This window comes from Oxyura jamaicensis, chromosome 7, assembly GCF_011077185.1.
Source record: "Oxyura jamaicensis isolate SHBP4307 breed ruddy duck chromosome 7, BPBGC_Ojam_1.0, whole genome shotgun sequence".
Lineage (NCBI taxonomy): Eukaryota > Metazoa > Chordata > Aves > Anseriformes > Anatidae > Oxyura > Oxyura jamaicensis.
This window is the reverse complement of record NC_048899.1, coordinates 18,061,487-18,113,163: the sequence shown is the minus strand read 5'-3', so window position 1 is coordinate 18,113,163 and position 51,677 is coordinate 18,061,487. Positions and strand designations below refer to the sequence as shown.

The 51,677-nt window shown below is 49.7% G+C and overlaps 1 protein-coding gene and 3 long non-coding RNA genes across 5 annotated transcripts; 3 read left to right on the top strand and 1 right to left on the bottom strand.

Moving 5' to 3' along the window:
* Positions 1-4,186: 4,186 nt before the first annotated feature.
* Positions 4,187-4,600, top strand: LOC118169921. Its single transcript, XR_004752350.1, has 2 exons — positions 4,187-4,355; positions 4,390-4,600. It is a non-coding gene; the product is annotated as an uncharacterized LOC118169921 (long non-coding RNA).
* Positions 4,601-4,873: 273 nt separating this feature from the next.
* Positions 4,874-6,512, bottom strand: ARL4C (ADP ribosylation factor like GTPase 4C). Its single transcript, XM_035331758.1, has one exon. It carries the CDS (start codon positions 6,434-6,436, stop codon positions 5,858-5,860), a length of 579 nt encoding a protein of 192 aa, XP_035187649.1. The 5' UTR covers positions 6,437-6,512; the 3' UTR covers positions 4,874-5,857.
* A 16,711-nt stretch (positions 6,513-23,223) lies between these two features.
* On the top strand, positions 23,224-36,277 carry LOC118169929. 2 transcript variants are annotated; one of them, XR_004752369.1, is made up of 4 exons: positions 23,224-23,280; positions 25,308-25,409; positions 25,756-25,946; positions 35,927-36,277. It is a non-coding gene; the product is annotated as an uncharacterized LOC118169929 (long non-coding RNA). The 2 variants fall into 2 exon arrangements; XR_004752368.1 differs by lacking the exon at positions 35,927-36,277 and adding an exon at positions 27,585-28,055.
* Positions 36,278-44,417: 8,140 nt separating this feature from the next.
* Positions 44,418-50,187, top strand: LOC118169924. The gene is made up of 3 exons (XR_004752359.1): positions 44,418-45,517; positions 46,895-47,010; positions 48,875-50,187. It is a non-coding gene; the product is annotated as an uncharacterized LOC118169924 (long non-coding RNA).
* Positions 50,188-51,677: the final 1,490 nt, after the last annotated feature.

The following is a 51,677-nucleotide window of genomic DNA, read 5'->3' as shown; positions in this document are numbered from 1 at the left end:
AGACACCGGGCCAAAGTAATGCTAACAACAACGCAGTAATAATTCTGCTGGGTGAGATGAGCTCTGCCTCCCATTCCCCGGTGTTTGCAAGCACCCCGTCGTAGCCATGGGCACAGAAACACTTCTGGCAACCTCCTCACCCTGAAGCATTTTTGCAAGCAGCTTTCCAGGAGATGCCGTTAGTCAAGACTGTCAGGGAGGGAGGACAAAGAGGTCATTCGTGCTGATTCAATGCCCCAGGGTGCAGGGGATTATTGCTGGTCACCTGGCGGCTGGGGATGGCTCCAGCGCAAACACCTGCGGGATCGAAGGGCTCATAACTCACCTCCCACCAATATTTTAATGTAGTTGCTGGAGAGGTGCTTTTTCTTATAAGCTTTCCTCACTTAAATATCTGATGGAAGCAAACACAAGCTAAGCTGAAATAAACAGAGTGGTTCATTAGAGCAGATATTCCCAGGGAATATCTCCATATTCCCTAGTCATCACAAAATACCTTCATTAAGAATACACTTGTGCTGAAATGTCTCCATTTTGTCCTAATGGGTGAGTGCTGTCTCTTTTTTTCACAGAATCACAGAGTCATCTAGGTTGGAAGAGACCTCCAAGATCACCAAGTCCAACCTCTGACCTAACACTAACAAGTCCTCCACTACACCATATCCCTAAGCTCTACATCTAAACGTCTTTTAAAGACCTCCAGGGATGGGGACTCAACCACTTCCCTGGGCAGCCTATTCCAGTGACTAACAACCCGTTCAGTAAAGAAGTTCTTCCTAATATCCAACCTAAACCTCCCCGGCACAACTTTAGCCCTTTCCCCCTCGTCCTGTCACCAGGCACGTGGGAGAACAGACCAACCCCCACCTCGCTACAGCCTCCCTTCAGGTACCTGTAGAGTGCAATAAGGTCACCCCTGAGCCTCCTCTTCTCCAGGCTAAACAGTCTCAGCTCCCTCAGCCGCTCCTCATAAGACTTGTTCTCCAGACCCCTCACCAGCTTTGTTGTCCTTCTCTGGACTTGCTCGAGCACCTCCATGTCCTTCTTGTAGCGAGCGGCCACGAAGAATAAAGGCCTTTTTGCATGATATACCTGCAAAGTGCCTGGTGTCCTGCAGACCTGACTCACTGCAGTGGCCTTTTGCTGCTCAAACAAAAATCAGGGGTAATTCACACTGAAGAAGCTCCGGGATGAATGAACGCAAAGCAAACAGGGCCTAAGTTTGAATCAGCAAGTTATTTTTCTTAGCCCATTTTCAAGAGTTGGTCACCCTCACACCACACAAACCTTGAGCAAAAGTACCTCGTGCCATGCAAAGAAATATCTCTTTGCATTGCACCGTGCTCCAAAGCTTCAGTGCTCTAGGAATTACATTAACCAAGATGATCCCTTTAAAGATACTTGCTTGGGAGCAAATCCTGTTTGAAATAAAGCAGAGGGATTTAGCTTAACAAGGCAAATTGGGGAGGGAGGGAGAAGGATGTGCTCAGCTGATAGAGCAGGAGGCAAGGCACAGGCAGAAAGTGCAGAAGAGGAGCTGCAGGGCTCTTGGGATGAAGGAGGTATCATGAACCTCCTGCACAAGAATGTGGGACATGCCAGGCTGTTGGAGGGGTATCTGGAGCTGCTAGCTCATCTCTGAGCTTATTTCTGTCCCAAACACCTTCAGCTGGAGCAAAGCCCACCGAGACGGGACACTCTTTGCAGTTTCTTGCCCTTTGAATGGTAGAAGTTGCAGGTCCCTATTACCTGCTGGCAGAGACCTGGTGCAGCGGACATCCCAACTGCTTCCTCACTGCTTTTTCCCCCAGGGACACCATCCTGGGGCACTGCCTGGTGTCCTGGGCCCCACACACCATCAGGGTCCCAAAAGGTGGTGCTGGGGACCCCAGCCCCAGCGTGGCTGGCTGTTTTGCTGGCCTCCCTGCTCAGGGAGATGGTGCAGCAGTATAAATCAGGGCTAGAGTGCTGCTTCGGGGCACGGTGAGGTCAGGGAGCTCCTTGTGCAAGGTTTTCATGACAACTGGCCTAAACACACAGACCCCCTGCTGACAAAGGCACTCTCCAGCCAGGAGAGGCTGTGTGGCCTGAAGGAGGATGTCCATCCTTGCAGCTCAAGGCACGAGGAGCTTTGCTTGCACAGAGGCACAGCCCCCTTTCCACAAGCCAGTGGCTTTAGGGTTAGATAAATTGCAAGACACCCCTACTAAGTCCCCCTGCTCGCAGCCCCGGGGCGGCAGACCTTGTTGAAACCACACACCAAGCCACAGCCTCTCAAAACCTACAGCCCCAACCCTTCTGGCTGTTTCCATCACAAAGCCCGGCTCAGGGATAGCTCCTTCCCTCTACACCAGGAGGAGGAAAGCCTCCCCCACGGGCCTGATCCTGCAACGCACACAGCACATCCTCGCACCCGGGCATGCGGGACACCACGTGGGATGAGCCTTGGGCAAACCTCTCGCAGGGTACGTGCTTGATACGTGCCCCGTCAAATCGCACCGTCACCACTTCGACTCATTTCCTCGCCAGCTGCAAAGTCACCATTAAAAATAAATAAAAAAATAAAATAAAAAGTCATTTACCACCCACTCTGGCTCTCATCTCCGAGATGTCACCCAAGCTTCCTGTGTCAGCAGCCACCCGGGAGCAGGGGCCGCCTGCAGCTCAGCTCAGCTCAGCCCAGCCCAGCAGCATCCTGTGTCCAAATGCCTGCCCAGCGCCTTAACCCCTGCAGCCCCAGCTGTGCCCCTGCCTGCACCACAAAAGCCCCAACCTCCTACATCAAACAAAAGCAAGACCTCACTCCTCTAAGGGCCGTGCACAGGGTACTTCATGTAGGTTTAAAATAAAAAGGGAGAGGGGAAGCAAATACCCACCACGGCAGGGAAGTATTCTCCCCTTTTACACACAGGAGTGCAGATGCTGAAAAATTAAGTGACTTGCGAAAGGTCTCGGATTTCATCCACTGCTGAGCTTTCCATGCTCCTGATGCCCCAGAGGGACGAGTGGCAGAGGATGTCCTGTCCCAGGGTTTGTCCTTTGGGCTGCTGGCCCAAAGCAGGTCACTTCTCTGTCCCTGTGCCCAAGGGAGGCAGGAGCAAGCTCCTTCGCGTCGAGCTCTGGGAACCGGCCCTAAAATGCGGTGTTGACAAGGAGAAATAAGCGGAGGGACACGTGTTGTTTTTTTTTATCAGGCCCTTTCATTGTATAAATAATTTATTTCAGTTCACAGCATTATGTCTGCATCTTTTAAAAAAAGAGGAAAGACAGGAGGGACAGAGACTGACGGTCAGTGGCAGGGCTAAGACACAGGCAGCAGGATTCCAACACTGATGGGCACACGGCGAGGTACCTCGTGGAATGAGACCTGTACCTCATGACGTCTGCTAAAAAAAAGGGTCATTGAAACAGATTTAGAGGACACACAACCTTGCAAAACGCTCGGCTCGTTTTCAGAGCAACAACACGGGCGGTTTCCTTTAACTGCTGTTCTGCTGAAGCACCTCTTCTTCTAGCCCACCGTAGGCGATGCTCATCTTCATACAGGAAAATCAGCACAGTCGTGAAACGTTACAGAAATACCACGGAAGCCATTAGCTACTAATTGGAGAAGTACTTTTAATTATTGCAGAAAGCCGAGCTGGTGGGAATGGCACCACGACGGCATCCCGCCTGCCTCGGCTGAGCCTTCGAGCACGCGAGCCAAGCGCATGCCTGAAAGCTTGGCCGAAAAGCAGCCACATCTCAAAGGGGATGCTCAGTGCCAGCAGACCCAAGGTCTACACCTTGACGGCGAGGAGGCAAAACACACAACCAACACCTGCATTTGTTCCTTTTAAACCATGATCACTTTTGAGATGGTGGGCAAAGGGAGTTCTGTGCTTTGCCTCTGGAACGGGTCACTCACCAAAAAAAAGGTTTAAGCCTTTGGCTTCTGTGGCATCAAAAATAAATATTTTTTTCTCTCTCCCAACAGCAAGTACCAAAGTGTTCCGGGTGAAGACAAAGCAAAGGAAACCCAACAAAGCAGGAACAGAGCCTCCTAAGCTGATGGGACCAGCCCACTCGCTCCGCGCACAAGTCGGGACTCGTGTAGGAACAAAAATCCCGCAAAAAAATAAAAAAAAAAAAAAAAAAAAAAAAAAAAAGAGACGTACTGCTTGGCGGCAGCGTTTGTTTTCTGACAAAATGCCATTGGAAAGGTACCGCGCTCTGTCGCTGCAAGGGGAGAATCAACTCCCTGAAACCTGAGGGCATTTTTTTTCTTTGTCTGCTTGGTGGTTTCCTTGGCTGTTTCGGGGAGGGTTTTCGAACAGAAAGGCTGGTGAAAAAGCACCACAAATTCCTGCCTGCTTGTGCAGCTCCAAACTCAGGGCATTCGCCCCCAAGGGCTTCCCATGTCTCCCTCCCGTCTGTGGGCAACGTGGGGAGTGGGGACCCTGCTTTTGTCCCACAGAGAGCTGGTTCCTGGGCCAAAACACTGACAGCAAATGGCTTATGGGCCCCCAGCCTGGCCTGATCCCACCTCAGTGCCCAAACATTCACCTGCTGGCAACCAGGGGCTCTCTGCTTTCCATCGGGTTTAAATCTTCATAAAAAAATAACCTCCCCCCTGCCCCATGCTTCCCCCCCGCCTCACCCCCTCTCTCCACACCCCGTCGTTTTCCCGGCACTGCCGAGTCCCTTTTTCCTGCCGCATTTTGCAATCTTTTTGCAGGGTTTTGCAAGCTCTGCCCATTTCACCCAGCAGCTGTCCGTCCTGCCACAACCTCCCCAAACTCCCGTTTAACAGGCGCTGCCCCAGCCTCCCACACCAGCTGCAGAGCAGCACGGTGACCAGTCCACCCCGTGGTGTACAAAGCTTTTTTTTTTTTTAAGTAATCTGTATTTTGGGTCACCCCAATTGGAGCAAATTAGCACCTTGGAGCATGCCTGGGCACAATAAAGATCTGCTCGTGGCTTTGCTTCAGGAGAAGCCACAACCAAGCCTTTGAGAACAGAGACTCCTGGATGCCCCTCACTTCACCCTTTTCTTTTTTTTCTTTTTTTTTTCTTTTTTTTTAAGCAAACAGCTTAAAGCTCAGCACCAGTCACCAACTGCTACACACCCCCAGCCGCTGCGGCATTACTGAAGGCTGCCTGCCCTTGTGCTCTGCACTCATCTGCTCCCTAAAACACCAGCCTGCAGGGTTTGGATTTGTCCCCTTGACCGGGTTTTGTCCCCTCAGCTGGGTTTTGTCCCCTCGGCCACCTCCCCCATTTTACGCTGCTCCAGCCCCCCTGCAAGGGATGCGGGCAGCCAAGAGCCGCCCTCCCCACCGGCTGACCTTGCATTAAAAGCTCCAGGCGCGCGTTTGCCCTCACTCAAATGCACTTTAACAGGGTCCTGCCCTGTTCACCCCTTGGCCTCCGCACCCCTCAAGGACGGAGGGGCGCTGGGGGGGCCACCCCGGCTCCACGGGCTCTCGGCCGCCTGCGGCATCTTGTCCCGCTCAGAGCATCTCCAGCCTGGCCAGGGGGCTCAGGGCACCTCCGGCCCGGCCAGGGGACTCACAGCATCTCCAGCTCTGAGCCCAGCAGCCACCCCATGCTCCACGCCGCCCTCCGGCCGGGGAAAAGGTGGTGGGCAAGGGGGGAGAGCGGGAGAAGGAGATCCTGGCTCTCGCCCGCAGTCAGGATCTGGGCTTGGCTAGCAGGAGCGGTATTGTTATCACCGCTATTGTCGTCGTTTCTTTTGGAAAGGGACAAAAAAAAAGGGAAAAAAAAAGGAAAACACAAAAAAACAGGATCGCTTTGGTTCTCTCTCCCCCTCGGTTCCTTTGTCTGCATTCCCACCCGTCCACGCGTCTGCGGGCTTCTACCGCTTCTTCTTCTGCTTGAGGGACTTCCTCCGCTTCAGGATCATCTCGTAGAGCTTGTCCATGCCCTCCGTGAGCCCCTCGCCGATGATGGCGCAGGCGGGCTGGATGTGGTAGGTGGTGGAGGGGGTCAGCTCGTGCAGGGCCAGCTGCTTCTCGATCTCGGCCACCGGCAGCGACTTGGGCAGGTCCTGCTTGTTGGCGATGACCAGCAGCGGCGTGCCCTGGTTCTCGGCGAACTTGGTCACCTTGTGCAGCTCCGTCTTGGCCTCCTCCAGCCGGTCCACGTCCACTGAGTCCACCACGTAGATGATGCCATCGGTGCAGCGGCTGTAGGACTTCCAGAGCGGGCGCAGCTTCTCCTGGCCGCCCACGTCCCAGAAGTGGCAGCTGATGCCCTTGGCCGTGCCGTTGCTCAGCCGGATCTTCTCGGTGTTGAAGCCGATGGTGGGCACGGTGTTGACGAACTCGTTGAACTTCAGCCGGTACAGCACCGTCGTCTTCCCCGCCGAGTCCAGGCCCAGCATGACGATGTGCAGGGACTGGAAGGCGGAGATGTTGGACGAGATGTTCCCCATGGCCGCCTCCGGGGCGCCCCTCGCCGCCCCCCCCTCACAACCCAGCGCCCATCCCCGCGCCGCCGCAGCCCGGCCCGGCTCGGCTCGGCCCGGCCCGGCCCGGCTCGGCTCGGCCCGGCCCAGCCCTGCTGGGCTCGGCTGGGCTCGGCTGGGCTCGGCTCGGCCGCTGGCGGAGCGGCGGGCAGCGCGGCTCCACGCCGCGGCGGGGCTCGGGGACTGCCGGCCGCCGCCTGCCGCCCCGCCCGGGAGGAGGGGCTGCGCCGCCGCCGCTTCCCTCCCGGCCTCCTTCCCTCCTTCCCTGCCTCCTTCCTCCTTCCCTCCTTCCCTGCCGCCTTCCCTGCCTCCTTCACTCCTTCCCTGCCTCTCCGCCTCCTTCCCTGCTCCCTCCCGGCCGAGGCCAGGCCCCGGCACGTTTCTTTTCGTGCTTTCTAAGCACCGCCGGAGCCATCTCGGCGCCTCACAGCCCTCGCGTGTCGGTGTGGGGACGGGGACACACCAACCCACCACATGCCTCGGGGACAGCCTGCCGGGCTCTCTGCTTTTGCTCCTGGCCTTGTGTCTGAGCCAAAGAGCAGCAGCGGGGTTGTTCCTGCCATGTTCCCCATCCCCTCTTAGAGCATTTGCTAAATGGGCATCCGCTCGGGCTGACAGGTTAACTAAAACGCCCCGGAGAAAGCAGCGTACTGCAGAAGACTGATCCTGCTTTTAATTTAGGCCGCAGTGGGGATTGTCAGGCTGGAGCGGGATCGTGTCTCCTATTCATATTTCATCCCGAGGACGTGTTCCCGCTGCTCTGTGTGGAGACGTGGCTACCTGCTAACACACGCCAGCATTAAAAATAGAGGCAGCTCGGGAGGTGACACTGGGCGCCGTTCTTGTGGAAATCACCACGTGGTGACAACGTGAGAAGTGCAGGGAGCCCCACGAGCCCGGTGTGCAGCTGGGAGGAAGGCTCCTTGGCACGGTATCACCTCCACACGCTGCACAGACGTTCAGAAAGCAAGGCACCGGCATCACGCAGGTGCAGGGCTGGCTGGAAAATGTTTTGTGCACCGGGGTTGTTCTGCTCAGCTGGCCTGTGAGTTGCTGTGAATTTTGGCTTTTCTCCGCGACCACACAAAGGTAGTGAGCTTCCCAGAGCAAGTGGAGGATGCTGTGAGAGGTCACCTGGCTGCAGGAGCTGGAGCAGTAAAGAAAAACAGCAGGGATAGGAGAGCAGGGCTAAATCTGTGAGCAGTGTCACCGCTCAGATCTCTTCTGCCTAAATTGCTCCAGCAAAAGTTCTTAAATGCTGCCTTTAAGGATAATCCCAAAGCCAGTGCAACCCGTGAGAATTAGTGGCTGATCTGTGTGCAGTGGGGTTGTGAGTTAACTGCAGGAATTTGCCTTTGGGCTGTGAGCTCCTGGGTCCAGCACACCCTTCAGCCCCACAGCACCACCGGGGCTGGGCTGCCCTTGCCTCCATCCAGGGGTCCCGGCATCCCCCCTGCCAGCCAGTGAGGTACTCAGCACCACTCTCTGCCTGGGGAGAGCACAAGGCTTGCTTCCTAGCACACAATTTACCCTCCATTTGGTATCACAGCCCTGTTTTGACCCGGGTGCTGTGCCAGCTCCAGGGGGAGGAGGTGACGAGGGGCCCCTCCAACCTCTGTTTCACTGCACAAAGCCAAACCCACACGCTGGTGATGTCCAAACCAACACATCCTGACTGAGGGCTCAGTACGAGAGCAGAGCAGGATCAGGAGTGTGCCATGAGCTCTGGAAATAGCTGGATCTTACAGCAGGCTTAACCCCCTGAGTGGACGAAGGACAGCACTGCCAGCCCTGGGACGAGCTTTGGGAAGCCCTCTCCCATCCATCACCTCTACTGCAGGAGCCGGAGCTCTGCTCCCTTGCTCCTCTTTCATTCCCACTGCTGGAGACAGATTTGAGGCTCAGGCTGAAAGGCTTCCCTGTCGAAACAGGCCACCAAAATTTCTTTCTCCCAACAACTGAAGTCAAAGGGAGAGATGCCCCTCCTTTTTTCACCCCGGCATTGATTGTGAGTTATAAATAAAGGCAAGATTAGATAGACAGGCTGATCAAACCTAGGGGATGTTCTAAAAAAAATGGCCTTATATCAGATGATCCCAAGGGGACGGAGATAAACAGGAGTGTTGCAGTGGTGAATTATGCCTCAGCTAATGCCAGCTATCCATAAATAAGCTGTTAAGACCTCCGCTGAATATTAAGTGCAGAAATACCAGCCTTAATCGCAGCTGAGAGGAGTATGCCAAGTCCATTCAGTGGCAAATTTAGGGAGACGAAACCCATCTTTTCCATAAATCCCCCCCTCCTCTACTTTCCGTCCCTCACCCCCAGGTTATGCAGCCAAGGTTAAAGCCAGCATTAGCATCTAAATGTGTGTCTGGGAGCATCTGACAAAGGCAACGCTCGCTGGTCCCCAACATTTCACTCCAGCAGCAAGAAGGCTGTTGCTGCCATAGTAACTGCTTTCAGACATGGCAATTATTTCTTCCCAGCCCCACCAACCCATCTCCCATCCCCCAGCTAATCTTGCGCTACGATGTATTTTTTTTTCCCTTTTTCTTCTTTTTTTTTTTTTAATTTCAGTGGCACACAAAGGGATGGAGAAGGCACACATCCACCAGCAGCATGCCCATGGACAACGCAGGGATGCTTCCTGCGCTTCCACTGCACAGGCACAGAACATCCCTGACGGTGATTTTTGATCTAAAACCAATTAGCCCTGTATCACCTGGGCAAAATGAAGCCCTGGAGCAGCAGATTTTGTCAGCAGTCTCTGGCAAATCCAGTGACCTGGGGGGAAAACTGGTTTGCAGAGAGTGTTGCAACTCCTAGAGCATGCAGGCGCCTCTCACCCATTTATTCTCTCTAGCATCAGTTGTCTTAGTCTGCTCCCTTTTGTTTCTGCCTTAAAAGAGACACCAGCCCAAACAAAGTTAACAGGCAAGGCCTGTAATTAGGACTGCCCCCGTTCCTGGGGATTCTCTGAGGCTAATTAATAGCATCCCTGTGACTAACGCCTGGGCTGTGGGAACAGCTCGAAGGCTGTGCTAAGAGACAGACCTCAGATAGCTTGTGGAGGGACGAGGAATGGGGCTGGCACCTCCAGCTGGCTTGGGGGACCCCCAGCCTTCTGCCAGTGATTCTGGGGTGAGCTCTGCCAGGGCTGTGGCTCTCCTGGATGCTGTATTTCCTACAAGATGTAGGAAATCTTGCTGTTAGCGAGCTCTGACAGTCCTTTGGGAGGCTTTTGGGGGATGGCACACTTGGACCTGTTGTGCTCAGCAACCTTTTCTTGCCCCTTGCTTCCTGCTTTCCCTTCCTTCCACTTCCCCTTCCTTCCTGAGGACCTGTCCAGGCTTGGCCACAGCCCTCCCTGGCTAATGAAGCTGCGTAATGAAGGTTCATTAAGGACTGAACATGTGTTCAACACTCTGACTCCTAGGACCAAGGAGGTCTCATGGCTCAGAGGAGAAAGATCCTGAGAGGTCCCCGGGAGCTCCTTGGGGGTGGGTGGAGGGCTGGAGGGAAGGATGGATAAAAGCAGTGGGGAAATGACTGAATCCACAAGTGCTCGTAATGCAGGAATGAGAAATAATCCGTTCATCTGCAGCTCAGCAGCTGAGCTCCATTTCATGACCTCGGATGCCTCTCCTCAGGCCAAGCAGAGTCCTTCAAGGACCAGCTTAAAGCCAGTTTTGCAGCCTGATCTCCAGGAAATGCTAAAGCAGCCACAAATGAGGGAAAATATATATATATTCCTTCAAAGGACTTCATGTGAAAACAGCCCAGCACCGTGGCCCTGTAAGCAATGAGGAGTGGAGGCCCTTGAAGGAACACAAGGACAGGGCAGGTGTGTGTTATAATGTTTTGTTTTTGTTTTGTTTTGTTTTTCTCCATGAATTCCTACCACCCATCTCTGAAGCTTTACAAACAGCTTTCTCCATGTCCTGTGGCAGAATACCAGCACTTACCTATGCGCTGGACAAAGAGGGACCTCCTCAGCATGAACCTGCCCAGAAATTGCCTCTGCAAACTCACACCACGCACAGGCTTGCAGGTTAAAGCACATGCAGTTGAGCACGAGGGCTTTTTGACAAGTTATGCTGGGATTTGCACCAAAGACGATTCTCTTTTTGCACTGTGCTTGCATCACAGCCTTGACTGTGCCTGTCACTTGCCCCCCCCCCCCCCCCCCCCCTGCAATTCTGCAGGAGGAACAAAACCTTTGCCTGACTTGAGCAGGCACAGACAAAAGAGGAGCGCTCTGTGCCTTTGTTCCTGCTATTTGCTGAGATGACAGACGTCATTTTTGCACGGCGAGTGCTGGGTCCTACTGCCACGAGTGAGTGCACCGGGAGGAGAAGCAAGGCTGGCGTGCTCGCAGGGCTCTGATCTGATGCTGGATGGAGCAAAGCAGCGCTGGTATTTCGTGGTCACCAAAAAAAAAGGTCTCATTTGGCTGTCGTGACTGATTGCTTGAGCTGGAGGGAATAAAATCTGGTGTGCAGAGGGTGAGCAAAGGAGGATGTCTTCCTTTAAGCACAGATGTGTTATATGGGTGGAGGATTCGGCAGCCTTGGGTTTTATCTGCTGCATCAGGGGCTCCATGCAGATAAATTGCCTGCTGCCCTCAGAAGGGTGACGGGGACATTTCTAGCTGGGGTAATCATTTCCCCATCTCACAGAAGAGGAGGAAAGGCCTGGGGAAGCCCGAGCCCAGCAGCAATTCCTGTGCAGCCAGGTATGGTGGCAGCCTGGAAACTCAAAGCCTAAACACACCCACACAGAAGAAAGGATGCTGAATCTGGGATGGTTAGGCACACACAGGCAGGATGAATCAGGGTGGTTCAGGTTTGTCTGCAGACACAACCTATGTGGCCAACACATCCTCACCCTCCCTCATTCCTGTCCCTATAACACCGGGTCTCAGCCATTCCCTGCTCTGGCATCACTCCGGCCCAAAGCTGCAGATTTTGCCCCACAGTCTTTCTGCAACCCTGTCACAGAAAGAAAAGGGGATTAGCCTTGCTGCCAGCGATAAGCACGAGGCTTAGAAAAACTATCAATTTCCAAGCACCCTTCCCAGGGCAATAAATCTGGGAGCCTACCTAGCTGCAAGCGTGGCAAAGAGAGTGAAAGTGCAGCGCTGGGAGGGATTTAGGGCTCATGAATCACCCCGTGCTCTCTGGTGGCATGCTAGCATCTCAGATTGCCTCCTTGTGTGATTTGCACCATGAATTTCTGGTTCCCCCCCCCCGCAAGAAGGGGGGGGGGGGGGGGGGGGGTGGGGGCTGGTGCGCCCCCCCCCTTTTTTTTCCTTAAAGGTGATTAGAGGGAAAATCCTGTTCTGAGCTGATTTACCTGTGTTTAGCTGTTGTACAGTTGCTTGCAGCTACTTTAGCCAGCTGTAGCCTGATTTAGAGATAAAATACACCAGGATCATGTTGGAGGTCAGATCTGGGCTGCTAATTCTCACCTGATTAATGCACAGCAGCCTTTCCCTGATATAAGAGGCTCAGTGCAACCAAGTTGTAATTAAGGCGAGTGAGGCCTGGGACATGTAATAAAGCATACAACTGGGGCTGGGGCTGCGTGTGCACTGCACAAGGCTGGAGTTACAGCACGAGTGATGCTTTTGGGCCATCAGGCCATTCCTCACCACGGCACGCCATCCCTGGGGAAGGGAGGCAGCCCGTGTTAGAAGATGAGCATGAAGGAGCATGAAGGGTCAGCCTTGGGAAGGCCACCATGGGGGGACGTGACCTGGGAAGGTGTCTGATTTAGGATTAGTGGTATAGCCATGCCCTGGGGTAGGCCCATGCTGATGTTTGTGAGATCCACACAGGCTGGCAGTGGGGAGAAAGCCGAAGGCACATAGCCATGGGGTGTTGTGGGCTCGCGCTGCGGGTGTCCTGGTCCTAGCTGCACATTTCTGCCCCAGCCAGCACATCTGTTAGCTGTGTTGGGGAAGGAATCTGAGCTAAAAGCTGCCCTCTTTTGGTCTTTTATATTCACTGAACTAAATTCCTCTAGCTGGTTGGAGAGGCGGACAAAGAGCCTGGTCAGGCATTTCTTGCAACAGCCCGGACAGCCAGCACTTCATCACCCCAGGGCAGATGCTGTGGGGTCCCTCCCACAGCCTCTTGCTCCCATGGAAATCCTTCAGTTTTCCCAGCAGAGAGCAAAGCTCACAGCAGGTGTGTGGACTTTGCAGCAGCAAAGGATTTTTACGATTGCTTTACCCGTAAGTGCTGTGTTATTTCCTAAGGAGGATGACAGCCCCTGGGGCACGTGGTTGGGTCACAGCCCCCTGTGATAACTGGCAAATGAAGGACTTGAAAATCTTCACATGAATTCTCCTTTTGGATTTGAATTTTCCTTTGGTTGAGAGGGATGACTGCAGATGGCACGAGCCTGTCATGCTTCTCAGAAAGCCAAAACCTTTCTGGAAAATAAAAACAATCTGAGTTAAGGCTCAGCAAGACTTGGGACTGACATAGGCTGTTTTCCAGGGCCACCTGGTGATGGCCCAGCGACAGGCCTCACATATGCATTTTGGGGGTACAAAGGAGCCCCTCACATCTGGCATTACCAGGGGCTGTCACCTGGCAAAATGCTGTCCCTGCCCTTCGTGTCCCTGTCCCTGTGAGCCACCACTACAGAGCAAGGTGCTCTGTAGCTAATCAGCAAGGGGCTGAGCAGTGAGGGCAAGGAAGGACCCACACTTGCCATGGAGGGGAAGGGAGATAAGTTGTGAGCAAGCAGCCTCGCTGGCAGCACCCAGAGCACAAAAACTCATTTTAAGCCTTGTCAGCTTCTCCTTCACCCAGCTGACAGCATTTCCCTGCCAGGAACCACTTCCCACCCGTCCCAAGCTGTGCTTTCCCTGTGGCATTTGCAGGTTTTTGCTGGTGCAGCTGTCACGTCCCCGTCCATCTCCATCCCACCCGAGGCATGGTGTTGCTCTCTGCTGTGCTCCGACCTGTCAGCTCCCTGGCTCCTCGTGCTGCTCCTGCACCTGCTCCTCTCCCTGCTGCCTTTCCTTGCCATCTCCTCCTAGCCCTCCCTACATCAGTTGGGATCTCTCGAGGTGCCAAGGCCAGAGCAGGCACGCATTAATGTGAATAATAAAGGAATAATAAATGAACCACCCAACCGTATCCTCTTCTGAAGCTGCACCTTTGTAGTTCAAGCACCCGGTGGTCCTCGGGGCACAGCATCGGGAAGCCGGGTGGCAGAAGGGCTGTTTGCATTTCAATGGCCCTTGTGTCTGACTTGTGAAGAAACAAACAGAATAACCAAAAGAAAATAAAACAAACACACTAACAAAACCCACAAAACCATGCCCTAAGCAGGGATATTAGCTCAGCCCACGGTTGCTGCAGTCGCAGCTCGGTGGGGCTCCTGCTCTTGTGCTCTTGCGGCGCTAGGGGGAAGCGTTTGACTGCTGCTTGGGCACGGTGCCGGCACGGTCCTATGCTGTCCCCGCAGGGGAAGCCTGGCCCCAAAAGTCTGGGTCACTGTTTCTTTTCCTGGCTTGGACTGGAGTTTCATTTTAGGGGTCAGCACCAGGTCCAGTCCTGATGTGGCCGATGTGGCAGAGGGCCCCCAGCCGGGAGGAGCGAGCAGAGGGCCGTGCGGCCACCCAGAGGGACAGGGACAGGCCGCAGAGATGGGCTGGCAGGAGCCTGGGGGAGCCCAGCCAGGAGAGCAAGGAGCAGCCCCAGGCCCTGGGACACGCTGGGGCACCCAGCTGGGAAGCAGCTCTGCAGGAAGGGCCCTGGGGTCCTGGTGGGCACCGCGCTGAGCACGGGCCAGCAGCGTGCCCTGGTCACCAAAGGGGCTGGTGGCACCGGGGCTGCGTTAGGCACAGTGCAGCCGGCAGGCCGAGGGCCTGGCCGAGAGGCTCTGGGCACAGCCTGGAGCCCGGGAGGCTCCCTCTGAGCACCAGGCAGCACTTCTGTGCTGGGCGGGTGCCGCAGCCCTGGCACAGGCTGCCCACAGCCTCTGGGGTCTCCTCCTTGGGGAGCTTCAGGAGGCGCCAGGACGTGGGGCTGGGCACCCTGCTCGGGGTTGGGGCAGGTGGGCCGGGGGGCCGCTTCCCCTGAGCACACTCAGTGGTATAGTCCGGAGCTCATCAGATGTTATTAGCTTTAATATCTCTTTAATATCTATTCTGTGCAACAAGCTGTAAAAAGTCTCTATTGATCCAAATTAACTACAGCTTTGCCATTAGGCCACAATGGGCAGGAAGTGCTGAGCCCAGCTATGCTGAAAGGCATTGTTCCACAGATTCCCATTTTATTTAGAAATTGCACACACAAACACACACACACACACACACAAGCAAATTCCTCTTCCAGGAAGGCAGAGATGACCCAAGATTTTAAAATAATCCAAGCAAATTTTACAACTCACAGACTACAGCCACAAAGCACAGACTTCCATGTATCCAAAATGAAGACGAGCAAATTGATGCTACTAAATGATACTTTAAATAAATTCAGCTCCCCCTCTTATGTATTCAGGTCTTGTTTAAGTTCCGCTGTAGATTGGGGATGCAGAAGAAGCAATTTAGATTGAGAAGATTAATTAATTAGTGTCAGGCACACTGAGCCCGTTCACCAAAGGGAAGCGCTCCAGAGAATTTAGAGTTGTTTTGGGCTTCTTTCCCTCTCCCTTTCAAAGATGAATATTTCTAGGAGGATTGTTATCAATCAGCAATCTGTAACAATAAAGCAAAAAAACAGATCTCCTGAGACACAGAGAGTGTCATCACTATTTCTTACTTTATTTCTTACAGTATTTTATATTGTTCTGTACAGTCTAAACCTTGGGAGAGGTGATTATTTGTGAATCTTTGCTTCCCTTGAAAAAAAAAAAAAAAAAAAAAAAAAAAAAAAAAAAAAAAAAAAAAAAAAAAGGAAAAGAAAAAAAATATATGATTTTGGAGCTAGTTACAGAATAGAAAGGTAAGAATTGTGAAACCTGAATAATCCTTCAGGATTTTTAAGAAACCACCCCAGGGCTCTGGGGTGTTGTATGGTATCAGTATTGCTGGTTCTGCAGAAGGGAGTAGGATGGGATTTTTCAGGGTGGTTCAGCTAGAAATTTGCACTGGATTGACTGTAAATCGGTCCATACTTAAAAAAAAAAAAAAAAACTTTTGTTAATTGTAGAGGAGAGGTTTTGGTGCCAAGGCTGTGGTGCCTTGATGGGGCTGGCTCTCATTTTCCATGCTGGCCCTCTCACCTCGCCTGACAAATATAATAGCGCTCAGCCAGGATAAATAAGAAGTGACTGCTGTTTTATAATCAAACTTTACACGGGTAACAAAAGCTATTTTGCACAGCCTGTCCTGAATCTCATTGCTGGCCAGGGGCAGAAGTCCCTGCCTGTATGGCCACAGCAGATGCACCCAGAGGCAGCCACCTGAAGGGCCTGATACATCCATCGCCCTGATATGCCTCTCCCAGAAATGTTACTTGACATGTTTTCCCAGCTGTGCTGCCATGGCATGCTGCTTATTTTTAGTCTGTCCTCTGTAAACACCCACCTGGTGAGATCTGGTGCATCACGCACCGAAGCAGCTCCACGCGTCTGTCTGCCTTGAGCTGAGTGCCTGCAGCTCAGGCCACCCCTGCTCTCAGAAGCTAGGTTTTTATTAGAGCAATGTGGAAACAGTTTTGCCTTTTTGGTGAATATTCCAGGGGCTTAGACAAATGACGATGGCAAGAAGGTGGTGGCAGGAATGAGTGATATGTCTTCCATGCACTCTTGCTTCCCCAGCCATTTTTAGCTTCCTGGAATTGTTCAGCTTCATTTGATTCCTGCCTGGAAACATCCAGTACCTGTGGAGGAGGCAGCATCTTTCCCCTCAAGAAAGGGCAGGGGAACAGCCCCAAAAGCCCAGTAAATTGCCTGTGGAGGAGGAACTGGGAGCCCAGGTTTGCTGCCATGAAGATGGGAGCTCCTGAACCACTTCCAGCTGCTGCAACAGCAAGGAAAGGCAGCTCCCCAGGGACTGCGTGCCAAGGTTGAGGGATTTGGCTGCATGGGGAGATGTAGGCTGAGTTTTATCAAAACACCCAGCATTGTCTGGCATGTGGCATGGTCTGGCATCTTGTCTCCTGGAAATAGGACTGCTTCCTGCGTAGGCCACTGGAGTATGAGATGGCTGGAATATGAGATCAGGGCTCCAAATCTGTTGGCTCTGAGACATCCTTTCTGATGTGCCCCTTAGCAAGACACTAGTCCCCACACAAAGATCCTGCTGGTATCCTCTCTTTGCCCTGCCACGTCCCTGTCCCTGTGGTGCAGGAAGCCCCAGCACACTGCAAGGTGACCTTGAAGGCTGCATCTTGGACATTGGTGCTGAGCAGCAGGCACCAGGCTCCCAGCCCCTTGCAGGGCCCTGGCAGTGTCATCTCTTGCAATTTTACTGTGAATCTCAACATGTTACTACCTAGCGTCCAGCTCATGCAGTCCAGGGCAGGGGTAGCAGACTTTTTTCCAGTCTACTTTTGTCCTAGGGTCCTTTTGCCCTAGGATCCTGTTGCCCTAGCCTACTTCTTGCCATCTTCTAGGGCACAGGAATGTGCGGCCATGCCTGCCGCAGCCTCTGGAAGCATTTTGATCCTCAGAAAGGGACACGCTTGCTGAGCAACTTTAAAAATGAAAGTGCTCTGGGAGGTTTTTTTTTTTTCTCAAAAGAGAGAAATGTCCCAGCTTGTGCAGCAGGGACAAATGGAAGCGGATTGACCTCCCTCATTAGCACCACTTAAACCGGAGGAAAGAGGCTCTGAGAAGCAGCAGCCTGGTGATTTGTTCTCCTTTAAAAATGTCCCTGTCATCACGCTCCACCGCTCAAACCAGCGGCACCGCTGGCACCGAGCCTGGTCCGGGAGGACAAATGATGAGAAGTGCCCAAATTTTTCTGCTGACAGACAGTTGAGTCAATGGCCTTAGGGAACGGGGGCACAGGGCACGCAGTGGGTTGCAGGAGTAGTTTGGGATTGCACAGGGATTAAGGATGTCTAGTGGAGTAACCAACAGCAGGGAAAGGGAAGGACCTTGGGGATTTAGGGAGGAACAAGTGTGGGAGCAAGGGGCTCTGCACCATCACCTATAAACCTTCACCTCTGATTTTTGGTAGAGGTCACATGAGACACCAAAACCGGTGACCTTTCTCCTCCTGAATTTTCTCAGCCCTCTGGAGCCAGCTGTGACTCAGCTGCTGCAGCCAGGAAATGACAGGGAATGGCAGGAATGCCTGTAGGGAAATACCCCCCAAAATATATTTCTCTTCAAAAAATGTTTTTGCTGTGACCTGCTTGCCTGCGTAAATATCTGTCAGCCAAGGTCTGTCATCCAGCCAAGTCCCAGACTGTGCTCTGCTGTTTTAAAAGCATGAAAAAGTATCACCTTGTCATCAGTTCTGGCAGGGCTTTGGGGAGATGCAGAGGTTTCCGAAAGCTCCATTTTCACTTGTGTCTCTGCAAGGGCTTGGGGCTGTTCAAAGAGGTGCCTGAAGCTCTTCCTGTAGAAAGAATTAATGTGCTTTCATCCTGGACCTTCCCCCCCCCGGCCTCTCTTGGCCCATGTCTGAGCTGTAGTTGGGCCATCTACCAGGACGATCTCTCATTGTAGCTGGTGCCTTTGAAATATGTAGGTATGAGAACATATTTTGAGGAGGGCACATGCCCAGCCAGCTGTTTTGGAGGCTGCATTCCTGGCTGTGCCCTTGCACACTGCCGGCACCAATTACAGCACCTGCCATCAGCAAGGAAAGCAGAACATAAAATGAGTCTGCCTCTGGGGAAGGAGAGGTGATGCTATAGGATTCTGGGCGCGTAGCAGACACTATTCAAATAGACCATATAAAAAAATGTAGTCTGCTGTAATTGTTTTGTATATGCATAGAAGTCGAAATTGCAAAGCAGGTCCTGGGGTAGAGAAATTGCACTTGTTTTTTTGATTTTAGACATATATTACTCCATGATGGTAACAGAAGTCGGCTAGGAAGATATATGGTATCTTTCTTGCCTTATTGTCAGAAAAGATTATTTAAATCGCGGGTTCACTGTTTCACCTCATAATTTGAGTCGGCAGTTTAAATCTATCAATTTTACTCTCATTTAACATTCACCTCTTGTGTGTGCATATTTTCCCCCAAATATATAAGGGAATCATTAGTTCCCGTGGTACAATTTTGCAATTCTTATTGCTAGTGAGGAGGAGAGGCTTCAGCTATACCAGTGCAATTACAGCAGCGTGAGGTTGATCGTATATTCACACTAGCCTTTACTTATTGATATATTCAGCACGTGGATATTGGGCTGCAGCCACACCTCAGAGCCAGGAGTTTGGGGTCTGTGAGTCTACAGCTCCCATATGGCTTAAGGGGGCTCAACTTAAGGGGGCATCTGTGCCCAGCCCTCATTGCCAAATTCAGGTCATCTACTGATGCTCATATATGTATGAGCATCATATAGCTCATCACTAGCTCATATATGTATGAGCTACTTCTGACTTGTTTCTCACTGTATTTGTAAGGAAGCTGAAATCTAGCTCAAATTTGTGGTACTAGACCATTCGAAGCTGGGTTTTCCAGGTGAGTGCTGTTTTCCATCTTTCTGTGATCACTACTTTAACCCTCTGGGCAGCTCCTGGCATGTTTGGCTGATGGAGAGCTGGGGGTCTCTGAAGTCCATAATTCATCCAAGCTTTGGGAAAGCTGGTGAGGAGTGTCTCTGGGACAGTCTTCCAGCGGAGCAGATGTAGGAAAAGCATGGTGCAATTAAATGAACCATGTTCCTCTTGGGTACCACGCTCAGAGCAAGAGGATTGTGTGTATCCAAACTTTTCCCAGATAGGCGAGTGCAGCCTACTTACAGCCATCAGATTTCTCCCATGAGGGTGAGTCGTGACACCTCCATTTGCTGCTGTCTATGTTAATTTGGAATCTTCCAAGCCTGAGTTCGCTTTAATAATTAAAGGGGGAAAAAACTATCACTGGAGTGAGCTCCCTGACAATATAAATTACATCAGAAATGAAGATGCACAATTGGGTGAATTTGTATGAAATTAGTTTTCAAAAGCTTATTTTTCTGTCACTCTTCATGTTTTATAGGGCAGATATCTGAAATCCGGTGGATGTCCTCAGCTCACGTCTTGATGAGTCTGCTGCCCATTATTTCTGATCAGAGGATCTGGTTATGCCATGAGATGAGCTGCTGAATACTCCCATGGGAATCACAGCTCCTCAGCCAGCCCTGCTGGGCCTCCCATGGCTTTTGCCAAAGCCAGCTGATGCTTACATTTGCTGGGCATCATATTATCATCCTGTGGACTGGGAAGACATTTTCTTACCTGTACACGTTGTGAGATTTTAAGGCTTTTCTCTCTTGTTACTGGCAACTTTACTACCACAAGCAAATAAAGGGCCTCTGCTCTTTCTGGGATTTTCTGTTTGATTGCAATAGGCTCTTAGAAACCCTCCCCCAGACTGTCACCTTCCTTCTGGGGTTTTTCCCTGCCTCAGAGCTCCTCTGGAGTGCTGAGGAACCACTTGAAGGCACCCGGATTAAGGCTGCTTGAGGCAAGTTTTATCCCAGCACAATTTAATATCTGGACACTTGATGGTGCAATCCCATAATGTTCTTTTCACCATTTTTATTTATTTATTTATCTATTTTCCAGGAGCAGGATTATGTAAGCCTGGTGCTAACTGCACCTGCTGCTGGATAATAAAATTAATTGGTATATAAAGTGTGGGGAACAGCGATTTAGCTGCCTTTTTTTTCCCCCCGTTAATAATTGAAGTAACATGCAGCATTTTGCAGCGATGAGAGACATCCACCACAGAACAAGCACATCCCAGCAGCTCTTTGTTTCCTGGAAACACAAGAGATGCACTAAAAGCTGAGCACAATGTTCAGTGGGGAATATACCACCTGTGACCACCCTCAGCTCACCAGCTGCCTCTCGGGGTGCCTGCAACCTATGTGCCTTATGTCCTCACTCTGAACACCAGCTTGGAGCTCTGGCATGTCACTCTCCATCCCTGTGGGCTCTTTTTGGTAGCAAGTAGCATGGGAAGGACTCGCTGGGTAGGGTCAACTCCAAGGCTGGTCCAGGCCAGGAGAATATCCCCCTGCAGTGTGACAGAGCCTGTTAAAGGATTTTGATTTGGGGGATCGCTTGCCTGGATGCACAGTTGGGAATAGCGGTCCCTCGCCCCCTGTTCACCTCTCCCACTGGCTGTGATGCCCATGCCCTCATGGTGTCTTTCCCTTCCCCGAGGTGAGCCCTATCTCCTCACCTTCCCCTCCTGGGGAAGCCAGATGGGTTGGATCCTCTCTGCTCCTGTTCTTGTTACGTGTGGGCTGCAAGGGAAAGATGCCACCAACCAGCACAGGCAGAGGTGGAGGAGCTGTGTGTGTCAATGAAGGCCTCGTGCAGGGAAGACACTGCACAGGGACAGCCAGGCTGAGCATGTCCCTAGGACTGGACATTGAGCCCTGTGTTTTGCCCCCAGGTGGAATGCAGGAGTCAGCAATAGGGCATCAGGGCTGGAGGTCTCTGCACAAAGCTGAGCTTGAGAATGGCTTTCAGCTAACCACACCTGCTAGGGAGATATTTCTCTCACTTTTCACCTGAAATCAGAGCTGCTTTATTTACTGTGTGGTGACTAGCTACTAGGCAGCCAAGCTCTAATGCATACTAATGAACAAAACAAATGTTTTCCCCTCAAAGTATCATGTGTTTTCCCAGACTTCCCTGCATCTCAGCCAGCGAGATAACATCAAAGTGGTACAATTTAATGAACCTGCTCCATTACAGGGGACAGCATGATTTATTGGCTGCTACGCAGAGGAAACACTGCTGTTGAGACTTTTCAGTGTACTCCTCTGTCTTTACTAAGTTAAAACTTACTGCAACCCATTTGCAACCCATTTGACTTGTGAAAAGAATGTGAGAATGATAAAAAAGGGATTCATCCCAAGCAGGGAGGTTTATGGAAAAACAAACAAACAAACAAACAAAAAAAAAAGAAAAAAAAAAAAAAGAAAAAAAGGTGGCACAAAGGAGAGCTTGGGATGGACATGGCTCCTGTTTGGAGACGGCAGGTCAGCTCCTGTTTGGAGACAGCAGAAGACAGCATCGCCACATCTTTTCCGAGACAGGGGCACACTGCCGAAACAGCCCAATTTCAGAAAGAAACTGTGACGGCTCACTTTGTAAGAGTCACAATGAGAGCGAAGTCTGGCACGATGCAGCCCATCTCCTACATAGCAGAGTGGAGAGGGACGCTTTAATCACACGGCAGTTTCCATGCCAACATCCTCTCCCAAATGCCCAAGCACGAGGGCTCTCTGCTCCCCTCCTGCTCGGTCTCCTTTGCCTCTGGAACAATTACGGTGGGATAAGAGCCCAGCTGCATCTCGGCATGGCTTGCATAGCCCTGCAATGGCACAGGAGACACTGCCCTCCCCCAGCAGAGTTCCTCGTTTTTGGCACTGGCGTGGGACCCCAGTCAACAGAGACCAGGGGAGCTCCCAGGGATGCTGTGGTTTCATGGAGCAGGGACTGCCTGATAAAGCCATATTGCAACACCCTGACAGAGAAGAGGTAGAAGGAAGAACAGGCCAAGACCTCATCTCTGTCTCTCTTAAATTGTTCCCAGGTTTATTTTTTCACTAAGTTTTATTCACTCTTTTTCTACCGGGTTCCAGAGGAGCTGGTGCTTGTGTTTCTTCATCCAAGCCCTGTCCTCATGGCCACAATCAAGGCCAAAGGGATTCTTGTTTGCTTCTGATTTTTGCTTCACGGGGAGGAGCGTGACTTTGTGCCAGGGGAATACTTTTATAAACATGTTCTCCTTTCCTCTAGCATGGGAAAGGCAGGCAGCAGGGCTCACTGGGCAGCAGGCAGCCCTCAACAACTGCTTGCTTCATCCAAAGAAATCACGAGTCCTAAGATGACATTTTAGAGGACGAGGAAGACATCAAGGTGTTGTCCAACTAAAGGCATTGTTTCTCTGAGGCCATGTGAATGGCAAAACATTAATATTTGCTTTTCCATTTCCCTTTGGGCCCCATTGTTTGTGAGCTCAGTCCAGAGACAACTTTGCAGCTCACCTCTGTTTACTCTGGGTGTCGGCATTGCTGGCCGTGTGCTGAGCCTTTCCCTTCCTTATGTTGGCTCAGTGGGAAGGAAAGGCTGGCTAATTCTTCCCAACATGAGAAGACTTATTGTCCCTCTTGACTGCTGTTCAAGAACAGCTTTTTTTTTTTTTTTTTCTTTGTATTGTGGACCTGTGTATTTTCTTTTTTTATGGCTCAGCATTACTTAAAAGTCAGGCCTGGCCCTAGCACGTCTGCCAAATCAAATGGTTGGCTTGCTGTGAAACTCAGCCTTAAGACTTTAAGTGGGAAGTGGTCCAACAATAGAGCAGGTCAAAAATCCCACTTGGCTCAGATTCTTCTTTCTCGGTTCAAGATTTCTGACAGTAAAAATACCATTTTTAGTGGTGACTGTGTGAACTTTTAGCGCACGGACTCTTCGGAGAGCACTGCATATTCTGCTGACATTGAATTGAGCTGATCTCAACTTGAAACAGATTTTTGTAAAAGAAGACTTGTAGGAGCCTTTTTTGATGCATTAAGGATGCCAGCAAGAGGTTTTTATTCGTCTTTGTTGTGGTAGTGGTTGTTTAAACTCTGCCAATCCTGGTCCTTGCAGGTGGTGCTTGAAGAGTTGATGGCAGCTTCATGAGCAAGACATACAGTGCTGTCTCAACTTGTGGATAGGTAGGTTTTGTCTTTTAAATCACAGCAAGCTGGTGGCTTTTGCAGGTTTATTAGGCATGACTTTCACTCTGTCTGACTCAAATTTTACTCCCAGTGTTGCTAATTCATAAGAACAAGTGCATGGCAAGAAATGCCCAAATGAAGGCCTGTGTCTTGATGAGCACCCCTATGCATCACCGCTGCCCCATGCCCCAAAAAGCAAAGATTTCCCTCCGTTGGAGGCAGGAGAAGAAGGAGATAGATTAATTAGCAGTGCCAAGTGTCAGATTTGGGGTGGAATCTGAGCTCTGCCAGCAGACGGGCCTGCAGGCTGGCTTTCTGGTGGGGCACTGAGATGGCTGGGCAGGCCCACCTCTCCCTCAAGGCCGCACCTTGCAGCCTGCCAGGCAGCTCCCTGCTGGACGAACTCCATGTCAGCGACAGGACTGGCCTCTGCAGATACACCAGGCCTGCCTGAGGGAGGCATGGATCTCAGGGCCTTGCGGCTGGGATCCTGCTCGCACCTGGGAAAGGCCATGCGGGCAGGGCTGCAGCTTGCAGTGGGTGTGAGCAGGCCCAGCACAGGCAATGATTCCATACTGTGCTCAGTTTTGGGCCCCTCACTACAGGAAGGACATTGAGTTGCTTGAGTGTGTTTAGAGAAGAGCAAGGACCCTGGTGAAGGGACTAGAAACCAATGTATGTGAGGAGTCATTCCTTTCCTTTTCTCTTAGGAAAGGTGCATGCATTTCCCACTAACCAGAATGAGGAAAAAAACGAGCCCTTCTCCTGCCCTTCACTTAGGCCATGGCAAATGCCACTCTTTTTGAAGCAATTAAATGCCACTTTGTTTCTTCAGGTCAGCTTTATTGCCATATGCCACTCCCTGACTACACAGTTTTCATGCCTCCTTGGGCCAGCGATGGCTTTGCTAAGCAGCAGCCCTGTTTTGTTTTGTTTTCTCCATCAGTGACGCCCCAACCCCACCACAGCAGTGGCAGAGAGGATTTAGGCAGGGTCTCATCCCACAAGCTGTCTTTGGGAAGAAGGGTGGCAAGGAAGAGAGGAGTGGGGAGCAAGCACAAAGTTGTGATGCTGTTCATCCCAATAACATAAAGGGCTCCATTCTGCAGGCAGATGGCCTTGGAGAATGAGTTTGAAAGCCTGGACCAAAAGGCAGATAGCATCCATGGAATCTTGATCTACTGCTTCTGTGGTATGAAAACTGTGAATTGTGAAATGTGAAACATTGAAAGAAAGGTGGGAATTCAGCAGAAGATGCTAACATGTAAGCAGGGAGAGTCTGCCTGTTTTTTTCTCACCCCCAAATTCACAGTCTAACCCAAAAGCAGACACACACACTGGGCACTGTGTCCATGGGGAGGTTTTTGAGATGCAGTCTTACGACTGAGGGTAAGACAGGACCCAGCCCTTTCATACTGCTTTCGTTAATTAAGAGTATCTTTAAGCCTCCTTGAATAAGGTGCCTACAAATCTGGTGAAGGTGCCAGGGAACTCATTTTTTTGATGTGACCTTACTGGGAACTGGTGTCACCAGCAACCCAGGGCAGATGTCCCCTCACTGCAGAGCCAGAATAAGACCTGAGCTTAAAACTCTTGGTGAAGCCAGGCAGGTGAGGGTGTTTTGTGTGCGTGATGGGAATGCAAATATCCTGTCCTCACCTCCGCTGGCCTCCCAGAGTACAAAGGCAGGTGACTGGCAGGCTGGTGAGTAAACAATCTGAGCTGGAACAAGAGTTTGCTGAAGTGAAGGAGAATCAAAGGCAGCAACCCTGAAGGCAGTGGGGGTCTCACAGCCCTTACTGGCTACAGGCATCGTGATGCTTTTTATTTTTTCATTACAAGCTATCCCCTTGAGCTAAATGAATAGCTGGGAATCACAGCTTTTGTCAAAGGAGACTTCTGATTCTCACATCGGAGGAAGAAAATGTAGAAACCTGAGACTTGGGAAAGAAAGCAAACAAAACTCTAATACTTTGGCTTTGTAATAATGTAATTATAGTTAAGATGCTTGCCTAATTTTGCAGTAGTCTGCAAGTGCTGAAAGCTCAGAGTCTGCAATAGCAGTACTGACATGCTGTATGCAGAAGCTGGCCTTTTGACTCCATGAGGATATTGAAGATGTTCTGGTAAATATTTACATTTTTTAATCTCCATTGCTAATCAGAGCTGAGATTATTTAACTTGCAAGAGTTTATTAAAATAAACTCTGCACTGATTGCTTCTTTCTGCATTTGCTATTTTTGCCCCTACTGTCCAGATGTTAGGGAATCTGGGCTTTTATCAAGGTTGGATGTGTTGGAGTAATGCAGTTGCTGCTATCCAATGTAGTAGTTTGACTTGGCCCCTGGGGGGAGATACTATTCCAAAATGAGCTGTCACCTTAATCTTTCTTGATGGTGCAATTAGTTAACAATGAGAATCTTGACAGAAATTAGTCTGTGTTGTGTTGTTTTTTATTCTTTTTCTTTGAAGCAATCCCAACTCTTGTTGGTATTAGCTTACTGAATTTATGTCAGATAGCCCAGCTGGATCCCAGCTTGCATCTATTCTTCCGCCTTTGGTCCTGGAGGGATCCCAAAGCAAGTGATGATGGTTTGGCAGCTCCTGGGAGAAACGGTGCTCCTTGCGGAGAGGCTGCCTAGACTGGCATCACTGGCTATCAGGTAAAGCAGCTTGGTGCCTATGGTATTGCCCCACTGATGCTAGACGGATGGGAAAACTGGTGAAATAGGACAGGGGGAAGAGCATCCTATGTGTGTGGAAAGCACACGGGATGAGAAACGTCCCTCCTGGGAAATCCGGAGAACTGCAATGACTTAATAGGGTCCCATGGGATTGGATCCCTGTGCTGGTAAGAAGCAACGCTGACAGGCCTGTGCTCTTTCCCAGTTCTTGCAAACCCTCGTGGCAGTGATGCAGCCATCCTGTGATGCTCTTACCAGGATTTGGTAATTCAGCTCTATAGTAAGAGCCTGGCTACGCCTGTGGGAAATATCCTACCTGAGGGAAAGGGTCCAGAGATTCTGTTCCTTGTTTTTCAGGGTGAAAATTAAAGCCAGTCCGGGTCTGTGCACCAGCAGACCCTCTAAGAATGGTCCGTGTGTTTAATGGGGTGGGTTGATCAACAAGGATATGAAGGGTCAAGGAACAGACTGTGTTTTAAAAGCAAACAGAGCTGTGAAAATGCCTCCTGAAGGTCTGGGTATCTGAGTGGAGCCAGGGACTTTTGTAACAATAGTCCCTGCTGCCAGAGCTCATTTCAACCCTTGCAAAGGCAGATCTGTAAGAGGACAAAGCAAAGGCTGCATGCCCTGAACTGGGCAAACTAAGGGCAAATAATTGCAGAGGCTAGCGGTGAGGAGAGAATAAATGAGCTATTTGAAAATCAAAGTGGGGCTCAGCACTGCAGCTCCACTGGTGCTGTCTGTGCCCCAAGGTAAGGGAGTCATGGGCTCAGTTGTGCCTTGGGGTATCTCTGTCTTTGCTTTTTAATATCAGCCTTGCAAAGTTTGTAGCTTGTCAAGGCATATTAATTCAGCACAGCTGCGTTTAGTCTTCAATTAGAGGTGAGAAGCCCTCAATTCTTCCTTATGGAAAGGAAAGCATCACACTTTGCTGTTTAACATGACTTTTCACTAATGATGTTGCCATAAGAAGTAAGGATAATGCCACTGAATGAGCTTGTCTGAACCCTCTACATTCCTGAGCAAACAAGCTGGAGAGGGAAAACATCACCAGAATTACCCCCAATTAGGAAAACCTAGGAGAAAAAAAAAAAAAAGTTTTGTTCTCCAGTGCGGAATAAAACAAATTGCTGTTGTTATCTGACCCACCAACATCAGGCTGTCTTGTAGCAAATGCTTGCCCATCTCCTCAAGCCGGTTTTGACCTTGATATGAACCACACTGTGGCTTGGTATGTCACCAGATAGGGTGAGAAATGAGTGCAGCGGAGGAGGTAGGAGAAGATGTTCAGCTAAGTGCAGTGGGAATGAAGGCAGTGTGAAAAACAGAGAGAAAACCACATTATTGTGGGGAGAGCTAGCTGTCTGCAACAGGGTGAAATGGTGTCATGAAATGGTGTTCGTGGGCTTTGATGCATTAATGATGTCGATAAGCAGTAAGGAATGATAAATGCATCGTATCTCACTAATTAGGGCAAATTGGGAATGCCTGAAGGTGATGTTGCCCCATGCTTCCCTGGAATGCCTGGGGACAGCTTGGGCAGCACCCATCAGCAGGAGGAGCTGAAGTAGGCTGTACATGAACTTGCATTCATCCAAAGAGTTTTTCTCTTCGCAGCAGTGACTGGTTGAAAAAATACCTGCCTCCTTTAACATCTGTAACAGTTGAAGGCAGAGCTCACCAGTTCATTTCCAGCAAAGCAGCTTGGCAACCACTTTGCAGTTAGGAATGAGTTCTGGGGAAAGTTCCACCACCAGTTCCACCACTGGATTCCTTTCTGGACTGGAGAACCCTTTCTCAAACTCAGGATAACCCCCTTGCCTGTATGAAATGGCTGTTAGCCTGCCCTGCACAGTGGTAAAACAGCAGTGTGAGGTGAAAACATAGGGAACATCCCCTCATGTGGAAATCTCTAAGTGATTTAAAGGAAGCTGACAGTTCCCAGAGAAAAATCAAAGAGAAAAAGCAGAAATAAAGCTGATGAATTCTTCCACAGTCTGAAGGCAATGGAGAGGAACTTCCAGATGTAATTAAATGCACTGTTAACTTTGTTATTGATAAGACTGTCTGCCAGTGGTGAGGAGATGAGGCTGTAGCAATGACTTGGGGCCTTATGTGTCTGGAGTGGGTCCACAGAGTTGAATCAGCTTTGTCTGGCATCCGAGCAGCTCTTGGCACACCTAGACTTACGTCGGGCAACACAGGGCTGTCACTGGCAATAAAAAGAGGGGGTCAAAGGCTCTGGAGAGCAGGTTGTGGATGCTGGCACAGAAGTTTATTACAGCAGGGACCCCAAACACATGTAAAAAACTTGTATATTCATCTCTACACACACAGACAGACAAATGGAGCACTTGCAGATGGCCTCACCCCTCTCCCCTCTGGCTGAGCAGGGTGACATGCACACTGATATACATTTCTACCTTCACAGATCCCCCAGCAGCAGTGCTCAGGAGTTTTCACTGGATCCCAGACACTGGGATCGACCCCAGAGCCACAGCCCTGCTGCAGGTGTCAGTGCAGAGCCGGGGATCGGGAACAGCTCACCACGGGGGCTGTATGAACACAGACTTGAATTACCGAAAAAGAAGCAGCTGATTTGCGCTCTGCTGCTGTATTATGTGGTTACAGACACCTGCACCAGCACACAAAGGGGCAAGGCTGTCAATCCGCAAGTATAAAGCTGGCACATTTCAGGCTGTGAACTAGAGATTGCCTCCAACACATCGCCAACCAGGTTATGTTCCTATGCACAACTCCAAACACAGCGTGGCCTGTATCCAATGTCTGATCCCCCTTGTCCACAAACCGCTCAGTGCTCTGGCAGTACTACCAGCTGTCAATGGGATGTGGAGGTCTGGATTTAGGAGAAATGAACAGGAATTTGTCATAATGGTGGTAAAAGCTGCTGGCTGGAGTGTTGTCCTGATGGCTGTGACTGCAGGAGCTGCAGGTGATGGTGAAATGCAGTAGCTCAAACTTTGGCTTGCAAGTTTATAAGGCCAACAAGAAGCATCTCCTTAGTCAGCATACTGTCAAGTTTTAAGGACTGGATTCCCCAATAGCCAAGTACACAGCATGAACTTTGTAGTGGATGTGCTGGCTTTTTTAGTGTATCTCTGCACCTGCTTCCACATTATGGCTGTGAGGACATTGGCAGTGTGACTGCCACTGCTGGGCAGGAGAACACCAAGCCCAGCTCAGATCCTTTCCAGACATCAATGGCAGTCAGGAGTTTTCAGCCATCTTACATCTTAAAACTTCTCCCCATGTGGACTTTAGGTGAACATTGGCCTAGGCCTGCTCGTCAGCAGTGCTGTGGACATAGCGTTGGTCTCTGAGGAGACGCAACCTTTGTAGAAAGGGAGTGCCCCTTTCCATTGTGGTTTCTGGTAGGTTTGTACCCAGGCATCGCTGTCTGCCGTGCTGGGGCACTAACTCCATGCCTCGCCAATCCTAATGTGCACAGCACAGCACTATGAGCACACTTCTCGTTCCACAGGGTGCATTTATGCTCTCCATCCCGGGCCACCACTGAGTAACATGGGTGTTATATGCAAGTGGAAAGAGGATTTGGGGGCTGGTTCTCTTGTGTGGGGCTCATTTAAACAGGCAGGTCATGTATTACATTTAGTGAAAGTTGTGCCTTTTAATCTTCTGATCTCTGTCCCTGCTTTGAGCAGCTTTGCCATCTGCTCAGATGAAATGTGACATGACAAGACGTTTCAGCAGAGTCCCATGTTTCTCCAATGCGCCTCTCCTCTGCCTCGATCTACTGAGCAGCTCAGGGAAAGAAGTTGTGTGGCACTTGTGACACCAAGTTACTTACCAATTGCAGAATTATTTGGAGTTTACCCTCTTAGGAAACCCTGTGTGAATTTTTCTTTTTTTTTTTTTGGTTATGATTTCCCTGAAGAATCTAGGACTCACTCAGGTGGTTTTATCTTTCAGTGTTGGTCACCTAGCGCCTTGTTTTGCTGTCAGCTTGAAGTGTAACTCCTCTGTTTTAATTTGTGTGTTTCCTGTGTGGTTCTGCTTGTTTGGAAGTATTACTGAACTGAGAGGAAGAAAGCCGAAGGTGTCATTTCCACAGGTAACCTGTAGCTGTGCTGGTCATAGAGAATGAACAAATCCAGGACGAGCTGCTCTGAACCAGACTTAACTGCAAAAAGTTTCCTGAACTTGGCTCATGTAACAGTCTGGCTTTTACCTTGCTTTTGTCACCAGCAGATCTCAAAGCACTTTACAAAGGAAATCAGTGTATTTTGCATTGATAAATGCAGGAAAGACTGTCCACTCAAAAAATCAGTGAAGATGGGGGACTTTTCCCCTACCTGCTATGTCCCCAGCCTTGTGTTCCTGCTAAGTAACAGTGTGGTTACAGGATTTATCTTTCTCCCTTTCAGCTTTTCCCCTCCCTTGGGTTTGTGTGTGTGGTTAATATTTGTGCATGTTCTGCTGCTTGAGTCCCCAAAGGCAGGACACCTGCATTTTGTCACTGAAGTCTCTGTGGAAATTGCCCATCAGCAACACAGGCAAAGGTACAGTCTGGCTGAAATCTAACTGATCTATGGCCTCTCTTGTCTCAGAAATGAATCTTTTGGGGCTCAATAGCTTACACTGACGTGCTATTAGTTTCAGGCTCGCCTTAGCAAGAAGGAGCTGACAATAGTTGTGCAAGACCAGGTGATGTTTGAAATAGGATCTGTGCTGTCATTGTAACTGAATCTTTGCTATTTGGAAAGCCTTGGCCGGCTGCTGAGCCTGTGCTGAATGGATCTTGCAATACAAATATTTGCCTGTGGATAGATGCCTTATTATTAATTTAAAGCCTGACATAAATCATGAGCTCAGAAATGCAGACTTAAGCTTCCTGGACAAAAATAGATGTGGCCTCTTGCATGGGGAGCCGTTCTGATTATGCTTCCATAATTGGATCATGCTGAAATGGATACCTTAAATTTAGTTACAAAAGGCTAACCAGAAAAAAATGCCAACAATTTATCACAGCGATGGTGCTATATTTAAAGCTGTCAGCGTTTCCAGGATATAAAGCGATTATAAATTCTAGTGGTTTGTAGCTGGCTGTAGGAATCTGCCTTCATGCTGACATTTAACATTTGAGTTCTCCACGCCGGAACCCCCTGATTCAGGAATGTAATTAAGCCTTCACCTCCTTTTAATTTAAGGAATAACCCTACTGCCAATACAGACTTAAATGTAGGCATATACTTGAACGTGCTGTTGAATTAAGGTCCAAATACTCAATTAATTTCTCTTGGTAATGAAAACCTGGCTGTTGATCTGAAGTTAGAGGCACTAAAATGCTGCTCTCCAGTTTCATTTAACTGAAATAAAGCAATGCCCAGTCCTGTTTTGAGTCTGAGCTTGTGGCAGCTCATTAGCTAACAGATGAGAAGCGCAGCAGTCAAAAAAACTGCGTTAAATTCAGTCCTCTATGAACCTTGCCTAAGAATGTCTTGCACAGAAGCTTTAAGAAAAAAGACAGAATAACCTGCAGTAAAATGTCTATTAAATCTCATGAGGTTGCTGGATCAAGCTGCTGGCATGGTCAGCTCAGTGATATGCCCCCAAAACAGGTAAAAAAAAAAACTTGGAAGTAGGCAGGCATGAAATGACCATCCCAAAAGGTTTCTTCCAGGTCTTCCCTAGTTCATGCCCTGTAGCAAGAGAGTTCATCTATCTTAAAAACTCATTAGAGCTTCATCTTGCAGCTTCTAGTAACACAATCTCTTCTTACCAGTGTGGCTGAGGACTTTTCCATGGATAAATTAAACAGAATACCATTAGTTACAGCACGAGCTCAGAGATGGTCAGGAATTGGGATATTTCATTCAAATATGCCTGGCCTTGAACCTGGTGTCTGATAAGATTTCCAAGCAGATCCAGCCTTCTTTTCCACAAATGTCCCTTTTTCTTGGGATACACCAAACCCAGGTACCTACATCAGAGCACCTTTAAGATGCTGGAACCAAGAGCTAATGCCAACTCTCCAACCCTACTTATCAAAGACTGTAATGGAAAATTTGTGTCTCCTAAGAGGGTCCGTTATTTGTTATCAAATAATATTTTTACCTTCTCTTGCTATGAGCTTGGGTGAATGAGATGTTTTAGCTGCTCAGGAGGTGTACAATGGAAGATGTTTTCTTGAATTATGATGTAGATAATCCTGAAGGAGCCTGGCATTTGGAAAACTGGTCAAGAAATAAGGCAATGAGCAATGACTCTGCCTACAGGTCTGCTTTCCATTCTGTTTTCATTTCCTACCTTCATTCTTTTTCCCTTAGGTGACATCAAGCTTGTGGAATGTACTTCTTTATTAGCAGGGTAAAGAACAATAAGCAAAAAAATGCAATAAAAAAAGAAATTGCTTCCAAACCTCCCTTGCCAACTATGTGAATCTTTCAGGAAACTAATGCATACCCCAGCTCTGCAAATCACTGAAGAATGTGAGTTGTCTTAGTGGAGTAAACAGCACTCAGCAAGTCTGCAGAGATATGCTGGGGATGTGGGGCCTCAAGTCCTACAACTGCACAGACGATGTTCTGGGGCTTCTAAGGTGTCCCACATGAGGCAAGGCCCATGCTTCAAGGGCCACCTTTCTGTCAGCCCCTGCCACAGCATTTGCACTGTGACCATGGGCTGGGTCAGCATCTGCTATGTGGGTTTGAACTCAGAGCTGATGGAAATGGGCTTTCAGGGCTGCCTGATGCTCAGAGGGAGCCTCCTGGGCTCCCGGTTGTGCCCAGGACCTCTTGTCCTGGTTCTGGGCACCACTGACAAGAACATGAAAATAACGTCTCTGTAAACAGCACCTCGGTGCTATTGCATTGCACAAGGGCATGCAGAAGACTGGATTGTCCACAGGGGCCTCAGTCCAGCTACAGATGAGATTTGCTTACTTCAAACTGGATGGAAAGTCTGCCTTGATGTTGGGGTCTAGCTGTACCTGCTCCAGGACCTTGGGACACGCTGTGTCTCCCAGAAATTCTTCACTCTAGTGCTCATATTCCTCCTCCAGCAGTGCTGCAGACAGACAATTTGTTTTATTCCAGCAACTGCAGTTGCATATGGAGCCTGAGTGAGGTGTGTGGAGGGTGAATAACAAAAAGCCGGGGAGATAGAAAAGGCAATTGTCCTAAATGACTTCCATCTGTCTCCTCTTGTCGCCCACTGCAGCGATCAGATTTATGAAACCTCAGCGCTAGCAGAGGCTCGCTACAAAGCCAGGTGCCAGCGCTGCCACCAGCAAGCCCCTGGGGACCTCACAGAGCAAGTGCCACCACTCCCCTCCTGGTCCTCTTGCCACCAATGCTTTGGGTGTGTGCCCAGGATACTCTCAGTTGCTTACAGGGTTTCACTGCTCATCATCAGGCTTTCTCTGCAATAAAACGTACACCTCCCATGAGAGGTTTTTTGGGAAAGGTTATGCATCTGCATTCACTCCAAAGCAAAAATTCTCCTGCAATGATTGTTGAGCAGCTGGAAAGAGAGCATTCAAATGTTGCCTGAGCTTGGCTCTGCTCCTACTGAAGCTGGAGAGGATATCACCTTCCCCATCTGATCTCCCAAGTCAGCTGGCTTGTGCTGCCAACAGGCATCTTGGTGGAGTTTTGGGAGGAGGCTTTGTCTTCAGCTGAAAATGGGGGAACTTCAAGGGGCTCCCAGAAACACCCCAGGAGCAGGGGTGAAGGTGCCATGTCCGTGCTGCGATGCTTTTCTTTGCATCTGTTTTCTACAGCAGGCAGGTGTCAGGGAACCCGGCAGAGCTGAATTTGTCCCCTGCAGAAGCTATAGGTGATAGTTCACACAAGTCCTCTTTTGGAAGCTCTATTTTAAATGGAAAAATGGACTCTCAGCTAAACCAAGCTGCAATTGAAAGTGTCTGTGAGGTTTTTGTTTGTCTAGCAAGCAGTACAAGTATTAATGGAGGGGAAAAGGAGCCAAACCAAAAAATGCAAGTGCCCTTAAGTAAAAAATGTTCTCATCCTTCAGCCCAAACCTAAAATACATCAGCAGAAAAAATGAATGATAGCATTTAATGGGAGCTGTAACCTTATTTTTCTACTTTGCTTACAGGCCAAAAGCTCCAGCAGACCACATATCCCGTGCCACTGGGGCATTCAATTTGTGAGCTGTAAGGCTGTCTGCTACCAATGTGTGCTGAACAAGCACATGCGATACTTTCACCCAAGAAAGATATTCAGTCTCTGGAGGAGTACAGGAGCATGGCAGTTTGCAGTTGATGGATACACCACAGTCAAATTTTCATTGACATCTCTCTTGCAAAAACCAAAAGCCACAGACTCTCCTTCCCCTACAATCCTGACTTGCTGGCTTCTTTTGAAATCTTAGGTTGCCAGCACGATGCATGGAAGGTGCCAGCAGCAAATGGAGGAAGGGATTGCTTTTGCTTTTTCAGTCAAATTCATGTTCTAATAATTGTTTCTTGGGTGGAGTAAAGAAGACTTAGTCAAGCAGACATACCAGATGAGGGGTTAGTAGCTGCAAGGAACGTTTTCTCCTCTCTGCTGAAGCATCAAGTGTTTCCCCCATGGAAAATAAGAACAGTCATTACACAAGGACACCAAGACACTCATGGTTTTGAACCAGAGGACAGGCTGTTACTTCTTATGGGAAACAGCTTAATGGTTACAATATTCAGCCATGCCACTTCTGGCTGACTTCTAGGACCAGCCTGACTTCTATGCCAAGTGGTTGATACCCTCTGGAGAGCTCATGAAGCCTTCTTCTAGAAGGACATTTGCACCACAAAAGCAGCTTTCAGGATTCTGTTTCAAAGCGAGGTTGCCTGACACTGCTTTGGCTATGTCCACACGTCTCTGTGGCCTCCTGCCCACAGAAACTTCAGAGCCAAGCTTTGAAGTTGTCCACCCTCCTCCCATGTCTCTGCTCTCACTTTGACCTTCCTTACACAAAAATAGCTCATTTTAGTCACAGAAAATATCAAAGGTGTTGGACAATGGCTGGGTCCTTGTTCTCATTGGAGTTGGTGGGAACTTTGCCATGGTCCTGGAGAGGAACGTGATTAGACCAACAGGACCTTATGACAGACCACAGCCCAAGAGGCATTAGGATCACTGACCATAAACTGTGGAGGCTTGGGAGATTAGCAATAGGATGGGTTCGGGGGCCTTTCCTCTTGGGGACAATGGGCAAATCCAGCCCCTATTTGGTGGTCTTTGGGGCAGGAGCTGCAAGCCAGTAAACACAGAGGCTGCAGCAGAGTATAGGATCTCCAGAACCAGTGTCAAGGAGTTAGTCAGAGCCAAAGCAACAAGGGTGTCGCAACCTACAGGCTCTATACAACCCAACCCACACGTCCTACACAATCATACCCACAGGTCCAGCAAACTAGCAACCTTCACATCCTTCTCCATCCAGCCCACATGTCCTACACCCATCACTGAAGTCACTCAGCATTGCCAGCTTAAGGTTTTTTGTTTTTTTTTTTTTTAAACTCCTATCACATTTTGGAATGCTTTATATCCTAACAGTGAGACAGATACTGTCTAAAATGCATGTCTAAAATGGTGACTGGGGGGGGGGGGAGGGGGGGGCAGATTTTGGAAAGGGGGATTTTGTGGGTTAAAAGAGGTTAGCTCTTCTCACAGACCTGACCTTACCCATGGCCTTGGATTAGCACAGCCACAAAAGTTTTGCCATTAGAAAAATAATAATAATCTTTTGAGCCAGTGGTGGAAATACCGCTCCTACTCTAACTGCCAATTTCTCTGCTGGAGCTCAGGCTCCAGCAGAAGAAACCTGCTCTGGTGTTTCAGTTCACAGCCTTCTCTACATGTAGGACAGAGCAACATTAGAGACGATGAGACAAAAATAAATGGAGGAAGCTAGACACGGGAACATAATCAAAGGCATCAAGCCTTTTAAGATAACGTCTGTCCTAATATTTACAGAATCCTTCCAAAGCCAAGAGACTTCTTCTGGACTTCAGAGGCTCAGCGCTGTTTTGTTCTTGTTTATGGCTCTGGTGCCAAAGTAAATCGAGGGGCTGATAAACACTGCGCACCCTGCCATGCTCTGTCAATGGACGTCTTCCTTGGAATTGGGTGACTAAACAACATAAAAGTATTTTCATTCTGCTTTATGCTCTCATCTGTCTCCTAAACAATTATTTTCAGATTTATACTGGAACATGATCTCAGTAGGACTTAGTTTGCTTTCCTGCTTTTCCATCCCACTGATAAGCTTCCACGCCAGCCCATGTGTGGAGTTTCTCACCAGCACTATTCTCATGTGCTTGGCTTGCAACCGTACCTCATGTGGAAATCTGCTCATTTGAATTCAGCTGACCCAGGAATGGTTCCACTCAAAAATGCAAAGTTATTTAAGGGGATCTCTCACGGTAGCCATTTGATGTTCAGCCTTGTCTGGACCCTAATCAGAGAAGGGAATTACGGAGCTGGAAGTTGGCAGGACTCAGAAATGTGGGTTCACCCCAAGGCTACAATCTTCTGGGTTGCTGCTGCATCTGCACACTGATTAGTGGCTTCTGTCCCCCCTGATTTACTAGAATACAATAGAAGCCTTCTAATTATCTGTTAATTAGAGCTAATTGCTCACTAGGAAGGAGCTCAGGCCTATCTAGCTGGTGGAAAAGAGTCAGAGATAGCTAAAAGCTCATGGATGAAGCCTGGTAACCCTGAGGCAGGCCCCTGGAAGGGGCTGCCCTGCTCGCCCTGCTCCTCCAGCACCTGGGCCAGGCCTAACCCTGCTCGCCTGGCTCCATGTTCCATTCCCAGGCTGTCCTTTGTTCTGTCCTGCCCCTTGTCAGCACCCAGTGGCCACAAGTCTGCAGTTTTCTCCCTGGTGCTAATTCTGCAGGGCAGAATAGCCGCTTGGCTCTGGGGCAGAGGCCCTGCAGCCACCACAGCACGGACTTTTCCTGCCCGCGGCCCAAGGGGACGCCAACCCTTGCCAGCCCTTGCCCTGCCCTGCTAGCACAAGTAACAGGTCTCTTAAATACCTCCAGGGATGGGGACTCTACTTGCTTGGCCTCGCTCTCTGTGAAGAAATTCTTCCTGACACCCAATCTAAGCCTCCCCTGGCACAACTTGAGGCCGTTCCCTCCTCCTGCTTCAGGCCTGCATCCCGCCAAGGCAAAGAAGTGATGAGAAATTCCCCCAGATTGCTTTTCTGTACAAAACTTTCAGGCCAACGTCACCTTGAGGCTTCACAAGTAACATGGAGGAAAAGAGAGGCTGGAGGGAAGCAGAGGGAGCTCCGTTAGGTGGTGGGAAGGGAGGACGGAGGTGTGTCCAGCAGATGGATTTCATAAAGCGATTGCAAACAGGAGTGGAGCTGGGCTGTGACTCCCTCTGGAAGAGAAAGGGAAAGCTCCTGGCCTAACTGACAGCCTGAAAGCAAGAGCTGGCCGTGCCCTGGCTCGGGATAAACGCATGGGGTCGGGGGTTGGCGCTTGTGGGTTTGTTGTTGTAGGGTGGAATGTGAGCAATTTCTTGGCACTTATTTTCCACAGGATATTAGCATTATAAAGGGAGTTGCTGAGAAGCAATACTTAAGATATGGCTGCTGTTGGCTCTGTTTTTCATGGTTTTTGAGTCTGCTCTGTCCTTTTCCAGTGAGCATAGTCTGAGGAATATTTGATTACTCCACAATTTTTACATACAAAGGACCCAAAAACCTCTGAGGAAGAGGAGGCCAGAGCAAGCAGGATAACTTCTCCATTCAGCACAGCAAAACCTCTTCTTCCTCATGCCCTTCCTCCCAGCCCCTGCCAGGCCCAGGCTGCAGGAGGCAAGTCCTGGCGCAGTGTGCTCTGCAGGAGGTGTGTGACCTGAAGCCTGCAGGGAAGGGTCCCCTGGCAAGGACAAAACAGCAGACTGGTGCCTTCGATCCTTTCCTGACATGTATGAAAAGGTCCCAAAAGGGTCTTTGTGTTTGTTCTGGCTCTAACTTGCTTTAGGTATTTAAGGTCTCGGCAGCCTAATGAGCCTGTGGTATCCAGGGAATGCAGGGATGGACAGAGAATCAATGGAGGGATGGTAAATGAGTGGGAACAATTTGAACGTGCCCCTCCTCTCTGCTCCTCAAAGCTGTGGGGCTTTGCTATTTGGGAGCTCCTGGGGCTTTGCTGTTTGGGAGGTTTTTGTCTTCCCTACAGCAAGGAGAGTTTGGCGTTCCCATCCCACTTCACCCCTCACCCCCACGCCCCTTCAGGCTCTGTGCAGGACAGGGATGCTCAGGCTGGGTGGTCAGCAGGTTCCTGTGCTGGTACTGGTGGTGGCAGCATTAGCTGTTTGCATTTCCTCCTCCAAATCCCTGTTCCCAACTGCGACAAGAGGGAAGGGGGAGGAAAGAAAGACAACCCACAGCGCCGGGTGCTGCAATGCAGGACTGCCAGTGGCAAAACTGCCTTGGATATTTCGTACCGTGATACTAGGTTTAGCCAGCATCACCTTGTGATGCCTCAGAGGTACTGAAGAAAACAAGAAAACACAGAAGCAAAACTGTTTCTAGTGGAACCCATCTGTTTGCTCCAGAGGGTGCTTTTCTTTGGTCTGCATGCACCAGGAACTGGCGCGCACCATCCCCTGCTGCAGTCCCACATCTTTCCTTTCTGAGGTTGTGTTTCTATTTTCTACCATTTTAGGGGCTGGTACAGAGGAACTCCAGGGAAGGCCAGAAAAGTCAGTGGGGCTGTATCATTTATCAACAAAGTTGGAAAAATGGCTGTTCATCATCTTCCCCTGCCACCTTGGAAGCATCATATGCAATCCAGATTAGATTAAATTGAATGAAAAAGCATCCAGATTGCACAGTTGTACAGTGGCCAAGAATTAATGAGTTTTCTTGATCCCAAGTCCCCACTGTAATTTCTTCTGCATTCCTCTGGCCACCCACATACATTCAACAATGTACGTGCACAATTGCAGGGACCACGAGGAGAAAAGTAAATGTTTATAAACTGAAAATTGTCCTTCAGCTAATCAGAAAGGCATTTTGTCCCCACAGGGAAGGACAGTGCCATAACAGAGAGAATCTGTGATTCTTCTCTGCCATTGATGGAGGAAGAAGTCCCTGAGGAAGACATTTAATGAAATGATGCTCCTGCAGCATCTGACTTTATAAACAAATGGACTTTTGCACTAAACCTCCAGAGTAATAGATGCTCAATAGGGAGCATGAGACTGTTTGCTTGCACTTTCCCTTGGTCCTAATGGAGTTAACTTCCAGAGGATCCACAGACTGTTTGTGAAATAAATGCAGGGAAATAAATGCAGACAAATCTGTCCCCTTGCCAAAGACACACATAACTGCAGAGATGAGTGGTCAGGGCAATCCTGCAGAGCAAAGATGCTGCAGGCACCTTTATCATGATCCTTTTGGCTGAGAATGCCCGCAAGTGTACCTGCAACATCTAAAAACCATGATAGCCACTCCAAGGATGGAGTTGTCCTCTGTATGCCCTGTGGGTTGCAGGGGTTGCATGAAAGGAACTGTGTTTGGGGGTGAAACATCTCGGGATACCAAAGTGCTGCTGCTTATTTCAGGCTCCCTGTGATCTCTGGGACCCAGGAGCCAGCAGGAAAAGGAACACAGCACTTGGCTGAGTTGTAGGAGTATGAGACTGGAGTCTGCTCCAGTGCAGACGTCTTGCTCACTTCTCTATGCTGCAAATCCCTGTCTGTGGGATGACATTATGCTGTGCTGGAGGAAAGGGGCTTATTCCAGAGCAGGAATAAACAGCCACGTGGTGTGGTCCAGGCTGGAGTAAATGGATCCCCCCACTGGTAAATAGAATGCACAGGGGGGGAAGGAGGGTGTGAATGGGATTTGCACTTCTAAGAGGCTTAGAGCAGCTTTGGAAAAGCCTGTCTGGTGTGTGAGCACTGCTCCTTCATAGCAGGGCATGGCAGCTGCCCCACCACGCAGGGCACTGTACTCTCCTGAGGGCATACACCCTGTGTGCTGGGACCTCGTCATTGCTTGGCTCCTGGCGAGAGGATGGGCTTGGGGGGGCTGAAGGGACGGGGCAGGATCCTGCACCTTTCTGAAGCGCAGCCACTTGAAAGTCCATTTGTAGTTGGATTTGATGATCTTTGTTAGGTCCCTTCCAGCTGAACTATCCTATCCTATTTCCTGTCCTATTTTCCCACTGTCTTCTGAGAGACCGAGAGAGCGTGGGTGATACACTGGAGCTCTGCAGCAGCCGCAGAAGCAAAACAAGACGAGGGCAATCCCAGTAACAGCATGCAGACACCACGAAGGAGACACAGCACGACCCATGCTTCTCAAAGTGGCCAAAAGCATGGCAAGTCAGATTGCCTGGGCCACGCATTCAAAATGTAATCATGGAAAACACTCAGCCCTTCAGAAGGAATGCTTTGGGTGAAATTCTGCAGAGTTTGGTGCACTCAGACAGCAAATGAGATAACACACCTGAGCAGCAAAGAGCTAGCAGTTTTGTGGATAGTGGGTGATGACGTGAACGCTAATGTCAAATTAGTTCGAAAGTCCAGTGAAGCATGCTGCTAATCAGCAAAGGTGATTGCATCTATGCCTTAAAATAAGTGATTGCCCCTGAATGACCCAAATTTGCTGCTGAGCAGCGGCTGGCGCAGCAGACGCTGCAGCAGGAGGAAGGCTGCTTGCTGCTGAGGGGACGCGGAGAGTCTGACAGCTCTGACAGCTGTCTCTTGAGACCATTTCACAAAACCTTGGGATTAATGGAAATGCCACTCAAGCAAGATGTGGTGATTAGGGATGTGAAATATGGAGCCAAATTCCTTTTTTCATGACTGAGTGAAAGCAAACAGTTTACAAGTAGGTGGCTCACACCTGGTAAAGTCACCTGAAAGCGGACCGTGACATTTGTCAGGTCTGAAAGGGACATCCCATCCTCTCCTGTTCAAGGAGGATCATAGCTCCTTTTGGGGGCTGGCAAATCCCCCAGGAGGTGCTGGACTCACCAGCTGAACTCCTAGAGGGTGGCTGGTGACCCTGAGGAGCAAAAGCCAGCTGCTGAAAGGAGCCGAGCTGGCAGCTGGGAGGGAGCAAACTTCTCAGCTTCAAAACCCAGTCAGTCTCTGACTGTCGTGGTCTTATCACACAATTACCACAAATTTTCTTGCTCCATCCTCTGAAATGCCTGGTGGTGGAACGAGGAGGTGAGCTGTCCTGCAGAAAATCAGGGATTCAGGGATGGAAGGTTGCGATCCGACAGAGAAAGCCTTTGGCCAAAATATGTGCAGCTCCCAACATGTCTGGGCTGTGACCTCGGGCTGCTGGGCTTTTCAGCAGTGTGAATAGAAGCAGACAAAAGTGCTTGGATTGGCCCCAAAACCTAATCTCTACTGTTGGGTTTGCTGGGAGAGAGGGAGGGAGTAGCAGGCTTTAAAGTGCATATATTTATATATACACACACAGGGTTTTTAGTACATAATGTGCATCAGTACATATAATTCACATATTAAATTTATATTTATATATTTTTAATGATCATATTCTAAAAGCTCATGAGCCCTTACTGTACTAATTACAGAATGGTTCAGGTCTAAACTTCCCCTTCCTATTATCCATTTTCCTCTTGTTGATTTTGACTAAGCCAGGCTTGACTTTTCACAGTCTGAAACAAATAAATAGCACAATAGCGAAGTGAAACACGCCATTTATCTGCATGCAAACTGGCAAGCTTCTGACTTTAGGAATGACTTACTGGAAATTTCAATGTAGTCAGCATGAGTGCATTATGGACAGCAAAACTGGGAATGAAATTTGGCCTTGAAAATGAGAAAAGGGGTACAGTATTTTTGTAACAATTTTCATATCAGATTTATGCTTTTCTGAAGTTTTACAGCACTAGGACATAAGTCCTGATATACTTTCAAAATGGTGTTTTCCTTCCAAATGAAGACTGAACTGTAGAAACTTTTGCAGTAACCTGTCTCATGACAGCTGCCACAGCAGCCACGGTGGTTTTTCCAACACTGCCACACAAAGTTACCCACCTAGGGTGGGAGATGTGGGCACGGAGGATACATCGCTGGTGTGGTGCTACCTAAAGCTGTCCATGTGCTGAAAAGCTGAGATGCACAAAAAGAGCCATCTGCCTCTGCTCAGGCAGGCGAGCCATCTGCAGGGAAACCAAACGTTTTAGCGTGCATTTTTAATTCTTTAAGTACCTCCTGCTAAATAATGCATGCACTTCACTGACATGACGCCTCCTTTCCTGCTCAGCTGTGGCTTTCGTGAGGTGTGAAGATGGAGCCATCAAGCAGAACCAAGCAGTTTGTCATATAAGTGTTTATTTACCATCTTCTTCCCCCTCTGAAAGAGCCAGACCAAAGGGAAGAGCTGCAGGCACCCCTCTGCCAAGGCTGATCCTTGCATGGTGCTGAGCCCTGGGATGGTGTGAATCTCTGCAACGGTGCTAACAGCCCCAGGATGAGGCTTTCTTTGATTAAGATTCCCTGTTTCTATTCTGTTCTGTTCTGTTCTGTTCCATTCCATTCCATTCTAAAGCAAGTTATTCTGTTTCCAGGGTTCTCATTACTGGTTTGTATTTGACCAGCCAGCCACCCAGCGCCAAATCTGGCCCTACAGCAGCAGCTCTGCTGACCCCAGGGGTGAGCTTGTCCCAAGACATTTCTATCACAAAGCTATCAAACCCAATTTCCTCTGATCTGACTGCCTCAGAATCCCAGCGGAGGCAATTCATCTGCTGCTGGATGTGAGATATAGCAGCAAATAAATGTCAGAGATAGGGCAGCCTTGCTGGAGATGAGAAATCTCATCCTGTGATGAGAGGTTGTGAACCTCTTTTATCTTATCTGCTCGGTTCCATAAGGAGAAGCCTGATGCAGGCAGCTCACACTGAGCCCCTCAGGGGGCACCCCATGGGCAGTGGCTGGGACAGGGAGGTGGCAGGGGGAGCCTCAGCCCTGCCCTGGTGGGCAGGTGTCTCTTTGAGGTAGGGTTTGTGTCTCTTTGAGGATCAAAGGTGCGTCCCCAGGGCTGACTGCGGGCACCACAGCAGGGTTTCTCATGCCCAACATGGGGTGTTTAGGATGAGGTGGGCAGGAAACACACCAGCACTAAAGCAATCAAGGATCTGACAGCAGATACTTTATCCACTACCAGTAGATAAAGGCAAGTCATCTCCACTCCACCACCTCCAGCCCATCCCACCTCTCCAGAAACTGGCTGATTTCAGTGTGGGGAGGTGGAGGAGTCCCCGTCCCTGAGGTGTTTAAGGGAGGTGTGGATGTGGCACTGAGGGACATGGCTTGGTGGTGGGACTTGGCAGTGTTAGTTGATGGTTGGACTTGGTGATCTTAAGGGTATTTCCCAAACTGAAGGATTCTGTGATTCTCTTCTATTCTTTTATTATTATTATTATCTTTTTTAAAATTTATTTTCTATTTCTGTGGTAGCTACACGTCTGCTACACATCTGCTGAGCGAGCCAACCCATGGAGATGAACAATTTAACCAAATTCACGTAGGAAACTGGTGCCTGACCCCAGTCCTGGCACCACCCTGCTTCGCTGGCAGCTGGCGGTGCCGCAGCCAGGAGGAAACGCTGGGGCTTAAGTGATTTAACTTGGAGAGCACAGCAGCAAGAGTGAAATCCACTTACACGGGCTAATTGATAATGAATGACTCCTTAATTAGAAATTACAGAAATGCCCCCAAACTTAAGAGGAGAAACAGGACCAAGGTGTTGATGAGCTGAGGGGTATTTTTGTGACTCTGGATTTTCCTTCAAAGATGCTCTTGCCAATTAACTTTTCATGACATAAATTTGTTTGCCTTAATACATCCAGTTAGAAGCATTTTCAGATATATTATTTAAGGCCTGAAAATAAATAGTGGATGCTCAGCCTGCGCTCTGTGAAGCTCCGAGCGGCTTGCCTTCTCGCTCAATTATTGATGGCACTTTCTGCTGCATTTGAGACACTCCTGCCTGCACAGGGGAAAATCCTAGCTTGTTTACTTGCTCGCTCTATTCCTCAAAGTCTCAAAAAATCTCATTCGGCAATGGATTTGAGGCTTTTATCACCACTCTGTATTTCACCCTTGCCACAGCAGAGAATTTATTTCAGCTGCCGAAGCCCCATCCGTGAGCTGCCAGCCCCAGGAATTTCTCACCACTGGCACTAAAGATGGGACGATGCAGTGAGATTTCACTTAGTGTATCTTTTTATTAAAAAAAAAAAAGGAAATGCCAGCGATGACACAACACGATTCCACCACCAGTGGAAAGTTGCACACTTGCTAGCTGGATGAGCACGGGATGCTTCTGAAGCACCCGAGATTCCCTGCAAGGTCTGATTGATGCTTTTCTCACTTCATGGACTTTTATCTCTCTCCCAGCATGGGCTTTCTGATGTTTAATAAGGTATGAGCTTCTCATGCATTTTTTTTTTCCTCACTGAGACATTTACAGGATCTTTCCTCTCAACACAGATGTCACTTGATATAGACGTCTGCCACAACATACTTATCCTCGGAACTGCCATACTTGTGTCAGATTTGATTGAAATTAGCCTGGAGGCTCCCTAGAGGGGACAGCAGCCTGCTGGCCAGCTTTTTGAGCAATGGGCACCACAGCATCACACAAGACGGGTCTGAATAAGAGAGGAGTGTTGTCAGAAGCAGAAATGACAAGGAACCTGTTTCAGACATCTTGCACTGGGGAATTAACTTCCCATCCCAGCTCCTTCCCGCATGGCAAATGGGAGCCATGGAGCTGGAAAACACAGCTGGGCTCACAGCCTTAATTAATATTGCAAACGAGCTGGGGATGGGATGCCATCAGACAGGTTCCAGATGCGCCCTGACCTTTGCTGTCAGCAGGTCTGCAAAGTCCTAAGTTGAAGCCAAGGGGAAATTCAGCACTGAGTTGTGGGGAACCAGCATTTTGCCTCCTCCTGCAGCCTGCTGTTCCCGTGCTGGGCCAGAACCTACCGTCACCTCTTTGGGATGCAACAACCCATCTGTGTGGCCTTTGCCTGCTTTGATAACCTCCAGGGTCGGTCTTTCAGCTTTTAAAATGACAAGAATGCTCGTTGCTCCACGAGTCCTTCCTCTGTTACCTGCTAAGGTGGAAACTCAGCTTTTGGGCTGGTGTTGTCCGATGGCCACTGCTGTTGTGGAAAGGGTAAGGTTTGTGACATCTACACCAATAAAGCCACTGCTCTGGGAACTAAATGACAGCCCAGCGCTTGCCAGAGAGAAAAGAAGAGACCTGAGCTTCTCTTCCCCAGGGAAAATAAGTGCAAATAATGCACTCATAAAAGAAGGAGGAAAAACCAAGTACTTTCCGTTCTCCTTTACATGCTTACAAGAAAGCAATTCAGGCTTGGCACTTGCATATATTCAATAAAAAATTCTTGTGACTTCGTTTCTTTCCAGAGCAGTCAACCACACTGCTTGATACGCCGTGACCTTGAAACATAATGAAGCATTGAAAAGCAAATCCGGCGGTACAGAAAGGAAGTGTGTTTTACCCTGCAAGAGGAGGTATTGAGGTCCAAGTAAGAAACAACCGAGCGGTTATCTCTGGCGGCTCAAATCTCATCCAGGCAGGGCTTGTACAAGACAACCTTTGTTACGAGAGCCGTGCCTGGGGCAATGTGTGGAGGGCTCCATGGAGGAGCACCTGGCGCTGGATGCACATCTGACATTTAACATTATTTTGCAATGGTCTCGTTGCATATTATCCCTCTTTGCCCTTGGCGGTGTGTGATAACCCCAAGGACAGGGCCCTGGGAGCAGGGACCATTGCAAAGAAATGTCCTCGGGGTGGGGGGGCAGAGGATGGCTGGCACAGGTGGGAGAGGTTTGGACGTGTTCGTGGATTTAGGGGCTTGCTGGCACACCAGCAGCACTCCTGTGCTACCCTCCTGTGGCACCAAATGTCCTGGGTTTCCTCTCAGAGGCAGCTCTTGGTAGTGGAGGTGGGACCTGAAAAGGAGCCTCGGAGGCAGGGTGAGAGACCTGCCCAGGAGTCCATTCAGAGAGCACTTGGGTGAGGGTGGCAGCACGGGTATTTCTTCCCATGTAGGGTAGCCAGAGTCAAGAAAAAAAGACAGGATTGAAAATCTGTGTTTGGTACTGCGGAGTCCTGAATACTTTCTGGGTCCTGGTGGTGCTCAGCACCTCCCAGGATAGGACCTCAAAGACACTTCTGGGTCATATAGAAACACATAAGCCTTTAGGTTGGGAAAGACCCTTAAGATCACCAAGTCCAGCCATCACCTAACACTGCCAAGTCCCACCACCAAGCCACGTCCCTCAGTGCCACGTCCACACCTCCCTTAAACACCTCAGGGATGGGACTCCATCACCTTCCCTGGGCCTTCTAGTGCCTGCCCTCCCTCTCCATGAAGAAATTCTTCCTGGCATCCAACCTACACCTCTCCTGGCACAACCTGATGCTGTTTCCTTGCATCCCATCCCTTGTCACCTGCGAAGAGACGGGCACCCCCTGGCCAGGGAAAGCTTTCTCTCCTTTGGCCCCAACATGAACACCTGGGTGCTGCAGATGCACCCCTTTGGAGACACCTCCCAGCATTGTTTTGCTGAGGAAGCTTAGGAGGTTCAACACCTTGGCCAGAAACCTAAAACCAGCATTAAAAAATAGAGGGCTCAATATCTAGAGTAGATGCAGATCTTCTTCATGCTCTCTGACACAGGCTTTGATACACTTAGGATGAATGCAGGTTTCCGGAGCTGGGAAGTTTTCTTCCTAGAGTGACTTTCAGCTCAAAGTCTTTGGGATGAGAGGAAAAGCCTTTAACCTCAGCTGGAGCAAGGCAGCCCCATCTGGCCCAGCGTTCTGGAGGAAAGCCAAGAGGACAGCACTCCTCCCCTGCTGGTACGTGGTTTGTTTGGCAGGCTGCAGCCCACGCCGAGCCGTGCCGGGACTTTGCATCCCTGGCTTGGACAGGATGCTGCGAGGAGCTGGTAGGAGAAAGCATTTCTTGGCAGGGCAGCAGCCTTCACATTAATCAGTAAGTAATTGTTAATTACTGCCCTGAGTTAGTATCTGCACAGCCCTTACATCCAGGAGATGCTACATGATGCAAAATCAGCTGACCAGCATCCCAAACTGGGTGAGCAATCACTGAAAATATTCCGAGTTACTGCCCAGACAAAGGGCTAGTTGTCAGGGTCTGGGAAACTGGGGGGACGCTGCAGGAACGTGGGGCAGCATGGGGCTGTGCTGGTTGTACCGTGTGGTCCTGGGCACCCAGTGTTGGCTGTGGGAAAATAAAACCGCTCCAAGTCATTCTCATGCACCCTCCGACTGCTGCTGTGTGATGCTGCTGAGTGGGCACGTGTGTGGGCAGGGTCTTGCTCCAGCCCTCGGTACCATGTCATTTATGGCTCTGGTCTCTTCTGGATCTTGGGGCTAATTCCTCGCTCCTGTTTCAGGTGGCCTCTGGAGGCCTGGGAATCATTATTTCTCCTGTACCCTTTGACAGCCAAACCCTCTATGAGGGGGATGTTAATACTTTTATCCCAAAAGACCTGCTCCCACTTTCCCTGGGACAATTTTGCAGAAAATGATGCTTCTTCGGGTTCCCCCTGTGTTGTATCAGGTGCGTTCATCCCTTGGGCTCAGACCTGATTGGGCCACCAGCAGGCACTAGAAATGAGACTGCTGGCTGCAGCGCAGCATTTTCTGAATGTGTCGGCGGGAAGACACAAGGTGATGGTGGAGGGCATGGAGGAGCAACCCAACATGCCCCAAATATCGCTGTGATCCCCTTTGACACGAGCCCCTGCTTTTATTCTGTGCTCCTGCTTCACAGCTAGCTGAGGCAGAAGCCCCACGCTGCAGGGACAGTTAGATGAACCCAATGACCAGCTTTCAGGCCAGCATATATCTGTTAATCCAGAGCCACATGGAACCAGGACGGATGGTGCGAGGTGGTGATGCTGGCTGGTGCACAGCTGCAGCAGCATGGTCCGACCCACCCAACATCTCGTACTGCTTGCAGCACGGTGGAGACGAGTGTGGGCAGCTCTTCTGGCAGATCATCACGTTAAGTGGTGCTGATGATGTGAAACAGCTGCTCCGAACACAAGTCAGTGCAATCACCAATTCAATTACCCGTATTGATTAATAAGGGAGCTCAGCAAAAATCTTAAATGAGGCCGCCTGTCACTGAACATGTGAAATTACTGTGCCCTACCTACGCTAGTTAAACGAGGCTGAAACATTTACCCTTCTTATCATGCTGCTGTGTGAGAAGTGGAAAAGGTCTAGCAGTGATTCGATGGAAAGGAATAAATCACAGGCACATCACCCCACAGCACCGTTAAATGGCTCTTGCTCTCCACGTCTTCAACCCAGAGAAGTAGTGATGCTTTTTGGCTGTACAGGGGGAAATTGGGTAGCCAATTTACCCAGGGTGGCTCTAGGGGACACAGAAAGGCATCCCAGGTGAACATTGTGCTAAAGTTCAAAGTCCTCATTAGCCTTTCGGCTCCTCTAACACCTTTCTGCAAGCTCTGGGCCTGATCCAGCCCCACAGAAATCCTCTGAGGCCACTTCATGGACTGCAGCATTCCTTGGTTACAAATCCCATATGGCAGCTGAATTGAGCTGGGGGCAGAGGGTGTAAATTTGAGCCAATTTCTCATCTCTGAACCTCATTTCAAGGTTCACAGTGATGCACTTATAATTACACTCTTTCTCACACCTCCTCTGCTACACAAGGATAGCTGTCCATCTGCAGAGCCTTCACAAACGCAGCGATTTCCCCTTCCCATTAGCTTGTCCCTTTCTTTCCTAAAGATGATTAAACAGACTCATCTTGGCGGTTAGTTTTCGATAGAGCTGTCATTGAGCCCCAGCATTTTTTGCAGCTTCCATCACTCTGTTGCTGGGAGAATATCCGTCAGGAACAAAAGCTATTTTATTTTGTGCAATTGGACCCAGGGAGGAGGAGAAACTCTGTACAGGAAACGGCAGCATTAACTCAGAGATTGCAACCTTGCTATTGCAATTAGGAGCTTTGGTTTGTTCACCAGGCTGGGAATTAAGGACAGGAATTACGAGGGGATCGTTCGGCTTACAGTGGGAGTGTGAGAGGGAATCTGGCTAGGAAAAGAGGGCTGGAAACGGGTGTGAACACAAAATGGTTTGCCCACAGGAATGGGTGCAGGGTGCTCGAGGCACATGGATGGGGCAGATGCTCAGGTGCTGGTGGAGGAGGCTGGGAAGCACCTGTGGTGTAAGGCTGGGCCCTGGGCCTCTCTTATCTCTCACCTCCGTCTCTTTGCTTTCTTTTGTTCATTCATCCCAGCAGCCAAAGAAATTAAACCCATTCCGGAAGCCCTGTCATTTGCTCTGCATACTTCCTCACGCGGCTTAACAAAATAATCCTTGTTATTACTGGGAAGTGATCATTACCTGGATGGGTGTTTGCCTTCACCTCGTGCACCGGGGCTGGATGCTTGGTGCGAGTGGCCACAGAGGCGACGAGATTCGTGTGGAGGTTGGAAATGGGCGTCTCAAGGAAAAGCAAAACAAGAAGACAGGTTTACTGACGTAGCATAGCTACTGCTTTTGCCTTCAGCCATTGCAATAGCTGGAGAGCTTGCACAATGTTTGTAATGCACAGACAAGGAAGGAATGGAAAAAAAATCCTCCCAACTCCAGCTACAAATTGGGTAAATACACATTCAAAGCAGAGACTTGTGTCAGAGGAGTAAGTTTGCCTTGCTTTCATTACAGCCCAGTGTAATCTAATTCAGAAAATGAAGCAGAAAAATCCATTTGGAGAGCTTGGCAGAAGGAAGATGATGCTTTGTTTGCCCATTTGAAATGCATTGAGAATTATTTATTAGAAACTTTTGTGGGTAATTGGTTTTGAAATGAGATCAAGTCCGCAGGAAAGTTATACATACAAAATAAATCTTGTCTGAATCATTTATTTAGTTTATACTAGTCATAAAACAGAGTACCCTGACCGAACAGCATTCAAACACCTGTAAGTGCAGGCTGTGTCATGGATTTCCGGAGCTTGCCTTGCTCCCTGCCAAGGGATGCAAAAACAAAACGAGCCCTGCTCACCTGGAAGCCAGCAATAACTCTGCCACCCATTTCTGTAGGAGATCTGTCTTGCTACAGCACAACCCAGGAGGCACATCTCAAACTGCCAGCTGCCAAGGGCCCCTATCACTTACCTACACCATCACTCACCATTGTGACTGTAATTAATATGCAGCAAGAGGAAGACTGGCCTGGAAGAGCCCACCCCAGGGAGTTTGCTGGGCTCACAGTAGTAATGAAGCGCTATGAAGCATACCTTGGCAGCTAAGCACTCTCTCCTACAGCTCCGGAAAGCCATGTATAGCATCACAGGGGCAAGGGGATTTGCTGGACAACTCCCCAAATTAGTGAATAATAGAAAACATGCTCCCTCAATGCAACAGGCTGCAAAAAATCGGGGCTGTAGTGGGAGCTCTAATGCTCCCACCAAGGGCCAGGATTGTAGGACTGGCTTGGAGCGGTGAGCACTGGGCTCACTCTGCTCTCTGCAAGGTTTCAAGAGCTCAGTGCTGGTGGTGCTGGGCCAAGAAGCCACCACCTTGCCTGCAAGAGCTCCGTTCTTTGTTTTTGGCCCCAGTACTGGGGAGAGATTTCTGCTCCTTGGCTCTTTGGAGCCATTACCCATGGGGGTGTGTTTGCAGGGGAGCACGTTTTGGGGTTTTTCTGCACGGCAAGCAGAGGTTCAGCTCCTATCTGCAATATCAAAGGCAGTAACTAAGCAAAGAAAGCTCTCTTCCCCAAAGAGCCAAACATGCTCTCATATCTGAGTCATGGGGACGTCATCCCGGACCAGCCCTTCTGAGTGCTGCTTAGCCAAAAGGGGACAATGACAGTTCAGTTTGTCAGGCAGTTTTGCCTCTATGCTTGAGAAACACCACAGCAAATGGACAGAGAAAGTCTTACGTGAACTTTAACATGGAATTCCTCCAAGATCATCTGCAGTGCAATACAAAAGCCTGAGCTCATTAGGGCATCCTGCTCAGGTCTAATTGCTCATCAGTATCGCTTCCTGACAGGGGAAGCATGAGTGGCATGTTTCCAAAGGTGGGACGGCCCCGCTGCCAGGCAGGGAGCACCAAGGCTGCCACGGGGTTGGGGTAAGAGCCTCGCTGCAGCCCACACTGGCCCTGCTCGGGGACACGGTGTTGGTGGATGAGGGAAGAGCAGCTGATGGCATCTACACGGACTTGTGCAAAGCATTTGACAGCTCCGGGCCCCAGCACCAGCAGGACGTGGGGCTGTGGGAGCGGGGCCAGAGGAGGCCAGGAGGATGGGCAGAGGCTGGAGCACCTCTCCTACAGAGCCAGGCTGAGGGAGCTGGGGGAGTCAGCCTGGGCAGGAGAAGGCTCCGGGGAGACCTTGTAGTAGCCTTTAAATGCTGGAGGGGATACAGGAAAGCTGGGGAGGGACTCTTTGTCAGGGAATGTGGTGATAGGACAAAGGTAATGGCTTTAAACCAAAAGAGGGGAGGTTTAGATTAGTTTTATGGAAGAAATTCTTCACAGTGAGGGCGGTGAGGCCTTGTCCGAGGCTGCCCTGAGGAGCTGTGGGTGCCCCATCCCTGGCAGTGCCCAAGGCCAGGCTGGATGGGGCCTGCTCTGCTTGAGGGGTCCC

Coding starts and splice junctions, on each gene's coding strand:
- ARL4C (XM_035331758.1), bottom strand. CDS start 6,436: ATGGGGAACATCTCGTCCAACATCTCCGCCTTCCAGTCCCTGCACATC.